Source organism: Henckelia pumila, chromosome 2 (genome assembly GCF_033568475.1).
Source record: "Henckelia pumila isolate YLH828 chromosome 2, ASM3356847v2, whole genome shotgun sequence".
Taxonomy (NCBI): Eukaryota; Viridiplantae; Streptophyta; class Magnoliopsida; order Lamiales; family Gesneriaceae; genus Henckelia; species Henckelia pumila.
The window spans coordinates 56,704,664-56,776,752 of record NC_133121.1 but is presented as its reverse complement, the minus strand read 5'-3'; the positions used below and the strand labels follow the sequence as shown (position 1 = coordinate 56,776,752).

The 72,089-nt window shown below is 39.4% G+C and overlaps 3 protein-coding genes and 2 non-coding genes across 7 annotated transcripts; 1 reads left to right on the top strand and 4 right to left on the bottom strand.

Moving 5' to 3' along the window:
• Window positions 1-3,254: 3,254 nt before the first annotated feature.
• LOC140881417 (F-box/LRR-repeat protein 14) lies at window positions 3,255-7,744 on the bottom strand. 3 transcript variants are annotated; one of them, XR_012149958.1, is made up of 2 exons: window positions 4,466-7,601; window positions 3,255-3,687 (listed from the first exon to the last, which is right to left on the bottom strand). XR_012149958.1 is itself a non-coding variant. In XM_073286708.1 (2 exons), the coding sequence occupies exon 2, from the start codon at window positions 6,701-6,703 to the stop codon at window positions 5,300-5,302; it is 1,404 nt and encodes a 467-aa protein (XP_073142809.1). In that variant the 5' UTR covers window positions 6,704-6,745; window positions 7,633-7,744; the 3' UTR covers window positions 3,968-5,299. The 3 variants fall into 3 exon arrangements, 2 of the variants coding, with proteins under 2 accessions (XP_073142809.1, XP_073142811.1); XM_073286708.1 differs by lacking the exon at window positions 3,255-3,687 and adding an exon at window positions 7,633-7,744 and having other exon boundaries at window positions 3,968-6,745; XM_073286710.1 differs by lacking the exon at window positions 3,255-3,687 and having other exon boundaries at window positions 3,968-6,745; window positions 6,921-7,601.
• Window positions 7,745-8,187: 443 nt separating this feature from the next.
• LOC140877642 (uncharacterized) lies at window positions 8,188-9,774 on the bottom strand. The gene is made up of 3 exons (XM_073281181.1): window positions 9,390-9,774; window positions 8,639-9,118; window positions 8,188-8,309 (listed from the first exon to the last, which is right to left on the bottom strand). Exons 1-3 carry the CDS (start codon window positions 9,772-9,774, stop codon window positions 8,188-8,190), a joined length of 987 nt encoding a protein of 328 aa, XP_073137282.1.
• Window positions 9,775-22,267: 12,493 nt separating this feature from the next.
• On the bottom strand, window positions 22,268-22,374 carry LOC140885913 (small nucleolar RNA R71). The gene has a single exon (XR_012151326.1). It is a non-coding gene; the product is annotated as a small nucleolar RNA R71 (small nucleolar RNA).
• A 19,226-nt stretch (window positions 22,375-41,600) lies between these two features.
• On the bottom strand, window positions 41,601-64,504 carry LOC140877641 (uncharacterized). Its single transcript, XM_073281180.1, has 7 exons — window positions 63,841-64,504; window positions 63,572-63,768; window positions 63,201-63,434; window positions 62,578-63,076; window positions 62,239-62,331; window positions 61,263-62,016; window positions 41,601-42,027 (listed from the first exon to the last, which is right to left on the bottom strand). The coding sequence occupies exons 1-7, from the start codon at window positions 64,502-64,504 to the stop codon at window positions 41,601-41,603; spliced, it is 2,868 nt and encodes a 955-aa protein (XP_073137281.1).
• Window positions 64,505-64,634: 130 nt separating this feature from the next.
• Window positions 64,635-64,741, top strand: LOC140885720 (small nucleolar RNA R71). The gene has a single exon (XR_012151137.1). It is a non-coding gene; the product is annotated as a small nucleolar RNA R71 (small nucleolar RNA).
• The last annotated feature ends 7,348 nt before the right edge of the window (window positions 64,742-72,089 follow it).

Genomic DNA, 72,089 nt, shown 5'->3' with positions numbered 1-72,089 from the left:
CATGGTTTAAGGGCTGCCCAAGTTAAGAGTTTGAGCATGATTATAGTGTCTTTTAATGGTGTTTTGATGTAGGTGGTAACCGGTTTAGGGGCTGGTCATAGAGTAGTTGCAAAGGATATGTTTTGTTTGTTGGTCGTTAGTGTCGATGGATTGGTTCAGACCTTGGAAAGGGGATGGTCGAACCTTGGGCTATTCCGGGGGCTAGGGACGGACCTAGGGAGAGTCCATGGGGTGCGCATAGGTGCTGGTTGGGTGTCGGTTGATATTGAGGGGTGCAAATAGGTGAGTTACTGTGAGACCCCTGTCCCACATGAGAAAAATGAAAGCTTTAAAATGAGTTTAAAATGGGCTACAATGGACTTCTATAGGAACTTGGGTTAATAATTTTCATAAAGCGAGGACGAATACGAAGTAGTTGCTATAAGAGCCCATTGTGTGCAAAGTGCTATGCGGGGCAAAGTGCTACGTGCGTGGGAGCCACCTCTTGAACCTGCGAGGCAAAGTGCTACATGACGGGAGCCACCTCTTGAACCCGTATGAGCCACCTCTAGATTCCCGGTGTTGGTGGATCGAAGGTTAGGTCGCGACGAGAACGTCGCGTTCTGAAGTAGGGGTGATTGTGAGACCCTGTCCCACATGGAAAAAATTAAAGCATTAAAATGAGTTTAAAATAGGTTACAATGGACTTCTATAACAACTTGGATTAATCATTTTCGTAAAGCAAGGACGAATATAAAGTAGTTGCTATAGGGGCCCACTGTGTGCAGTAGCGTAGGCGCAGGCCTGGGCCCGAGGCGTGACAGTTACTCTTGGGTGTGATGGGCAGATTTTTTAGCTCTAGTGTGTTTTCTGCGGCCCCTTGGTTCAAGTTGTTGGTTTTTGACGCCTGGGCTGGCTGTGGTCTGATCCTAGGTCAATTTTAGGACGTCGTGGTCGTTTTGGTTCAAATTGGAAGCGTTCGGGTTAGTTATGATCGAGTTAGGGGCGTGACAAGTTGAGGTGGTTAGCGCAAATTTTTGGCGAGTTTAGGGGCTGGCCGGAAATTAGTTTTGATCAGGTTGCTCGGGTTGTATTTGGAGGCTATAACCTGATCTTTTGGACTTAGAATGTATAGAGGGTGTCGGTTCAATCGAAAGTCGATTTGGTTAAGGAATGGTCAAGTTATAGAATTTAAGGTTTGAACGCTCGGTGTGTGATTGGGTGATTAGTAGCCTAGGGGCAGACACTTACCATCATGCTTTCCTTGTTTTAAATCATGTTTTCATCCTTGAATTTTGTATATTAAAGTGGTGTTCCATCTTATGAGTTAAATAAAGTTTTGCAAAAGTTGAAGGATTGGTCTTTGCATTTGCAAGTCAAGCAAAAGTTTAAGTTGTAGTTGGAGTAAATTTAAAAGTTTGAAGTCAATGAAAGTAAAGTTTGAATTAAGTGAGTTGATTGTGACGAGACGTGCAATATCGGTCGGGGGATGCCTCGACTCACTTTCCAAATTAGATGTGTAGTGTGCGGCTGGGAGACATCTCAGCTCCCCTACCAAATCAAACGTGTAGTGTGCGGCTGGAAAATATCTCGGCTCCCCTACCAAACCAGATGAAAGGGGCAATGTGGCATCGGGAGAGATCTCGGTGTCCTTGCCGGCATAGTACTGTAGCCATCGATCGATCAAAACAAAAGGTCACAATCGAGGATCTAAATTCACAGAGGAAAGTTTATAGTGAAGTTTATGAAAGAATAGAGGAAATTTTAAAATTTAAGTATATGAAAGTTTATGTTTAAAAGTGTGAGTAATGTTCATGTTTAAAAGCGTGAATTTGAGTTAAGTTACATGAGTTCTTTGTATGTGATTTCTTCATAATTCCAAGTCTTCTTTTCCGTTAAAGTTATGAAATTTTATGTTTAAAGGTGTGAGTTCATTACATTGCATGCAACCTTTTTTTTTAGTTCCAAGTCTCATTTCCTTGTACCTTTAAGACCTTTTCCGAGTAAGTTTCAAGGTATGTATGTACTAATATTTTAAGTATTACGCATGTATTTTAAACCCTCATTATTTCATGGTTTATAATTGTTGAGCTTTTAGGCTTACTACTTTGCTTGGTGCAGGTTAGACTTTCGTTGAGATCGAAAGGCATGATTCCTGAGTGTATTGCGATGCGGGCACGACACATCCCTCCGATCTATGCTAGTCTTCCGCATAAGTTATTTAAACGTAAAAGTTTTGAAGTCTTTAATTTTTTATTTTTTTTTTGGTAAATGTAAATGTAAGAACTTATAGATTGTAATTTATGGCATGTAAATTATTTAACTATTTTCATTATCTTCACGCTTTCGTTTGGAATTGGTCTTGTTTTGGAAAATTCATGTTCTCATCGTATTAATTTTCTGTCTGGTGTTGATTTATTTACTTGCTGAGTTGAGGCAGGTGGTTTCTAGTAGAAACAGATAGGTCATGGAATTATTTTTAAAAATCCGCATTTTATATAATAATTAATTAAGGTAGAGGTTAGGGACGTTTCACTTTAGCTTGCAAATGAAGTATAATAATGTCTCATTGTGGTATGAGATTCTGTTAAATTTGGTACATCTTTCATACATATTTTCCATGGTGGTTTTGGTGCGTAGTCAGAAACTCAATACCAATTATATCGATATGTAGTATTTTAGCTTGCAAATGAAGTATAATAATGTCTAATTATGGTTTGAGATTTTGTTAAATTTGATACATCTTCCATACATATTTTCCATAGTGTTTGTGTGTGTTTAGAAACGCAGTACCAATTATATCGATACGTAATACTTTAGCTTTCAGAGGAAGTATAATAATGTCTCATTGTAGTATGAGATTCTGTTAAATTTGGTACATCTTTCATACATGTTTTCCATGGTGGTGTTGGTGTGTGGTCAGAAACGCAATACCAATTATATGGATACATAGTACATTTTGTCACAAATGAAATATAATAACGTCTAATTGTGTTATGAGAATTTGTTAAATTTGGTACATCGTCCATACATGTTTTACATTTTGGTGTTGGTACGGGATCAGAAACGCAATACCATATATATCGATATGTAGTACTCTAGCTTGCAAATAAAGTATAATAATGTCTAATTGTTGTATAAGATTCTGTTAAATTTGATACATCTTTCATACATGTATGATGATTAAATAAATGGAAATTAAACATCCATTATACCAAAATACTGTACCAACTTCATTAACATAGTTATCCATCCGATCAAAGTACAGTATAAAATACACCAAAAAAATTGTTCACTCCATTCTCATTTCCCTTGGTCCATTTTCATCAAACTATATTACAAAGAAAGATTCCTTTTTCAAATCAATATTCACCGGTTGTCTAACATATTTTAATTCCATCACAATGGAAAACTCTGACAACTTAAAAGGAACCGATACACTATCATCCCCAAATTTGAAGGACAAAAACTAAACATCAAACCTTTTCAACATTGCCTCAACCTTCAAACAACTAAAGCTAAGCTTTGGCATCTTCAACCATTCCAAGAATGGAGAATCTTTTATCTACTATAGTTGTCTTCTCCCGATTACAGGTGAAAGTTCTTCCATTGTACTCCGAAATACTGAAGCAGAGCAACGACTAGGTGACTCATACGGCCTCCAGGTACTAGCTTTCACCTCAGATCCTACTCGTTTTCGAATCATTTCTAAATGAAAAAATAAAACAATGTGCCTTATGTCATAACGAAAAGCAGCGTAATTTAATAGATTTCTTCGGATTATCATGTACTGCTTCAAAATCAGCATAATTCAAACAAAAAACAGCATAATCCAAACAAAAATCAGCACGTGTCAAAAACAGATCAACACATTTTCAATAAAAACAAGAAATATTTGAGGAAAAAACCACCATAAATAGAATAAACCAACATATGTCAAAGAGAATTCGACACAAATTGAACGTACAAGCACAAAAACCAACAAAAATGTGACAAATAATTTATTTAAATGATTTTGATTCTAGAATTTCAGGGCAAATTTTAGATTTCATCGAAGTATATATAATACACTGTTTCATGAAAATTCAAACTTTTTTCATCCCCTTCATTAAATAAGAGCTCATCTTCAATGACGCAAACATCCAATTTGATTCAAAAACCACAGTCACATTCGTCAAATACCAATCAACTAAAATGCAAGTCACATTCGCCACAATCAATATAGCAGTAACCAGATGCACAACCATTTCGATAAAACATCATACTCATTCAAGCAAGAAGAATGAGGACATAATTGAAGAAAGTAATCCAAAGCAAGCCACATATGACATATCCATATGCACAACTATACACACACATAATACAAAATCCAATATTGTAATCCTAGATCTCATTTTTTACGCCAAATTTCAATCCAAAATCATACTTTACAAATTAATAAGCATACAAGCACACAACAACGTAAAAATTAAGAAATAGAGCAAACCGGAGTGATTAATGGCGAGTGACTACGGCGGCGACGGAGAGCTACGGTGGTCGTTAGGGATCGGAGAGAAGTGGAGGCAGGAGCAAAGACGGGCAAAGCTATCCTGAGTTTGAAGCGACGCAAAGGCAATCAAATGGAGCAGGAGTTGCTGGTCATTGAACTTAGTCGGTGGATGATTTGGGATAGGGATTTATGTCTTCGGGCATGAAAGAGGAGGGGAAGAGCGTGAGAAAGAGGAAGGGGGAGGAAAGAGAAACAAAGGAGAAAATTTGAAGGGAAATAGTATTATATTATTATTAATGGATATAAAAAAAATTTAAAAAGAGAAATGAAATAAAAAGATGAAATAGGGAGTGAGAAAAAAAGAGTTTATCTACAGCAGGGAGTGCAAAACAAAAAATTCTTATATGGGTAATGAATCACAAGTTGTGTTTGTGTGTAGAGACTTTTCCCCAATTTCCCCAAGATTAAACGTATCATTTCCATCAAAAGTTATGGGAGGAGAGCTGCTCCCTTATCCCTGTGCAACGCCACCCCTGTCAACTGCTTGACATAAAATTATTTATGACCCAAATATACGGATAAAAAAAATTATGACGAACTCCTCAAAAAATAAAATTATGATGAAAAATATATTGTGATTTTCTTCGCATTCAGATTTAACACTCCTTTTTCCACACCAAACAAATACAATCCCAGACTTCCATTGCCAAATTGAAAAAATTTGCTCTACACACTGAATATATAATAGCAACACAACTCCACAATAACAAATTTGAATGCAAAATAAAAAAGATGTGACCATATTCCATGAAAAACACAACACACACGAACTCAATACATCCATGACAGATCTTGTTTGAAAGTCACTGAAGCAGCAGCCCCTTGAACGCCTCTTTCAGATATCTGCGGACAATCATCAACTGCTAAAACTTTTAGTTTGAGTGATCCCACAAGCGGTTTCAATCCATCATCAGTTATTCCCAGACATTTGCTAAGCTTTAAGGTACAAAGCTGAGGATATTGTCCCACAAGTTGCAGCCCTTCGTCCGTAATTTCTTGGCATCGAGTCAGCACTAAAGTTTGAAGATATTGTGCAGAGCAAAGGGCTTCCATGCCAACATCATTGAAAGAATAAACGTGGTCAAGAGAGAGTTCCCGTATTGGGCACTTTTCTACTAATGTAAGGATCCCGTGTAAAGTAAATGATGAAAAGGAAGGGAACTCGCCATCAGAGAATGATAATCTGACCGATTCAAGTTGTGCGCAATTTAGAGCCAGTGCCTCTAAACATCTATCTGTTAGTCTTATTGCATTGTTCATCAAAAGCGGGAGCGAAAAATCTGAAGGGAAACGGAGAGAAATGGATCGAAGGTTACTAGATTTATGGGCTAAACCTATTATATCCGAGTCTCTCACACCGACACACATGTCTAAGTGAATTTTTTCCAAGTTCTTGCATTTCCCTAGTACACAAGCAAGACCTCGGCCAGGGCTTATGATGCCATTCACCAGCTTAAGTTCTTGCATGCTGTCACATGGAATCCACTGCTTCTGCCACTGATCTATGGCTAACCTATCGTATACCTTCATGTAACGATAATTGGCATCTACCTCGAATTGCAATCTCTTCAATTTTTGCCAAGTAGGCCCCAGCTTTATTAGATCACCTTCCCCAATCGCCCTACAGTTCTTGATGCAGAGATCTTCTAGGGTTTCAAGCTTGCCAAGATACTCTAGCCATTCCACGCTTACAACATTAAGACAACGAATAAGGTGCAAAAGGGTAAGATTTTTACATCCCATTACCGCAGATAATATCCCAAAACCACTTATTCTGGGAGTAAAAATTAACTTCAAGGCTGAAAGATGGGAGCAAGAAGCCAGGTGGCTTAAGCCAGCATCAGTGATAAAAGTGCAGTAACTTAAGGTGAGATCTGTCATCAGGGGACAGCTGTTTGAAAGAATCCGAAGCCCCTGGTCATCCAACTGTTTTCCTAATCTGGACATCCAACCCGAGTAAGATATTTCCACTTTTTCCAAGTTCTGAAATCTATTGCACAAAGATATCAATGCATCATTTGCTGGATCCAAGCCACAACCAACTCGAATAGAGTTTCTTTGCTGACTATCCAATTCATGGAGGCGCTTACAACTTAGAGATACAGAGTTTTTATCCACTGTTCTCTTAATCCTGCCTAAAATTTCCCATGCCAAATGCTCTGGCAAATCATCCATCGGGATCAGATTGCTTGGTTATAATTCAAATGACATAAAATCCTACATCATGCAAATCCAAGTTTAACCGGCGAATAATTTCACACAATGCAATTGTCTTACATGAGTCAAGATTCATAAAAAAATTATTATCGCGCATAGATCAAGACAAGAACACGAAAATGATGTTCTTGATAAAAATTATGTTAACAGCAAGATTTAATAAATGTATTCATACCTCGTCTCATGAAAGTAGAGATGTGCAACCGCCTTATTGATATGATAATCACAAACAATAGTTTATTTGTTATGTAGTTATGCTACACTTGTCAAAAGCAAAGAAAAACATTTCAGCCCCTAACCTTCTTAACCTTATTCCTAGAAAGACTAAAGTTCAAGAAAGAAATCACATTCCATGACAGCAGAACACATGTATTCCAAATTATTCAAATTGATCGTATGAAAATCAACAAACAGAAACCCACAGCAATGAAATTTTTCGAGTCAAGGTTCTTCCTAGAAGAAAACTAATCCGTCCCATTTCCTGCTATATATACCTCATAGGTCAGATATTCACACATTTGTTTCTCCCTGGAAGGATGAAGAGATGTCACGAAGAACTTAGCTATTTTTAAATATGAAAATAAAAATAAAAAATGAGAACTAGCGATTTCAAGTTTTACCATGCGCCTTGGTGATTTTCTTCCCGTAATAAAGCTTTAATTTAATAGCAATGGAAGTACGAACCAAAAACCAAAACAAAAGGGGGAAAAAAAATACTTCACAAAATCACAGATACAAAAATACAATCTAGCAGCAATCACAAGATCCAAGTAGCAATTCACAGAGACCAAACATCGATCAGGGCATTCCTTCCAAGTTCCACCAAAACTATAGTTTACAACAACATTGACAGAAAATAGATTATTTCAAAGGCGCAAATCTCTTACCTTGAAAAGATTTGGAGAATGTTTGGGAATTAACTAGATCAATACACGAGAATGATCGAAAATAGGGAGAGAGAGTCGCCAATAAAAACTCCTAGCCTTTATTACCAATTTAGATTTAGATATTTTTGTGGTCCTTTTTCGCACAGATAGATAGATATTTTGTGGGCTATTCTTGAAACAATGGGCAATTTGTTCAAAAATTTTTAAATATAAATATGTTTTGTTTTGGAATCCCTAGTCATAAAATGTGGTACAAAACCATATAAGATGTGGTACAAAATCTTACAAAATGTGATACAAATTAACAAAATTTGTGGTACAAAAAAGTGGCTAAAAAATACAGAACAAAACATGTTTGCATTGAGGATTTTTTAGCAATTTGCATAACAATTAATTGCAAATAAATATTTTTGCCGCCGGCTATTTTGTATTTTAGTTGAAAGTCAGTATTGTTGTGATTGGTCTCGTTTCGAAATTGAGATTTAATCTTTTTTTTTCAAAGAAAAAAAAGCCAATAACATTACGCTGAATTAATTAAGTGTCATTACAATACTATCAAACCAAGGTGGAAAGCCCCTTGTAACCATTCGAAATTACATTCCAATAACAGTGCTCTCTTCGCAAGGCTGTGAGCTGCTTGGTTTGCCTTCCTCCCCATGTGCCGGATTGAAGCAAACCTATTAGATTTCAAATAATCTCGAATGTCCTTAGCGATTACAGAATCTTGTCCGAGAACCTCACTTGTTTGGCAGATGCTATGCCGGGTGATCTACACCCGGTACAACATATGTCATTCATTGGGCATGGGGCCCACAAAAATGTGTAGGCCCCATGCCCAATGAAGTGGGCCCAGGTGCCCAATCAATGGCAGATGATGCACCGGGTGAAGATCATCCGGTGTAGCATAGCCCGGACCCATTTGTTTTTGTAACTTTTTGTATCGCCAATAATGAGTTTAAAAAAATACAAATGTTTGAAACATCAAGATGTTGACAAAACTCCATACCAAATCTAATAGCTTCTAATTTCATTCCTTTCACCGAGCCCCGATGCCGCATCAACCCAGCCTTCGCTTCCACAACCATGCCAGAAGAGTTTCGAACTACTGCTCCTAGGCTGCCTTTGTTAGTTTTCAAATCCATTCCAGCATCAACATCTAGTCTGACAAAGTTCGGTTCCGAAGGTAGCCAATTTTTAGTAATAGAACACGTTCCATGTCCAAGTGAACTCCGACATGCGACATTAGCTAATCGATAATTCTCCAACCAAGCAATATACCAACACATATTAATCTCCTTCCTCTCCTTATTATCATCATGACTCCATTTAAAAACTTCTCCCCAAATAGCCCAAGTCATCATCACATACACCTCCAATTCATTTCTCAATAACGCCTTTGACAAAGCCAACATACAATCCAAAAAATTGGCATTACGAAATAAACGCAAATGGCGCCAATAAGCAGTATTCTTCCAAGCTTTACAAACTAAAGGACAGAAAAAAAATGCAGTGACTTGTAGCTACATGAGATTTACAATACAAGAACATTTCATTAGTTGGCACATGTTTCGCCTTCAAGTTCGCTCCAGTTGGAATAAAATCATTAGATGCTTTCCATAGGAAAATTCTGATTTTTGGTGAAATTTTTAAACACCACATAAGATTCCACCAAAATTGGTTTGGAAGTCCAGATTGATTATCCGGAGGAGCCAAGAAATTAACTTCCAACAAATATCCTGATTTTACCGTATAACTACCATTAACATTTCCCATCCAACAACGAACATCAACAAAACCTTTACGATTCAAACTAATTGCACAAATAGCCTCAGCTTCAATATTATGAAAGTATTGGCGTAACTTAGATTCATTCCAAGTTCCCGTTGTGTTGATAAAATCTGCCACCATCATTTTGTCATCTGGAATAGTATTGTGTCGATTTTTGTAGCTTGGGATACCCAGAATCCACAACTCATATTTTGCTGATATTTTAGATCCATTCCCAACTCTCCAACAAATTCCCTTCTTAACAATATCAGGACTCCAAAGCAAACAGTGCCAAACATATGATGGATTAGCCCCTAAAGTCACCCCAAGAACATCCGAATATTTGAAATTTCTACCTTTGAAAACTCTTGCCATTAAGGAATTCGGATGGCGAATAATACGCCATATCTATTTTGCCAATAATGCTGTGTTAAAAGCCTCCAAATTCCTGAAACCTAGTCCTCCCATCCCTTTCGATTTACACAATTCCTTCTATTTGCACCAATGTAATCCTCGCTTATCATCTGGTTTATTCCACCAAAAGTTGGAACAAATTTTCTCGATTTCCTGATGTATCGCATTCGGCAATCGAAAACATGACATATAAGATGGTATTGCTTGAATGACTGATTTGATTAGTACTTTGATAAGTGCATTTTGTATGCATTAGTTCGTGATATTTTTATGTTTATTTTGTGTGTATTCATATTATTTTGTGTGTTTTTATGTGTTTTATTGCATTTGTGTGCATTTCATTCTCCGGATTTTATTTGTAGGAAAAATAAAAATTAAAAGAGTTTTGAAGGCAAGAGAAGAGAAGAGAAAAAAAAATAAAAGAAAAGAAAAAAAAGATTGAAACGCTAAAGAGAAAGTTTGCACTAAACGTTAGCACTACATTTAGTGCAAACGCTCTAAAGCTCAAGAAGAAGCGCAAACGCGCAAGGTAAGGGAGAATAGCGCATGGTGATGCGCTAACGCCCAAAGGAGTGGAGCAATCGCACAAGTGTTCAGCGCATGAAGAAAATTAGAACGCGCGCGGGCGAGCTTCACTTCGGGCGCGCGCGCAGATGGAAATTCCAGTAAAATCGAGGTAAGGTCGCGCGCGAGCGTGATTTTTGCCAGGCGCGCGCGTGTCGCAGAGGATAATATTTCCGAGAAATTCTTGTGGCATAAGGAATCTAACTATGATGGGATCCAAACATTATAAATAGGATTTTTATTGATATTTTGAGGGTTCCAAAGTTTCATAACGCAGACAACGAAAGAGAGGCGGCTACAAGGCTTGGGAAAGAAGATTTCTATTTTTTTTTCTTCTTATTTTTATTTTTGAATTATTGTTTTTAATTATTGAGTAGTTTATTTTTAATCAAGACGGCGTGATTGGGCCGAACAAATTTATGTAGAAAACTTGGATGTTTGTTTGGGATTTTTCAGAGTTGATTTTATTTTATTCATTGTCAGATTCATATTTCTCTTGTGAATAGTCTGATCAACTGTTTGCTTGCATGTTAATCGATTCCAAGTCGACAGAGGAGGTATTGATTTTGATCACTCTGATAATCAACATATTGTAAAACCGAATAGAAATAGAATTCGGTTTCAGTGTGCGGTTTGGGTATAAAATGAATTTTCATAAATATTTAATGCATTCAAATTTGATTAGAATTATGAAAGATTAATCCGTCAATATTTGAATAGGTTTTATTGTTCTAGAAATAGTCCTTTGAACAAATTAGGAGAATTCCCGTGAATTAAGATTAAATCTGAGTCCTGAATCGACTACATGTTACATGATTTGTTTGTTACCTACGTGTATCTTGGTTGTCTTTGTTTTAATTATTTTTATCTTCAGTTATTTTTATTCTTATTTCTTAAGCAGTTTTTATTTTATATTCTTATTTTTTAATTCAAAATATTTTCTATTATTTTGTCTAGATTAAGTAAAATAATTAAATTTTGAGAATTGACAACAGTCCCTGTGGGATCGATACTTGGACTCTCTGTCCACTTTACTATTACTTGACCTAGTGTACTTGCTAATAAATGCCGAATTAAGCGGTCAAGTTTTTGGCGCCGTTGCCGGGGACTGTTTAGTTGATATTATGATAGATTATTTTCTTGAGGCTAGATATTTTATTCTTGTTATTTATTTATTATTTATTTTTAATTTTATTGTTTTTTACTTGTGAGGTACTTGGAGATGGATCATCGACGGGTGTTCACAAGGTTTGGTCAACAATACTTGGATCCTTTCTATGCTGCTTGGGGGAGATTCAATGATTTGACGAACAGCTTTCGATGCCATAATTTTTTGAATTACACTGTAGTGCATATTTTTTTATGGTGGTTTGGATGCGACAACAAGAAGTTGGGTAGATTATGGAGCTTCGGCCACTAGCAGTCATTTGTTTCACAGAGATTACGACAGTGCAATGCACTTGTTAAATAGTATGGCGGATTTTGACTACCATTGGCATTGTGATCCTTCACTGCAGGGTTGGAGTCACCAATATCCTCCAGATATCAACTCTAAAAATTTTGCGAACCAACCACCTAAGCATCAAGAAGAGTGTGTAGGGCGTTATGAGGATCATATGGCTCAGTTGGAGAACATGGTGCGACAAAAGAAAGAGATAAATCAGTTCTTACAAAGCCGCATTAAGTCTTTGATTCTTTTGGATGACCAGATTGCACTTCTTAGAGAACCAATTTTTGAGGTCTGCCAAGAGAATGAAGTAATTGAGCCAGAGCAAGAAGAACTATTTTTTGAAGAATCTTTATGTGATGAGGAGCCAAAAGTGATAGTGGAGGAGGAAGAAACATACAAGGCAAAAGATTTGACCTCGTAAATGGTCTTTAAATGTTCACCACTAGAAGATCCGTTCTTGTCATTGACGTCAACTCCACAATATTGCATCCTCTATGAGATTCAGCCTAGATTCGAAGTCTCCTTCCAAAAGAAAAAATTCATGCCGAGTATTGCTGGACCAACAAGCTTAAACTGCATATATCACGCCAAGCTTGAGGGCGAAGGAAATCAAGACCCATACGTAGAGTCGTATGATTCTTACTATGGGAGGCAGCCGCTCTTTGATGGTTGCTTTTGCATAGTCGGGCTGTAGACTATAAATTTAGCGCTGACTGGGAGGCAACCCAGTGTTCTCTTTTCCTTATTATTTTTTTATTCTTATTTTTCTTTTTATTATCTTTTGTTAATCCAATGTCTTTCTTGTTGCCTTTTTATGTGCAGTATATTGTCCCGCCACTAGAATTTGTTGTTGGACTTTTAAAAAGGAGGAAGAGGACGAATACCAAACCAGGGGAGTGTTATTTTTGTTTTCATTGTGTCTTTGTTTTGCATTCTGTTCATTGTTCTGAAGCATTGAGGGCAATGCTTTGGATAAGTATGGGGGGTGTTATTTAGTTTTTTTTCATTCATCATTGTGTTTTGCATTCATTTGGTTTCGTTTATTGCATATAGTCCGTATTCATGCATATCATTATGTTATTGTGTTTGTGTTATGTGAATAAGGAGAATGATGAATGTTGGCCGATGATGATAGAGTTGTCAAAATTTTTTTTTTAAAAATGTTGCTTTTGATTGAACATGAGAAGCTGTTGGTTGACTCGTGAATCTTTTTAAGCACACAAGTTATACTTGTGTAGTGTAGCGAAGTAATTGATGACGTTCGTGTTTGTTTGACCATTGCACGACAATAGGTGTTTGTTGATCATGATAGTGTCTTTGGATTCTTGATGATTTTAGACATTACATGTATGATCTTGGGCGTACTTGTAAAATTTTTTGAAAAACTTTTGTTGAAAATTAAGTTAACTCCATCCGGGTTACGAGCAGAGATTGAAATCCTAATCTCTTGTTCTTGACTATGTATGCGGATTCCATGGGGTTAATAATTTTGAAATTTTAAAATAACAATTCCATTCGGGCTTGGACAATGATTGAAATCCTAATCTTTGTTCCATAGCTAAGTTTGCGGGTTAAATGGGATTGATGCTCCATCCGGGCTACAGACGAGGGGATTGAAATTCGAATCCTATCTTAGTTATAGCTAAGTTTGCAGGTAATTATTGAGGCTTATTAAAAAAACCAGGTGCAAAATCCGGAGGTACGTAATTAATCTCAAGAAAGTGCATGTTTTTGTTTGGGATTGTTGAGATGACGGAGTACTGGATTGTGATTGTAGTGACCCTTATCTGGATCACCTACTAAACAGAACTTAGGCATGCAATTAACTTAATTAAACAGATATCAGAATAAACTTGCGGAAACCATAAACATAAACAATCCCAAGGAAAGGAATCTGTAATTTATCCAAATATTATACAACCAAATCGAATAGTTGTATCAACCCAAAACAACAGAAATAAAACCTAGACGAAGCTCCAGCTGGCCAACCACTGACTAGCCCCTCTTGGATCCACCCGCCTCGTCCAATCGCAAACCTGCCCCATGGAATAGGGTGTCCAGAAACACAGAGTACGAGACGTGAGCATAAAACGCTCAGTACGAGAGTATGAGTATACATGCATGCAAAGTGAACTCCCTATAAACTCGAGGTCAAGGATCAGATAACAGATACAGACCGGGCCCTGGTATGTAGCACTCTGTGCCGTCGCTTCAGAAGGTGGCTCCCATACCATAATACCAGTGGATATGCCGGACCCAAATCGATGGAAGTCCAACCACTAACCGGATAGGGAAAAACCCTACTAACAGACATCTCGAAGGAGATAGCTCAGTATGCAAATGAATGCAGCATAAATCAATGACATATAAATCATGCAGTCACATAATACATGCATACTCAGTCAGGATATCTCGAACAGTACTTTCGTACCTCAAATCAGTGCAAGCTCTACCAACTCTAGGTCCACGCCTATAGTCTGCTCTACACTGCCAAATGATACTACTATCATTAAAGTGCTCTAAAAGCCTTAACTAAGCTATTGCATACTCCTAAATATTTATAGAAAGCAAAAGCTATACCTTCGTCCGTCGTTAGCCCTTTGCTGTCGAGTGCCTCAAAACTAGGCCACAGCTCTGCTACGACGCCTGGATCGCTATGCCACTTCCGAATTCCCGATGGGACGCCTAGAATTCCCTAGATCTGAGTTAGAAGGCTAAGGAATCGAGAGAGAAGAGGTGATTGGTGCACTTCAAAAATGAGCTCGGCACCCCCTATTTATAGACGGAGTTCGGATTGTCCAAACTGGACTTCGGGTCGTCCGAACACGTTCAGGTCGTCCAAACTGGGCTTCGGGTCGTCCGAACCCGATATTACGTCATTTCTTACGTCAGCGTGATGAAGTCATCCATGACGACTGTCGGCAGCACGTTCGGAGCGTTCGAACTACTTTCGGATCGTCCGAACCCTGACTTCGGACCGACCGAACCTTGACTTCGGAGCGTCCGAACTCGATGACCCTCAAACCATTTTCAAGTGTTCTGAATCCAATTCCGGACTCCGTTAACCCATTAAGAGTTCCCTTAATCACGTTAACTCTTAATTAGTAGGATTAATGAATTGATTAACACTTAATCACTGATTTCGGGTACGAGCTACTACATTCTCCCCCACTTAAGATGTTTCGTCCTCGAAAACAGATCTTAAGTACTGAATGTAAAACAGAAATCAGAAACATTCTTTATTCAAATCAAACGTTTACAAAGTTTTCAGCTGAATACATCTTAAGAATGAAATAAAAACAACTCAGGATGGTCTTCACGCATCCTGTCCTCAAGCTCCCAAGTAGCTTCCTCAGTGCCTCGGCGCTGCCACTGAACTAAAACCAAAGGAATGACTTTGTTCCGCAAAACCTTATCCTTATAATCCAGGATACGAATAGGTTTCTCAACATAGGTCAAATCCTTGTTCACCTGAACCTCAGACCGCTGCAGAATATGAGATTCATCCGCCACATACCGTCGCAACAGAGATACGTGGAACACGTCGTGAATACTGGATAGATGCGGTGGCAAAGCTAGTCGATAAGACAAATCGCCGATACTCTCCAAGATCTCAAACGGACCGATAAACCTGGGAGACAACTTGCCCTTAAGGCCAAATCTGAGAATCTTGCGGAAAGGTGACACTCTCAGAAACACTTTCTCTCCGACATCGAACTGCAAAGGCCTACGCTTGGTGTTAGCATAGCTGGCCTGACAATCTTGTGCAGTCTTAATCCATTTCTTGATCTAATCAACAATGTCTATCGCCTGCTGGATAAACTCCGGTCCCTCAGCCTGTCTCTCCCCCACTTCTTCCCAAAAGAGTAGAGTACGGCAACGTCGCCCGTACAACACCTCAAAAGGTGCCATCCCAATACTAGTATGATAGCTGTTGTTGTACGCGAACTCGATCAATGGCAAATCATCCTGCCAGGCTGAACCAAAATCCATGACACACGCTCTAAGCATATCCTCCAAAGTACGGATAGTGCGCTCTGACTGACCATCAGTCTCCGGATGATAGGCAGTACTCAAACTGAGAGTAGTACCCATCGCACGCTGAACACTCCCCCAGAATCTAGAAGTAAACCTGGGGTCCCGATCGCTGACAATGCTCACAGGCAATCCATGAAGTCGAACGATCTCCTGAATGTACAACCGAGCCATACGATCCACATTGTACTCCCGGCTATAAGCAATGAAATGCGCTGACTTGGTGAGTCGGTCCACCACAACCCAGATAGCATCACAGTTTCTCGGGGATACCAGCAAATGGGTCACAAAGTCCATTGTGATAAACTCCCATTTCCATTCAGGAATAGGCAGACTGTGAAGCAATCCTCCAGGTCGTCGGTGCTCTGCCTTGACCTGTTGACAAACCAAACATCTCGAAACAAACTGATAAACACTGCGTTTCATTCCTTTCCACCAGAAACGAGTACGTAGATTCTTGTACATCTTGTTGCTCCCAGGATGAATACTCAACTTAGTGCGATGTGCCTGAGACAAAATCTCCTCTCGCAACTCTTCATCCTGCGGAATCACAAGCCTACTAGACAAACACAGAAAGCCATCTGACTGATAATGAAATCCAGACGAGCTACCCTCGTTAGCTAGACGAGCTAAATGCTGGGTCTTCGAATCAGACATCTGAGCATCTCGAATCCGCGAATACAAAGCTGGCTCAGATAATATCGCAAACATCTGGATACTCTGCATACCTTTCTTATGCTTGAAAGTATATCCTGAATTATAACAGTCACTGATCGCACTAGACATCGAACAAGTCTGAAATCCACACCCTTGCGGGTAAGCTGCGTCAAAGATCGAGCTAGTTAAGAAAAGTTCAGGATGAAACGACGATAATACCCTGCTAGACCCAGAAAACTACGGATCTCAGCAACTGTCGTCGGACGCGACCAATTAAGCACCGCCTCAATCTTGCTTGGATCAACAGAAATCCCCTCCCTGGATATGATATGGCCACGAAAGACCACTCGATCCATCCAGAACTCACACTTGCTCAGCTTGGCGTACAACTGCTCATCTCGAAGATTCTGCAGTACCAACCGCAAGTGAGAAACATGCTCTTCCGTATTACGTGAATACACCAAGATGTCGTCAATTAAGACCACGCCAAACTTGTCCAAATACTCCCTGAAGACACGGTTCATCAGATCCATGAACATAGCCGGCGCATTAGTCAAACCAAAAGGCATCACTAGGAACTCGTAATGCCCATAGCGAGTACGGAATGCAGTCTTGGATACGTCCTGATCACGGACTCTCAACTGATGATACCCAGATCTCAAGTCAATCTTGGAGTAAACTGACGTGCACTGCAGCTGATCAAACAAGTCATCAATGCGAGGCAACGGATACTTGTTCTTTACTGTAACACGATTCAGCTGCCTATAGTCAATGCACAGCCGCATCGACCCATCCTTCTTCTTTACAAAAAGAACAGGAGCTCTCCAAGGAGATACACTAGGACGAATGTACCCCTTGTCCAAAAGATCCTGTAGCTGATTCTTCAATTCACGCATCTCTAACGGAGCCAGACGATACGGTGCTCGAGAAATAGGTGAAGTATCCGGCATCAACTCTATGCCAAACTCGACTTCCCTAGCAGGAGGAAAACCCGGTATCTCATCAGAAAATACATCTGGGAATTCATCCACAATAGGAATGCTCTCTATCCCAATACTCTCAGCGGACAAATCAACTGCATAGATAAGGTAGCCTTCCCCGCCAGACTCTAGAGCTCGACGGGCTCTCAAAGCTGATACCAAAGGCATCGGGGGTCGCGCTCCCTCACCATAGAAAAACCAGCTATCACTCCCTTCCGAATGAAAGCGTACTAATCTCTGATAGCAGTCTACTGAAGCTCGATAGGTAGTCAACATATCTATTCCCAGAATGCAATCAAAGTCTTCCATCGCCAGGACCATGAGATTCGCTAACAGAATGTTTCCTTCGAACTCTAAAGGGCAACCCATCACTAGACGCTTAGCCAAAGCATATTGGCCCGTCGGAGTAGAAACAGACATCACTACGTCTAGTGCAATGCATGGTAACTTATGCCTCTTAACAAAACGTGCAAAAATGAAGGAATGAGATGCACCAGTGTCAATAAGTACAAGAGCAGGTATACCATAAAGCAGAAATGTACCTGCGATAACTTTCTCATTCTCCTCCACTGCCTGATCATGTCTCAGGGCAAACACCTGGCCAGAAGCTCGTGGACTCAAATGAGAACTCCCAGCAGGCTGTCCCTACGACCTCTGCTGAACGGTGGCCTGAGAACCAGATCCTGAACCAAAACCAGAACCGCCTCCCCCAGATAGTAGACAATCCCTCCGGATATGACCAGTCTCTCCACAACGAAAACAAGCTCCAGAAGCTCTACGGCACTTGTCGGATGGATGGTTCTTCCCACAGTGATCACACTTGTCCTTCTTACCAAAACGGACAACACCAGCAGAGCCAGAGGAAGAAGAAGTAGATCCAGACTTCTTGAATGATTGGGCACGGGGACCCAAAGAACTAACAGGTCTCGACTGAGAGAAAGATCTGTTCCGCCAAATTCTGTCCTCCGCCTGGTGACAACGGCTCACCAAACCCTCGTAGGACATGTCGTCTCCAACCGCCACACGGTCATGGATCTCAGGGTTAAGGCCCTAAAAGAACAGATTATACTTCATCTCAGAGCTGTCGGCAATCTCGGGGCAATAGGATAGCAGATCAAAGAACTTCTGTTGATACTCATCAATAGACATGGCTCCCTGTCGCAGACTCAGTAGCTCGCCTGCCTTCGACTGACGGAGTGCAGGAGGAAAATACAGCTTCTGAAAAGCTGTGCGGAACTCGGCCCAGGTGGCCACTCCTCTCGCCGCAACAAAAGGTGCAGAAGTAAACCTCCACCACCTGCGCGCACGTCCATCTAGAAGATAACCCAGGGTCTCCATCTTCTGCTCCTCGGTGCAGTGGAAAGTCTGAAAAGTCATCTCCATGCGGTCTAACCAGATCTCCGCATCCTCCGGAGACTCACCTCCAACTAAGGGCTTAGGACCCATAGCTAAGAATCGACGCACAGTGAAACACTCGTCGTCGTGATGACGATGACGCCGTTCTCGACGACGCTCTCGGTCGGCATCGCCCCAACGACCGCCTCCACTTCCGTGGTTACTCTCATCATCGTAGTTTGCCATCTACAAAAATACCTCATGATGAGACTAAATCCCAAGAATACTTTTGCATGCTCTGATACCATAAATGTAGTGACCCTTACCTGGATCACCTACTAAACAGAACTTAGGCATGCAATTAACTTAATTAAATAGATATCAGAATAAACTTGCGGAAACCATAAACATAAACAATCCCAAGGAAAGGAATCTGTAATTTATCCAAATATTATACAACCAAATCGAATAGCTGTATCAACCCAAAACAACAGAAATAAAACCTAGACGAAGCTCCAGCTGGCCAACCACTGACTAGCCCCTCTTGGATCCACCCGCCTCGTCCAATCGCAAACCTGACCCATGGAATAGGGTGTCCAGAAACACAGAGTACGAGACGTGAGCATAAAACGCTCAGTACGAGAGTATGAGTATACATGCATGCAAAGTGAACTCCCTATAAACTCGAGGTCAAGGATCAGATAACAGAGACAGATCGGGCCCTGGTATGTAGCACTCTGTGCCGTCGCTTCAGGAGGTGGCTCCCATACCATAATACCAGTGGATATGCCGGACCCAAATCGATGGAAGTCCAACCACTAACAGGATAGGGAAAAACCCTACTAACAGACATCTCGAAGAAGATAGCTCAGTATGCAAATGAATGCAGCATAAATCAATGACATATAAATCATGCAGTCACATAATACATGCATACTCAGTCAGGATATCTCGAACAGTACTTTCGTACCTCAAATCAGTGCAAGCTCTACCAACTCTAGGTCCACGCCTATAGTCTGCTCTACACTGCCAAATGATACTACTATCATTAAAGTGCTCTAAAAGCCTTAACTAAGCTATTGCATATGATATGAATCTTATGTATGAAAGGCAACACGATTTCAACGAATCGCACCTCAATTCGATAACAAAACAATTCAATAATGTTGTCCCGACTTTGAAACAAGTAACAGATTTTGGAATCTCCACCTCTAGTTGAACCTGTAACTAGCAATAGAGAATTCACGATAGAAAACAATCAAAGATTCAATTAGACCTTCAAAGGAACCTGTCTTTGACAACCCAATTGAAAATCGATTGACAAACGCCACAAAGCTATGAAACTTTGATAATTTTGATTTTGGATAAAGCAAAAGCTTTGATAAAATTCTGATAAGTGCATTTTGTGCACTTAATTTGTATATGGTTTTACTTGACTTTTGGAATTTATTGGTAGATATTGCGTGAAATTGTTGTTGTTTTTGTGTTTGTAGGAAGTTATGGATTTTGATGTGTTCAAGTGGAAATAAGCTTACAAGATGGAAGTTTACAAGGAAATTCAAGAGTTGGAAAAGTGAAGAAAAAAGGCTGAGTTCGAGCAAGAGGCGCGCCCGCCCTATCCTTAGGCGTGCCCGCGCTGTTAATGAAGAATTTGAGATAAAGAGTCGAGCTGGGAGCGCGCCCGCACTGACACTAGGCGTGCCCGCGCCGTTGAGGAATTTTTAAAAGCATGTTTTGCGAGTTGAGAGGGCGCCCGCCCTGTTTTCGGCGCGCCCGCTCCGTCGTCTGTTTGGAATTTTAGAGTCCGATTTTTTATGGAAACTTAGGGGATATCTTTGGTATTTTTTTGGACGATTGTTAGGTCATATTTAAGGGATTTTTCGGAGTCATAGGAGGTATCAATCAGCCACCAATACACACAATATTCGAGAGAGAAATTCTGTGAGTTTTTAGAGTTGAAGAACTGAAGATTGCTTGGAACGAAGACGAAGACTTTTCGACCGGACACGGAAGAAAGACTACGGCTTTGTTTCTTCTTTTTATTTTATTTAGATTGTTGAATTATGTTTGAGATATTAAACATGATGTGGTTTTTATTGAATTCAAGCATGAACTAAACTTTTCTGGTCTAGAGGTTGACGTAGCTTGGTTGAGACATATTCATGAATCTTTGATTTTAATGAATTGAATTTCTATAGATTAATTGTGTTTCTAGAATTGAATGCCTTCTTAATTTATTGGCCATAAATTGAGTTGTTATATTTATTTAGAATCATTGCTCGGGAGAGGGGATTTTGAGTAGGATCAATAGGAACTACACTGTTAATTGTTTATATAGCTCGGGAGAGTATATAGCTTTAATAGAACCTTTAAGGAACATCATTTTACACATATCACTACATCTCAATTTCTAATAGGGATATTGAAATCAAATTGTAAGTTGATACACTCTATTTGTTGCTCGGGAGAGGGGAATAGAATAATCTAAGTGTTTTTGGTTATTAATCGAAGGAAATTAATAAAATAGATTAATTAGGATTGAATATTGTCGAGACCAAGTGAAATCAAAACCTCTGGACTATTTTTCTCTGATTGATAATTCCTCAAAATTTGTGTGTGTGTGGGCTGAATAATTTCTATTTATTTATTTTATTTATTCTGCAAAACTCTTGAAGTTTGATTTTCTAGATAAAATTAAGACTATTTTAATTACAAGTATTGAATCTTTTCATTTTACTCCCTGTGGGATCGACACTCTCTCTTTCACTATACTAAAACTTGACACTCGTACGCTTGCGAGGAAATATCACAACAAGTTTTTGGCGCCGTTGCTGGGGAGTAATTTTGATTATATTTTAATCTTGTTACCAATTAGTCGAAGTTTTAATTTAGAGTTTTTCTTATTTTAATTTAAGTACTAATAAATTGCTATTGTTCGTAATTGCAGTTTATGCGAAGATCTCAAAGTGCGAATTCTTTGCTCTTTGATCCAGAGATTGAACGAACTGCAAGAGCTTTGAGAAAAGTTAGGAGAGAAGAACAATTAAACATGGCTGAAGAAGATGTCAATGAATTTCCTTTGGTGCCAATAAGAGATCATATCAGGCCAACGATCCAGGCTCACTATTCTGGAATCGCTAGAGGGACAATAAATGCCAACAACTTCGAGTTGAAGCCGGCCTTAATCAACATGGTTCAGCAGAACCAATTCAATGGAACTGCCACAGCTGATCCTCATTTACACTTGCGCACTTTTCTAGAGATTACTGATACTGTTAAAATAAATGGTGTTTCTGAGGATACAATACGCTTACGTTTGTTTCCTTTTTCTCTTAGGGACAAAGCACGGAGTTGGCTGCAGTCATTGCCACTAGGACGCATAACAACTTGGGAGGGCATGGCTGTGAAATTCTTTCCACCATCCAAGGCAACCCAACTAAAGATTGAGATCAGTACCTTTCAACAGCATGATTCAGAACAACTATACGAGGCATGGGAAAGGTACAAAGATTTGTTAAGGCGTTGTCCTAATCATAATTTTGCAGATTGGGAAGAAATAGAGTTCTTCTACAATGGATTGAATACGCCTACAAGAATGTCTGTGGACTCCGCTGCTGGAGGTACCATATTTGCCAAGGATCCCATTCAGGCTTATGATATACTGGAACAGATGAGTATCAATAGTTATCAATGGCCATCTGAACATATGGGAGTTAAGAAAGGAGTGTATAGTGTGGATCCTCTTACATCCATTACTGCACAGCTATCTGCGTTGAGTACACAAGTGGCTTCTCTGAACAAGGTGAATATCGCAGAACCTGCAGGTGTGTCGGTTGCCATAGATGAATCTCATCCACCTGAGGAAGCTCAATATATCAATCCCAGAGGATATGGAAACTATCGAGGTAACCCTCCTCCTAATACTTATCATCCTGGTTTACGTAACCATGAAAACTTTTCTTATGCCAACAACAAGAATGTGTTGAAACCCCCTCCGGGATTCAATACAAATCAAGGGGAAGGTAAAGCATCATTGGAGGATGTGGTGTCTACATTTGTTAGTGAATCTAACAAGCGGATGTCGAGAACTGAAACTCGAATGGATAGCATGGAGACACACATGTGTAGTTTGGGAGCTATGATGAAATCCATGGAGACACAGATTTGACAGCTTGCAAATGCTTTGAAGGATCAAAACAGAGGACAGTTTCCCAGCAATACTGAAGTGAATCCAAAAGAGCAGTGCAAATCAGTTGAGTTGAGAAGTGGGAAGAAGTTAGAAGAGAAAGAGCAGAGAAAAGCCAAAGAAAGTGAAGAACAAGTGACTGAAGAAATTGTGGTTGAAGAGCCCAAGAAGGAAGCTGAATCTAAACCGATGTACAAGCCATAACTTCCTTATCCACAGCGGTTTAAGAAGAAGGCACTTGATGAGCAATTTTCCAAGTTTCTAGATATCTTCAAGAAGATACACATCAATATGCCATTTGCAGATGCCTTGGAACAAATGCCTAATTATGAAAAATTCATCAAAGATGTAATGTCTAAGAAGAGGAGATTGCAGGACAATGAAGTGGTGAATTTGACAGAAGAATGTAGCGCAATCCTGCAGAAAAAATTGCCACAAAAGTTGAAGGATCCAGGGAGTTTTACTATCCCTTGTTTTATTGGTGGTTCTAAGGTAAATAGAGCTTTATGTGATTTAGGAGCCAGTATAAATTTAATGCCTTTTTCTGTTTACAGGACTTTGGAGCTTGGAGAAGTCAGGGCGACCACCATCACATTACAGCTGGTGGATCGGAGTATCACATACCCACGGGGTATTGTGGAGGATGTTTTGGTAAAGGTCGATAAGTTCATATTTCCAGCAGATTTCGTGATTTTGGATATGGATGAAGATGAAGAAACTCCCTTAATTTTTGGTAGACCTTTTTTAGCTACTGCACGCGCATTGATCGATGTACACAAGGGAGAACTCACACTTCGAGTTGGTGGTGAAGCGGTGATTTTTAATATTTATCACACCATGAGGGGACCAAATGAGGTAAGTACATGTAAGAGCATTGAAATTATTGATTCTCATAACTCTTTTTCATGTGTAGAAAGTACGGATCCGCTCGAATGATGTTTGGTGGCAGACGAGATGGTTGAGAAGGAAGAGGATTGGGAGTTACATGAACAAAAAGTATTCCTAGACAGCGCTCCGAAAGAAAAAATGGTGAGGTCTAAGGAATCTGAAACTTTGGAAAATAGTGCACCAGAGGTATCCCCTGAAACTCATGATCTGAAAGCATTGCCTACGCACTTATGTTATGAATTTCTTGGTGAAAATTCTACTTGTCCTGTTATTATATCTGCGCATTTGTCTGCTGTAGAAAAAGATAAGCTGTTGAGAGTTCTGAGAAATTTTAAAACCGCTCTAGGATGGTCAATTTCTGACATTAAGGGTATTAGTCCAACAATTTGCATGCATAAAATTTTGATGGAAGAGTCGTATACTCCTTATGTTGATCATCAGAGAAGGTTGAATCCCGCCATGAAAGAGGTAGTTAAGAAAGAAGTTTTAAAGCTGTTGAATGCGGGAGTGATTTATGCTATTTCTGACAGTAGTTGGGTATCTCCTGTTCAAGTGGTGCCTAAGAAGGGTGGGATTACTGTGGTTAAGAACGAGAATAATGAGTTAATCTCCACACGTACAGTAACTGGCTGGCGAGTTTGTATAGATTATAGGAAGTTGAATAAAGCTACTCGTAAAGATCATTTTCCACTTCCTTTTATTGATCAAATGCTTGATAGACTTGCTGGTTATTGCTATTACTGTTTCTTAGATGGTTATTCAGGCTATAATCAAATTGCTATAGCACCGGAAGATCAGGAGAAGACTACCTTTACGTGTCCCTATGGCACGTTTGCTTTCAGAAGGATGCCGTTTGGACTGTGTAATGCACCTGCAACTTTTTAGAGGTGTATGATGGCGATTTTTGCAGATATGGTGGAGGACGTGATGGAAGTGTTTATGGATGACTTTTCAGTATTTGGCTCCTCTTTTGATCATTGCTTGCATAATCTGTCTCTTGTTTTGCAGAGGTGCCAAGAAAAGAATTTAGTTCTTAACTGGGAAAAATGTCACTTCATGGTTCAAGAGGGCATTGTCCTTGGACATAAAGTGTCATCCAATGGATTAGAGGTGGATCGAGCCAAAGTGGTTGCAATAGAGAAGCTTCCACCTCCGAAGAATATCAAGGGCATCAGAAGTTTTTTAGGCCATGCAGGGTTTTATCGGCGTTTCATCAAGGATTTTTCTAAAATCACAAAACCTCTGTGTAATTTACTTGAAAAAGATTCTACATTCATTTTTGATGATGATTGTTTGCAGGCATTTGAAAAGATCAAGATGGCATTGACCACAGCACCCATCATGATTGTGCTAGAGTGGAAGGAGCCCTTTGAGCTTATGTGCGATGCTAGTGACTATGCAGTGGGCGCGGTATTAGGCCAAAGGAGAGATAAGATTTTCAGAGCTATATATTACGCCAGTCGCACCATGGACGCCGCACAGCAAAACTACACTACCACTGAAAAAGAGATGCTTGCAGTAGTCTTTGCTTTTGATAAATTTCGTCCATATTTAATTGGTACTAAAGTAGTTGTTTTTACAGACCATGCAGCAATTCGCTACTTGTTTGCCAAAAAGGATGCCAAGCCACGCTTGATAAGGTGGATTCTACTTTTACAAGAGTTTGATTTTGAGATCAAGGACAAGAAGGGTAGTGAAAATCAAGTTGCTGATCACTTGTCAAGATTGGAGCTAGAAGACGTGAAAGAGGAGGACAGCATAAAGGAATTGTTTCCGGATGAACAAATCTTTGAGGTAAGTTCCTTTATTCCATGGTTTGCTGATATTGCAAATTTCTTGTCTTGTGGTGCTATGCCTCCAGAGTTGAATAGACATCAAAAGAAGAAGTTTTTCCATGACATTAAGTTCTACTTGTGGGATGATCCCTATGTTTTCAAACGTTGTGCCGATCAAGTGATTTGGCGATGTGTGCCGGGACAAGAGGCAAATGAAATCTTGGAACAATGCCATTCCTCCCCCTATTGAGGACATTTTGGACCCACCCACACTGCTCCTAAGGTATTACAATCTGGTTTTTATTGGCCTACGTTGTTTAAAGATAGTTATACCTTGGTGAAATCATGTGATAAGTGTCAAAGAACGGGAAATATTTCAAGAAGGCATGAATTACCTCTCACAAATATTTTAGAAGTAGAATTATTTGATGTGTGGGGTATTGATTTTATGGGTCCCTTTCCCCCTTCTTTTGGGTACACTTATATTTTGTTAGAAGTTGATTACGTTTCGAAATGGGTGGAAGCCATTGCCACCTCGACTAATGACGCTCGTGTTGTAGTTAAATTTTTGCAAAAGAATATCTTCACGCGGTTTGGAACTCCACGAGCAATAATCAGTGATGAAGGTACGCATTTCTGCAATAAGATTTTTAATACCTTGCTCACGAAGTATGGTGTCAGGCATAAGGTGGCGTGCGCATACCATCCTCAAACCAATGGCCAGGCGGAGATCTCTAACCGGGAAATCAAGCAAATCTTGGAGAAAAAGGTTAAGACAAATCGGAAAGATTGGGCAATCAAGCTAGATGACGCCATTTGGGCCTACCGCACTGCATTCAAAACACCCATTGGGATGTCTCCCTACAGGCTGGTTTTTGGTAAGGCATGTCATTTACCGTTGGAGTTGGAGAACAAGGCGTTTTGGGCTATCAAGAAGCTAAACATGGATCTCGAAGCATTCGGAGAGTTGCGGAAACTACAGTTGAATGAATTGGATGAATTCCGGAGTGAAGCATATGAGAATGCCAAGATCTACAAAGAGAAAACAAAGAAGTGGCATGATAAAGTCATTGTGCATAGGGAATTCAAAAAGGGTCAGAGAGTTTTGCTATTTAACTCTCGGTTGAAATTATTTCCAGGAAAGTTGAAATCGCGATGGTCAGGGCCGTTTCTCGTTGAGACTGTTTATCCACATGGTGCCATTGAATTGCGATGTACAGATGGAAGAGTTTTCAAGGTCAATGGGCAGAGAGTCAAGCACTACTTTGGCAATGAAGTACCACCCGCATCCAGCGCATTGCTTAATGATCCCAACTAAAGACTGGCGCACGTCGGGCTGATGACTTTAAAACAAGCGCTTTTTGGGAGGCAACCCAATTTTTTTTTTTAGTTTTTGTCTTTGCTTTCTCGTTTTAATTTTTGTTCTTTAGTTTTTACTGTTAATTTTGTTGTTTTGGAATTAATTTGTTTTTTTTTTCTTTGATTTTTCAGTATTTTGGATGCCAATCTCGAGGTGAAGGCGCGCCCGCTCTGATCTTAGGCGCACCCGCGCCTCTCCTGCAATGATTTTGTGATTTTTTTTCGAGCTCAAGGCGCGCCCGCGCCGTCACTATACCTTATTTTTGAAAAAAATTTCGAGACGTAGGCGCGCCCGACCCGTCTTCAGCGCGCCCGCCCCGGCCCTGCTATTTCACAAAACGAGATAGAGGCACGCCCGCCCCGTCATCGATCTCTTCTATTTAACCTACTATTTTCTTTCCTTTCTCCCAAATCTTTTCCCTAATTTCTTGTCCACTTTCCTCTTCACGAATTCTTCCCCTCTTTTCTTGTTATAATCGGCTAGTGTATCTCATCATCTCCAAATCCCCCACAATCTAATTTCTTTCATCCTCTCTTTGACGCGGGACGGTCATACCACTTTTATTCGGGGCACGCCTATTCTAATTTTTGGAGGATTGTAGATTGGGGATGCTTTTGATTATCTACTCTTCTCGGACTCATATGGAGTAATTCATTCTTTTGGTACTTCTACAATTGTTTTGGGTGGTGCGTATTTCGCTAATTCTACTCGTGCGATTCGTGGGTCTTGAACTATTAATTGATTAATCGATCTTTGAAGTGTGAATTCTATTGGATTGTTGCGGAAGTGGTTGTTGTTGTGTGTGGATTGTGGATTATATTTAAGTTTGGGGAGGTAGTGATTGTGGTAAATTGGTTATTTGTGCGTGACGTGTGGTGCCTACTACGTGTTTGATTCATGGCACCAAAAAAGAAACAAAAATCTGTTGCATCCTCTTCTCATGCTAATCCGGAGCATGAGCCGCAGCGTTTCTGGAATGAGAGTGCCGAACAGCATTATCAAAATTGTCTAGGCAAAACGATATTACCGGAGCGTGGGTTTGACACGACATTGGGGTTTGGGAACGATGAGTTTTTGCATACAATTGGTAGGGCTGTGAATGGGCGTCAATGGTTAAATTTTGTTAAGCCACCTCAGGATGCAGTCGTCCCAGTCGTTCGTGAATTTTATGCGAACTTGAAAGTAAAGCACATGCAGTTGAAAGTGCTTGTCCGAGGCCAGCTGGTGCCTTTTGATGCTCACACTATTAACACCTTGTACAACCTTCCACCAGTATTTCACGATGAGTATGCGGAGTACCGAGCGAATGAAGTGGATTACGCGGCGATTCTGAGCCGTATTTGTGTTCCGGGTGCGGAATGGCGCATGGGCCGTGATCATCAGCCTTCTAAGTTGAAGAAGACCGAGCTAATTCCTGATGCTAAGCTATGGTACAACTTTGTGTGTGCTCGTCTTAAACCGACTGACCACGAGCATGAGGTGACACGAGAACGAGCGATTCTTGTTTATTGTATTTTGGAGGGCAAAGCAATCGACTTGGGACAGATTTGTCAAGCAACTATTCAGGGTGTGGCGGCAGGTAAGACAATTGGCGGGTTTGCTTTGCCTGCACTTATCACTGATCTTTGTGAAGCGGCTGGAGTTGAGTGGGGCCAAAATGAAGAATTGTTGAAAGCTACTGCTCCTATTGCTTGTCATACTCCTTTTCGCATGATACCGGCTTCTGAGCACCGAACTCGTGCTGAGAGGCGAGATTTTAATGAGCGAGCAGGTGCACGAAGCGGCCCTGCACCCCGACCTCAAGCACCCCCTGTTGCGCCCGATCGTGTTGTTATTCTGGAGGATGAATTGAGAGCACACCGTCAAGAGTTTCGGACATTTCAGCAAACTACTGGTGTCTTTATGGACTACATGATGGATTTTACAGATGCTTTGAGACATCAGTTTCCACAGGCTGCTAGTTCGGCTCATCCATTTCCTCTGTATCCATAGTGGCCGCCCACTTTTGGCCCTTCTGATCCGTCCCATGATGATGCTACTGATGATGGCGACGACCACTGACGGTCGTCGTTTGTGGTACATGTCCTTTATTCTTTCTTGTTTTAATTCCTTGAGGACAACGAATGTACTAAGTTTGGGGGAGTTGTGTCAATTCTGACTTTTATTGTTTCTTTATTTAGTTGCTTTTGGTTTTGTTTTGTTTTTTTTTTATTTTAGTTGTTTGGTTCTTAGGATTTGTGTTGTGTTGGTGTGTGGATGCATTTGAAATTTTTTTGAGAAATTTATGTAGTTGTGTTGATATGGATTGATGACCAATGATGTTAATTTTTGTTTTGTAACTGAAGTCCATAACTACCTGCCTAGCTGACAAAATTTTGAAATAAATGGAACCAAGTGAACAATTGAACTCCTATATATTCTGTGATTTTGCTTGAATCTGAATCTTGAGACAAACAAACATAAAAATGATTGAGGCATTGTTTGGATGTTTTTTTGGGCCTTGAATTTGATTGAATCAGTGTATCCTTAGTTGCCCATTTGAGCTTACACGCATATTTGTACTTAGAGGTACGATAATTCTGAAACTACTTGTGAAAATCATCGTTTACTACTGATGATTATTCCTTTCTGCACTGACTGAGATTTGTATGATTTAATCGTGGATTGAGACTTGTCTAGAACTAGTTCGGACACCCCTTGAGGCAAAATACGGGCAAAACTGTGATTAGGAATGATTTAGGCGATTTTTCTGAATTCGTTTGAGCCTTTCAAGCTACCTATTATATATGTTATCCCTAGTACCTTGTTTGAGTTTGATTGAAAATCGAATGGTATGCGTGTAAAAGTGTGATTAAACCCCCATTCGTCATTATTTTAAGGTCTTACATTGACTACCTGAATAGCTTATACACTATTTCCTACCTTTAATGGAGTAATTTGAATGCTAAAATGTTATATGCTCCTAGCTTTATTTGTGAAAAATGGAATGGTGTGGTGGATGAATTGAAAAGATGAAAAGAGGTAGTATAAGAAAAAAAAATGAGTGGTTGGAAAAGTTGTAAAAGAGAGTTGAAAGAAGTTGTGAGAAAAATTGAAAAATCAATGAAGTGAAATAAGTGTAAAATTGTGAATGAAAGGAGTCAAAATTAGAATTGAGTTTGAGCATAAATGTGAATTACTCCTTATTTGAATTCTTTTCCTTCATTTGTAGCCATGAGCCAGGCCTTGCATTATAAGCTTATTAAGTCCTATTGACCGAGTCACAGTTGCCCAATATACTAGTGGAGAGGGGTTGCGAGAATTTAGCCTATGGACTGTTGATTGAAACTTAAATGATTATAAATTCTTGATCGAAACACGCACACACTATGTTCTTTGAATTAAACCAATTGAGTGTGGTTGTGATGATATATCCTTGAATTTGATCCTGTTTTACCATGAAAGTCCTCATGATTTGTGAATGTTTGAATTGAGTTAAGAGAAGGGTATTTTGAAACGTGAGTTGCGGAGTTTATGAGTTTATGAGGTTGAATTACTTTTCTGGACATCTTACTTTTCAAGTGTTAGTAGGGCAGAGATGATTGGATTTAAATTATTTTGAAATTCCATACTGAGGTCATTAATCCATAATCATTCTTGATGGTTATTGTTCTTGCAATTGAGTGGAGTTTGAGTTAGTTTTGCTCGAGATGAACAAAAGTTCAAGTTTGGGGGAATTTGATAAGTGCATTTTGTGCACTTAATTTGTATATGGTTTTACTTGACTTTTGGAATTTATTGGTAGATATTGCGTGAAATTGTTGTTGTTTTTGTGTTTGTAGGAAGTTATGGATTTTGATGTGTTCAAGTGGAAATAAGCTTACAAGATGGAAGTTGAAATTCAAGAGTTGGAAAAGTGAAGAAAAATGGCTGAGTTCGAGCAAGAGGCGCGCCCGCCCTATCCTTAGGCGCGCCCGCCCTATCCTTAGGCGCGCCCGCGCTGTTAATAAAGAATTCGAGATAAAGAGTCGAGCTGGGAGCGCGCCCGCTCTGACACTAGGCGCGCCCGCGCCGTTGAGGAATTTTTAAAAGCATGTTTTGCGAGTTGAGAGGGTGCCCGCCCTGTTTTCGGCGCGCCCGACATGTCGTCTGTTTGGAATTTTAGAGTCCGATTTTTTATGGAAACTTAGGGGATATCTATGGTATTTTTTTGGACGATTGTTAGGTCATATTTAAGGGATTTTTCGGAGTCATAGGAGGTATTGATCAGCCACCAATACACACAATATTCGAGAGAGCAATTCTGTGAGTTTTTTGAGTTGAAAAACTGAAGATTGCTTGGAACGAAGACAAAGACTTTTCGACCGGACACGGAAGAAAGACTACGGCTTTGTTTCTTCTTTTTATTTTATTTTGATTGTTGAATTATGTTTGAGATATTAAACATGATGTGGTTTTTATTGAATTCAAGCATGAACTAAACTTTTCTGGTCTAGAGGTTGACGTAGCTTGGTTGAGACATATTCATGAATCTTTGATTTTAATGAATTGAATTTCTATAGATTAATTGTGTTTCTAGAATTGAATGTTTTCTTAATTTATTGGCCATAAATTGAGTTGTTATATTTATTTAGAATCATTGCTCGGGAGAGGGGATTTTGAGTAGGATCAATAAGAACTACACTGTTAATTGTTTATATAGCTCGGGAGAGTATATAGCTTTAATAGAACCTTTAAGGAACATCATTTTACACATATCACTACATCTCAATTTCTAATAGGGATATTGAAATCGAATTGTAAGTTGATACACTCTATATGTTGCTCGGGAGAGGGGAATAGAATAATCTAAGTGTTTTTGGTTATTAATCGAAGGAAATTAATAAAATAGATTAATTAGGATTGAATATTGTCGAGACCAAGTGAAATCAAAACCTCTGGACTATTTTTCTCTGATTGATAATTCCTCAAAATTTGTGTGTGTGTGGGCTGAATAATTTCTATTTATTTATTTTATTTATTCTGCAAAACTCTTGAAGTTTGATTTTCTAGATAAAATTAAGACTATTTTAATTACAAGTATTGAATATTTTCATTTTACTCCCTGTGGGATCGACACTCTCTCTTTCACTATACTAAAACTTGACACTCGTACGCTTGCGAGGAAATATCACAACAAATTCTAAAGAGGATTTTTGTATTGAATAATCAATAATCTGAAAATCTTAGTTATCATTAAAAATATGAATGTTGTATTATTTATATTACAACCCAAAATATTGAAAGATAACGCAAAATAAATAAAAAAGATATCAAAGATATCTCCTAAAGTTTCCTAGTAGGAATAAAAGGCCTAAAATAAACAAAGTAAATCCAAAATATTAAAAATCCCGAACACACACACATACACCTTCGGTGCATGTAAAAGGGCATGGAGCGGGCGCGCTAGAGAGAGGCGCGGGCGCGCCGAAGTTGCGCAGACAATGGCGCGGCCGCGCGATAAGGTAGCGCGGGCGCGCCGAAAGCTCACAAAACATCGTCAATTTGGAATTCGTAAGCGCGGGCGCGCTTCTTCTTCGCAAAATAATGGTGCGGGCGCGCGAGTCTGGGGCACGAGCGCGCCTTGGCTTCGAGCAGGGTCTTCAATTTCTTCACTTTCTTGACCTCTTTTGACCTCAATAAGATTATAACTTCCTCCAAATTGAATATCAAGAAATCCAACGCCCTCTTGTGTCTTCAACAACAAAGATTGAAGTGCTTCCTTAAACTTCTGAGCTCGGCCTCTCGTAACCGGTCCTCGTGGTATCTCCAACGGATCCTTAGTCACTTGATCAGCATGCGAGCCATCCATGATCGCATCATCCTTCCCTTCTTGAAAAGGATTTGTCCTCAAATCTTGATCATCACCTACATCAAACGGAGATAAATCAGAAACATTAAAAGTAGCACTGACATTATACTCACCTGGCAAATCTAATTTGTAAGCGTTGTCGTTGATGCGCTCCAATACTTGAAACGGTCCATCGCCTCTAGGTAGAAGCTTTGAGCGCCGTTTTTCAGGAAACCGCTCTTTCCTCAAATGCAACCACACCCAATCTCCTGGTTCAAACACAACTCTCTTCTTTCCCTTATTTGCTTGCTTTGTATACTGCAAATTCTTTTTCTCAATGTTCGCCTTCACTTTTCATGCAAATTTCTCACAAATTCCGTCTTTTTCTTACCATCCATGTTAACCCTTTCACTCATAGGAAAAGACACCAAATCCAACCGGGGTTAAAGGATTAAAACCATACACAATTTCAAAGGGTGAAAAATTTGTAGTAGAATGCACACTACGATTATATGCAAACTCAACAAATGGAAAACATTCTTCCCAACTCTTCAAATTCTTTTTAATTATAGCACGCAACAAAGTTCCTAACGTTCTATTAACAACTTCAGTTTGACCATCCGTTTGAGGATGACATGTAGTCGAAAACAGTAGTTTAGTACCCAGTTTGCACCATAATGTTTTTCAAAAGTAGCTCAAGAAACGAGTATCTCTATCAGACACAATACTCATAGGCATGCCATGCAATCTAACAATTTCATTAAAGAACAATTCAGCAACATGAGAAGCATCATCAGATTTATGACAAGCAATAAAATGAGCCATCTTAAAAAATATATCAACCACAACAAAAATTGAATCCCTCCCCTTCTTAGACCTCGGTAGTCCTAAAACAAAATCCATAGAGATGTCTACCCACGGTTCACTAGGAACGGGAAGTGGAGTATACAAACCATGTGGATGTTGTCTAGACTTTTCTTTCTTACAAGTCACACATCTTTCACAAATTTTCTCAACATCATGCTTCATTATCCTCCTCAATGTTGGCCCGGATTATCGTGGTTTCCAACTCATTGTAGTAATCCTCCACGCTTCTTGGACCTTGCTTCAGAGTTTGTAATCGCCTGTACATGTCACGATAATAATAGTTAGGCACAAACCGCTTCTTCATGACATGCTTCATCTCCTCCCATGTCTCAATAGGCGGCTCTCCACACCTTCTTCTAGTGGTCACTAATTGATCCCACCAGATTAACGCATAGTCTACAAACTCAACCACTGCCAACCTCACTTTCTTAAGGTCAGAATAGTGATGGCAATCAAACACAAACTCCACACGCTTCTCCCATTCCAAATACGCCTCCGGGTCAGACTTTCCATGAAACGCTGGAATTTTCATCTTAATACTACTAATATTTCCATCCTCCTTACTGCACTCCGTATGTTTTCCTCGTACTGCTTCTCGCCTATGTCTACCCCCATGTACTCTTCTCTCTCCATCCCAATTCTCATCAAAACTCTCCTCATCTCCTTCAAAATTATTCCCCCTCCTATCTTTAATTTTTTTTCCACTACCACTACTCTCCTCCCATCTACTCATCTGCTCATGAAGAGTTTCCAACTCCGACCTCATCACCCTAGTAAATTGACCCATCAACGCATCCATTTGAACCTTGAAAATTCCTTGGTTCACACTTTCACTAGAATCTTTATTAGGATTCATGGTACCTGCAAGAAAAAGGTTAGTAGTAAAATTCCTCACACAAGTTCTCACAGATCACTCCAAACGAATCACTCCAACACTCTTTTTCTTTCCACTCAATTTATGTAGGCTTTTGCTTTGTGTAAAAGTGAATCAAACTCTCAAGTTCACAACTTTTAGACGCTTGAAGATCGACTCTCGAAGATCGACAAAAAAAACAAGAAGAAGAAATTTATGGATGCTCGAATTTTAACTTGCACCCAAGGATGAACAAGAACGAAAATTGCCCACAAGTTATCTTGCTTCTTCTATTTTTTTTTTTTAAGCTTTTTCGATCTCTAACTTTTTTTTTATTTTTTTTGACCGATTTCAAATCTTTTTTTTTTTTTTTGAATTTATAACTTGTAGCACAAGACACGAGACTTGGATAACAAGTTTGAAAGAATGACACAGAAATTTGAGATGATATAGATGAAGAACGAAGAACGACGAACGATGAACGAAGAATGAAGAACGAAGAAAGAATATAGATTAAAGAAGGATACGACTTACTTGAGTCAAAATCTTGCTTTGATACCAAATGATATGAATCTTATGTATGAAAGGCAACACGATTTCAACGAATCGCACCTCAATTCGATAACAAAAGAATTCAATAATGTTGTCCCGACTTTGAAACAAGTAACAGATTTTGGAATCTCCACCTCTAGTTGAACCTGTAACTAGCAACAGAGAATTCACGATAGAAAACAATCAAAAATTCAATTAGACCTTCAAAGGAACCTGTCTTTGACAACCCAATTGAAAATCGATTGACAAACGCCACAAAGCTATGAAACTTTGATAAGTTTGATTTTGGATAAAGCAAAAGCTTTGATAAAATTCTAAAGAGAATTTTTGTATTGAATAATAAATAATCTGAAAATCTTAGTTATCATTAAAAATATGAATGTTGTAGTATTTATATTACAACCCAAAATATTGAAAGATAACGCAAAATAAATCAAAAAGATATCAAAAATATCTCCTAAAGTTTCCTAGTAGGAATAAAAGGCCTAAAATAAACAAAGTAAATCCAAAATATTAAAAATCCCGAACACATACACAAACACCTTTGGTGCGTGTAAAAGGGCATGGCGCGGGCACGCTAGAGAGAGGCGCGGGCGCGCCGAAGTTGCACAGACAATGGCGCGGGCGCGCCGAGAGCTCGCAAAACATCGTCAATTTGGCATTCGTAAGCACGGGCGCGCGATCATGAGGCGCGGGCGCGGGCGCGCTTCTTCTTCGCAAAATAATGGCGCGGGCGCGCGAGTCTGGGGTGCGGGAGCGCCTTGGCTTCGAGCAGGGTCTTCAATTTCTTCACTTTCTTGACCTATTTTGACCTCAATAAGATTATAACTTCCTCCAAATTGAATATCAAGAAATCCAACGCCCTCTTGTGTCTTCAACAACAAAGATTGAAGTGCTTCCTTAAACTTCTGAGCTCGGCCTCTCGTAACCGGTGCTCGTGGTATCTCCAACGGATCCTTAGTCACTTGATCAGATGCGAGCCATCCATGATTGCATCAGCATACTCCTAAATATTTATAGGAAGCAAAAGCTATACCTTCGTCCGTCGTTATCCCTTTGCTGTCGAGTGTCCCAAAACTAGGCCACAGCTTTGCTACGACGCCTGGATCGCTATGCCACTTCCGGATTCCCGATGGGACGCCTAGAATTACCTAAATCTGAGTTAGAAGGCTAAGGAATCGAGATAGAAGAGGTGATTGGTGCACTTCAAAAATGAGCTCGGCACCCCCTATTTATAGACGGAGTTCGGATCGTTCGAACTGGACTTCGGGTCGTCTGAACACGTTCGGGTCGTCCGAACTGGGATTCGGGTCGTTCGAACCCGATATTACGTCATTGCTTATGTCATCATGATGATGTCATCCATGACGACTGTCGGCAGCACGTTCGGAGCATCCGAACCACTCTTCGGATCGTCCGAACCCTGACTTCGGACTGTCCGAACCTTGACTTCGGAGCCTCCAAACTCGATGACCCTCAAACCATTTTCAAGTGTTCTGAATCCAATTCCGGACTCCGTTAACCCATTAAGAGTTCCCTTAATCTTGTTAACTGTTAATTAGTAGGATTAATGAATTGATTAACACTTAATCACTGATTTCGGGTACGGGCTACTACAGTGATACTTGCACTGATTTGTCATAGGTCGCTAAGAATTCTTAGGACAGAATCTTTTGAAGTTGCATGAAACTGGAATGACATGATGATCGAGCAAATACTACCACGAAAAATCAATGTAAATATATCTATCAATTAAGCTCGAATAAATCGCAAGTGCACGAGTCAAGTAATAATATAGTGTACAAAGTACGAGTATCGTCCTCAGAGACTAACGAAAATAATTTTTCTTTTCAATTTTTAACTACACAAAGTATCGAAAAAGTGATTTGTGAATTAACTAACATCTAAAATTAAAACTCAATATAAATTAACTTAAATTTCACAACCAAGCCAACAAATCTCAGAGTGAAGAATAACAATTCAAAATGATTTTGTTGGAATTTCGGTTCACCTTTTCCCTAATTGAACTGGACGATTGGAACTTAATTTATTTTTATAAATTTAACAGAAGTTCCTATAACATTGACATTCTCTCTCGAGGTGATGCCAAACTAATCAAATCAGTGAAATAATTAAATCTCTCTAATTATTTATCACGACTGATTGCTTTGCATTCTATGAATTCTACAACTTTCAACCTGGTGGTCTATGGCTATCAACATGTACTAAATACCATATCTCTATGCATATTTTAAGTCCATGGATTATATCATTCGTCCTAATTATAAACCTATCTCTCGACAGCAATTCATAATTTACGAATCTATGTTAAGGGTAGCTAATCATCAACATAGAAAGAAAAACATGATAAAATCAATTATAAACATAAATCAATTCCCAATACGTCCGGTGATTCAATCACACTACAGTGTTTCGGGATTAGGATCCCCTCGATTCCAACAAAATAATAGTTTAGCTACTAGAATTCATTACAAAAATTCAATCTCCAAGATGTTCAACATAAAAATTAAGAAGAAGAAGAAAAGGAAAAAACTCCCAACGGAGAAGAGAAATCTCCAACGTTCAGCCGCCAGTAATCTTCTGATATGCGTCCCGTGTAACCCTCAAAAACTAAAGAAATAATTGTATTTATAGTTCCCCAGAATCCTCTCCGAAATAAACTCTCGAAATAATAAAAAAAATAAAAACTGCGCGACGCGCTCGAGCGGTAGAAATTGGCCGCTCGGGCGCCTCGAAATTCCTTGCGCTACTGTTTTTCTCAACCGTGTATGCGCCTGCGCGGTAGAATATGGCTGCCCGCGCGCCCTTCTTCTTTTCCAGAATTTTGCCTTTCTTCTTGTTCTATCTGCATGGCCTCTACTGTGCATCACCTTCCCACCAAGTATCGGCATTTCTTGGTGATTTCCTGCCATAAAAATAGATAAACAAGAGGAGTGAATACGAACATAATAAAACAATAAAAAGAACAAGAATGGAAAAGAACGGACAATAAGTAAATGAAACGAAAGCAAAACAAACACAAAACAAACAATAAAAACACATAAAAACGACTCCTATCAACCTCCCCAAACTAACCTTTTGCTCGCCCTCGAGCAAAATAGGAGATAAACTAACATGCAGACACAACAGAACGACGAAACAAGGAAGTGAAATTAATCTTCTTAAGCCTCAGAATATTTTCCACAAAATAAACAATCCAATCAATCAACATGCTGACATTTTGAAAATGTAACACCAACTAGCAAACCTTGCAAACTTCAAAATCTCGCAACTCCGTATTTTGGAATACTCTACTCTAAATTCAATTCACACATTCTAGAATCATGAGGACTTTTTCGGGTATATCAGGATCAAGATTTTGAAACATTCAATAATACACACACTCATGACTGGTATAACTCAATGAAAAATAGTGTGTGCATGTTTTTGATCAAGAATCCACATTCATTAACTGTGTCTATCAACAGTCCATAGGCAAAATTCTCACAACCCCTCTCCACTAGTATATTAGGCAACTGTAACTCGGTCAATAGGTCTTATTCGGCTTATAATGTTAGGCTAGGCTAATGGCTCCAAATGAAAGACAAGAATTCAAAGAGGGAGTAAATAATGATCATTCTATACAGACTACTCTTTTCGAATTACAAATTTGCACTTCTTCTCATTCATTGATTTCCAGATTTTTCTTTCCTTTCACTTGCCTTTTGCCAACATTCTTCTCTTTCCTTTTCCCCATTTTTTCTCAATATTTTCATATTTTTAAACATATCCCTTCTTTTTTCTTTTCTTCTTGCTACCCCCTTTTGATTTTTTTGAACAACACTTAACACACCATTCGTTTCTCAGCTTTTCAGTAGGAGCATACACATCAATGATCTACATTCAATTTACTCCCAACAAGGTAGGAATGAGTGTTTAAGCTATGGGTAGTAATTTTAAGTTCTTGAAAAATGTCGAATGGGGGTTTTCCACACGTTTTCACGCGTGCCATTCGTTTTCTATTAAGCTCAAATAAGGTACTAGGGACAAAATAAATCAAGGGTAGTTTGAAAGGCACAAACGAAATTCAGAAAGAAATGCCTATATCACTCCTAAATCACAGTATGCCCGTATTGCGCCTCGAGGGATGTTCGAACTTGTTCTAGACAAATCTCAATTCACAGTTAACTCATACAGATCTCAATCAGTGCAGAAAAAAGAATCATCAGTAGTAAGCGATGATTACACCAACATAAAATCCAGATTATGCACCTCTCGTGCTCATATAAATGTGAAGACTCAATTGGGCATCTAAAGGTAATTCACGAAAGATTTCTTTCTAGCCCAAAAATCAAACAAATTGCCTCAATCATATCCAAGTTTGTGTGTTTCAAATACAGAATCAAGTTTACCTCACAGAATGTTTTGAGACCTATTCATCGACTTGGTTATACTAGTTCAAAACGATTTGTCAAACAAAGAAGATAGTCATGGACTTAAGCAAAAACAAACAGTGAACCAAAAATTTTTTTTTTTTTTTTTTCATCATTGGCTCTTCTGATTTTCATTCACAACACTTGCAACTACATTACAAACGACTCAAACGAACAAAGAAAATACGAAAAACAATACTGAAAACACAAAAGACACACACCCTCCCCAAACTAAAGACAAGCATTGTCCCCAATGCTACTTAACACCACCAAAACTAAAACAAACTAAAAGAAAATAAAAACAAAAAAAAAACAATAAGAACTCCCCTGGTACTAATCAGACTCCTCCTCATCCATGTCTTCGGGCAGATCCCGAACCGGTGGAGCATATTGGAACTGGAACGGTGGAGGATATGGCGGTGGTGCAGGATAAACGGCCGGGTCCATCCCAGCATTGGCGAGCAGTCCTCGCATCATGGCATGGGTGGATTCATTGTAGGCGGCATTTACCTCTTGACAGTGCTCCTGATGTTGCATCCATGCCGATATTTCACTCAATGAATCCTGTGTGGTGCGGCGAGCAGGAGGTGGCCGAGGTGCAGTCCGTGATGATTGACCAGGGCCAGAGCTGGCCTGGCCAAGAAGTGAAAACTCGCGTACGCGGAAGGCGTGTTTTGCTTTCAGAATTGTGTTATCCACTGCCTGCATTGGGTACAACCATTCTTCTGTGTCCTTGTATGGGACACCAGCTTGCACACACAGTAAATAAACAATGGTCGGAAAGAAAATTGAAATGTTGGACGTGCGAATGGAAGTGTAATACTCTTGGTTGATAATTTGTCCAACATTAATCGGCCATTGTTTGTGCACAGCATAGAAAAGCACCGCCCTGCTCATTATCACAACATGTGTATGGGACACCGGCATCAACCTGTGGGTCAGAAAAGCATACCACAAGGCCGGTTCCAGCCGCAAATTTTTCTCCTTAAAAGATATGAACTTCACCGAATCCTTCCACACATTAGCTTCATAGCACAACTCATTCGAAATTTCATTATAATCCGGATTGGCCTTAAAAGCCTGAAATTGGCTATCATCTACTTCCGGAGTTTGCAATAACGCATTAATAGCAGCGGGGGTAAAAGAAACCATCTTACCCCGCACGAAGGTAGTGCTATCGGTACGCTCGGCGGCGTTGGCGTAAAATTCACGAACCAAGGGGACTAATGCCGCGACAGGTTGGCGGCAAAACTCGGCCCATCCTCGAGCTACGATGCCAAGGGAGGCGGTGCGGTTTTCAGAAAGATTAATTCCTCGCTCCGGAATGGGATTCCTAGCGGCCTTGGCTTCCTCATAACATGCCTTTGCTTCTTCAGAAATAAATTTCCCATCTATTAAGTGGGATGGGTTGGCCCTAGAGGTGGCAATCTTCTGTTTCTTTGGCGCCATGTCGAGAGATGTGAGAACTCGAGTGAATTACCTGCGAAATTGAGAAAAGAAGAAGAAATTGAGAGTGAGGGAGATGGCGTCTGTGAGGGAATTAGGGTTAGAGAGAAAGGAAAGAGAGAAAATAAAGAAGGGAAAAAAAGAATCGGGTGTTTTAAATTTCTGATTTTGCGCGAGGCGCCCGCGCGGTAGAAAAGTGCCGCGCGGGCGCACACCCCTTTTTTTAAAAAAATTATGACAAAGGGTTGGGTGCGCGGGCGGCAGAAAACTGCCGCGCGAGCGCACCCCCTTTTTTTCCAAAAAATTTTTAACAGAGAGTTGGGTGCGCGGGCGGCAGAAAACTGCCGCGCGAGCGCACCCCCTTTTTTTTCAAAAAAAATTTTTTAACAGAGAACTCAACTCGAGAAAGACAGGAAATTAACTAAAAATTCTACACTTGAACTAAAATGAAAAAAACGCGAATAAATAAAAGGGAAAGTAGAATGTAGTTCTCAATTTAAAGTCGAGAGCTTGACTTTTCACCCTCCCCAAACTAGTCTTGGTCAGTCAATGTGGTGATGACTGGCGTGGAATCCACATCACCCCCCACATAGTGTTTTAACCTTTGAGAATGACCATGAACGACTCGTTGCGGGCATCTTTGATCTCTATGGCCCTTGATGGATACACCCTGGTGATCTTATAGGGCCCATACCATCTAGACTTCAGTTTCCCGGGAAATAGTCTTAACCGGGAGTTGAACAGCAACACAGCCTCTCCTTCCTTGAATTCCCACTGACGAATACGCCTATCATGTATTCTCTTTGTCCGTTCCTTGTACGAAACCGCCATGTCATATGCATTGTCGCGGAATTCTTCCAGTTGATTGAGCTCCAACAATCTTTTTTCACCTGCAGCAGCAAATTCATAGTTTAGAGTCTTAATAGCCCAAAATGCTCTATGCTCTAATTCAACAGGTAAATGGCATGCCTTTCCAAATAATAATCTATAAGGGGAAGTGCCGATAGGGGTTTTAAATGCCGTCCTATAGGCCCATAAGGCATCATCAAGTCGAAGTGCCCAATCCTTCCGATTAGTACTCACACTTTTCTCCAGGATCTGTTTGATCTCTCGATTGGACACTTCCACTTGGCCACTGGTCTGGGCATGATATGGGGTAGATACCTTATGCTTGACACCATATTTTTTTAAAAGTTTGTCAAAAAGTTTATTGCAAAAGTGGGTGCCACCATCACTAATGATTGCACGGGGTGTACCAAACTGATTAAAAATATTTTTCTTCAAAACTTTTAGTACAACCTGTGCATCATTTGTTGCAAAAGCTTCAGCCTCTACCCATTTTGTAACATAATCGACTGCGACCAAAATGTATTTTTTCGTCAAAGAAGGTGGAAATGGTCCCATAAAGTCGATTCCCCAAACATCGAATATCTCACACTCAATGATATTATTCATAGGCATTTCATTTCGGTTAGAGATATTACTGTTGGAAAACGGTATTCAGATCAATCAGAATTGATACCCGGTGCAGCGGAAGTTTTAAAATTTTATATGGAACGATTCCATATCATGGGTATCAAAACTTTACGATTAAATTGTGCGTGTAAAAATTAAATAACAATTAAATTTTTACCTTGAATCTTGAAACGAGATTATGGACACCAACAGATAACTCTGCTCTTGTTGTATATCCCAGGAACTGATGGACGAACAATTCTTCAATCAGGTCCACGAACAGAAGTTTAATCCCTCTGATAGATTGCACTAGAAAATCTATCAGAAGTTTCTACGAATAGAATTAACGAATTTGATCCGTTAAACCAGACTGCAAATTCAAAATTCACAGGCTGGATTTTCTGACAGAGAGAGGAGAGGGGCGGCGGCCACTAGAGAGAAAACCCTAGTGTTTTCGAAAATTATGCCTTCTGTTGTGTAATTTTTGTACTGCAATAACTTATTTATAATGTGGGCTGCTAACAGCTTAGGGCCCATTAGTCATAAGTTCAAGCCTGACAAGCAAAGCCCGCATGTTCAGAAATTAATATAAAATTCATCGTGACTCAGATTGATAAACCAATTTCACCAATGTGCACAGAAACCATTTCTGCATCTTTTAAAATCAAGATAAATTTTCTGAATCCGAATTCAGTGATTTCCAAAAATGTCTATCCCTATGTCATTTTAGGAAATCTTACTCTTCTACTCTGATATAAGAAGTCCCACTTCTTTAATCACTAAATTTAACTCTTTAAATTTAATTATCTCAACGGAGATTAAAAATCCATTACTTGTGTGACCCTCAATGGTTCAGGGATACAGCTAGCCGTGGGCTCACAACTCCTTGTGACTCGGAACAATAATTTTCGACTTGCCCATCGAATCATGGTAAGAGCGCCTAGCAACATCGCCCCATGATTCCCTAGGTATCACTGATAGTGCCTGCAAGAACCAATAGATTTTGGTTAGCGTATAGTACGGTCCCTTCATCCATATATCCCGATCGAATCAACAACCATTGGTAAATCGAGAGTCGTTCGAGATTTGATAACAATGCAATGCATCTTGAAGATCAAATAGTGACATCGCATGTGCTACTAAGAAACCATTTCTTAAAACACATCATGTACACTGGCCAGAGATTCGTCACACTAATATCTCCTCAGATTGCATAGGATATCCACACTAGCAAGTATGTGGTGAATCCTTGACAACAAAGCATCGACTCCTATATGTGTCGTAACTGTACCCAATCCCGACACCTGATGACCCCAATAGAGTCGGTAAATGAGTCAAAGTACAGTACTAGCATATAGAGTCTCAATGATGTTTCAAGTAGTAAGGACTAATGGTGTACAACCAAAACCGCGGACTTTATCCACTTGATAAGTGATAACCACTTGGAAAGTCCGGATAGGGTAGTTCGATCATTCATCATATGAATACCCATTTGCATGCTTTGAACATCTCTATGTTCCATACCAATGAAACGTGGTACTCGGCATCGCAAATGCTAGTCTCAATCTCGAGCGATCCTTATCCTTAGTAACGGACGGCTCAATCGACTAGGAACTGTTTAGAATATACAGTGACTATAAGATGTGTTTCATGATAGCCAGCCCCATGTGCCACCACATCTTACATACACTATAGTATATTCAAGGTCTTAATCTAAACATCTTATAGTATGTCACAACATAATAATATGATAAAAGATAAAGTAAACGCCATTATAAAAGTTTAAATTATATTAAACAAAAGATTGTTTATACATAGAGTCAAAAAAGCCCTTAGCCACAAGTTGGCTCACCGGGCACCCACTCCTACAATCTCCCACTTGCCCTAAAGCCAACTAGTCATACTACGCAGTCCCATTGCTTCGCGATGTTTGTCAAATAATGGTCCTGGCAAGGGCTTAGTAAGTGGATCAGCGATATTGTCTGCAGAGGCCACTCTCTCGATAGTGATGTCTCCTCTTTCCACGATCTCCCGGATGATGTGGTATTTCCTCAGTACGTGTTTGGATCTTTGATGAGACCTTGGTTCCCTTGCCTGAGAAACGGCACCCGTGTTGTCACAGTACACCGGGACTGGACCAACAGCTTTAGGAATGATGGCCAACTCTTGGACGAAATTCCTCATCCAAACGGCCTCTTTAGCAGCAGCTGATGCCGCAATGTATTCTGCCTCAGTGGTGGAATCCGCTGTGGTGTCCTGCTTGGAACTCTTCCAAGAGACAGCACCGCCATTGAGCATGAACACAAATCCAGAGGTTGACTTCGAGTCATCCACGTCACTTTGGAAGCTAGAGTCGGTATAGCCTTCCAATTTCAGTTCTCTTCCTCCATAAACCATGAACATATTCTTAGTCCTTCGCAAGTACTTAAGAATGTCCTTCACGGCTTTCCAATGCATTTGACCGGGATTGGCTTGATATCTGCTCGTGACACTCAGAGCAAATGCTACATCCGGTCTGGTAGATATCATCCCATACATGATACTACCTATGGCTGACGCATATGGTACAGGTGTCATTTTCTCTATCTCTTCATCAGTCTTGGGACACATGGACTTGGATAGAGAAACTCCATGACACATAGATAGATGTCCTCTCTTGGACCCATCCATTGAAAACCTTTTCAATATGGTTTCGATGTAAGTTGATTGAGTGAGTCCTATCATTCTTTTAGATCTATCTCTATAGATCTGTATCCCTAGAATATAGGATGCCTCACCCAAATCCTTCATTGAGAATCTACCTGATAACCATATCTTTGTTGACTGCAACATCCCTACGTCATTCCCAATGAGTAGGATGTCATCAACATAAAGTACTAAGAATATCACAGCATCCTTAACTACTTTCTTGTACACGCACGGTTCCTTCGGGTTCTTGATAAAACCAAAATCCTTTATTGTTTCATCAAATTTCTGGTTCCAACTTCTTGATGCTTGTTTGAGACCATAGATTGATCTCTGAAGCTTGCATACCTTATGCTCGCTTCCCATGGATGTGTATCCCTCAGGCTGCGTCATATAGATCTCTTCCTTAATGTTTCCATTAAGAAATGCAGTCTTCACATCCATTTGCCATATCTCATATGTTGGAAAACTGGCGAGTTCCCAGACCAATTACGATTGATACCCGGTGCAGCGGAAGTTTAAAAATTTTTTCATGGAACGTTTCCATGGTATGGGTATCAACCGTTCATCGATTGAATTACGTGTGTGTGTAAAATTTAAATAACAATTAAATAAATTTTACCTCAAATCTCGCAACGAGATTAATGGACACCAACAGAACAATTCTGCTCTTGTTGTCTCTCCCTGGAACCGATGAACGCCTTCAATCAGGTCCACGAACAGAGGTTTAATCCCTCTGATAGATTGCACTAGAAAATCTATCAGAAGTTTTCTGCGAAGAGAATACACGAATTTGATTCGTTATTCCTTACTGCGATTCAAAATCACAGACCGGAATTTTCTCGGGCAGAGGGGGAGGGTTCGGCCGATTTGTTGAGAGAGAGACTAGGGTTCGATTTTTGCTCTGTCTCAAAAATTATGACCTGTTGTGTGTAATTTCTGTACTGAAATAACTTATTTATAATGCAGGCCACTAACACCTTAGGGCCCATTAGTCATAAGCTGGGGCCCGACAAGCAAAGCCCGCTCGTTCAGAAATTAATATAAAATTCATCGTGACTCCGATTGATGAACTGATTTCACCAATGTGCACAGAAACCATTTCTGCACATTTTAAAGTCAAAATAAATTTTCCTGAATCCGAATTCAGTGGTTTCCAAAAATGTCCATCCCTATGTCATTTTAGGAAATCCTACTCCCTTACTCTTATTTAAGAAGTCCAACTCCTTAGTTCATTAAATTTAACTCTTTAAATTTAACTATCTCAACGGGGATTAAAACTCCATTACACTGTGTGACCCTCAATGGTTCAGGGATACAGCTAGCCGTGGGCTCACAACTCCTTGTGACTCGGAACAACACTTTCCGACTTGCCCAACGAATCATGGTAAAGCGCCTAGCAACATCGCCCCATGATTCCCTAGGTATCACTGATAGTGCCTACAAGAACCAGTAGATTTTGGTTAACGTACAGTACGGTCCCTTCATCCATATATCCCGATCGAATCAACAACCATTGGTATATCGAGAGTCGCTCAAGATTCGATAACTATGCAATACATCTTGAAGATCAAATTAGTGACATCGCATGTGCTACTAAGAAACCATTTCTTAAATCACATCAAGTACTCTGGCCAGAGATTTGTCACACTAATATCTCCTCAGATCGCATAGGATATCCACACTCGCAAGTATGTGGTGAATCCTTGACAACAATGCATTGACTCCTATATGTGTCGTAACTGTACCCAATCTCGACACCTGATGACCCCCTCAGAGTCGGTAAACGAGTCAAAGCACAGTGCTAGCATATAGAGTCTCCATGATGTTTCAAGTCGTAAGGACTAATGGTGTACAACCAAAAACCGCGGACTTTATCCACTCGATAAGTGATAACCACTTGGAAAGTCCGGATAGGGTAGTTCGACTATTCATCCTATGAATATCCATTTGCATGCTTCGAACATCTCCATGTTCCCTACCAATGAAACGTGGTACTCCGCATCGCAAATGCTAGTCTCAAACTCGAGCGATCCTTATCCTTATTATCGGACGGCTCAATCGACTAGGAACGGTTTTAGAATATACAGTGACTATAAGATGTATTTCATGATAGACATCTCCATGTTCTACCACATCTTACATACACTATAGTATATTCAAGGTCTTTATCAAAACAACAATAGTATATCACAATATAACAATATGAAGTAATATAAAGTCATTGCCATAAAAGTGTAAATAATATTAAACAAAAGATTGTTTATACAAAGAGTCAACAAAGCCCATAGCCACACAGTTGGCTCACTGGGCACCCACTCTTACAATCTCCCACTTGCCCTATAGCCAACTAGTCATACTACGTAGACCCATTGCTTCGCGATGTTTGTCAAACAATGGTCCTGGCAAAGGCTTAGTAAGTGGATCAGCGATATTGTCTGCAGAGGCCACTCGTTCGACACTGATGTCTCCTCTTTCCACAATCTCCCGGATTATGTGGTATTTCCTCAGTACGTGTTTGGATCTTTGATGAGACCTTGGTTCCTTTGCTTGAGCAACGGCACCCGTGTTGTCGCAGTACACCGGGACTGGACCAACAAATTCAGGAATGACGCCCAACTCTTGGACAAAATTCCTCATCCAAACGGCCTCTTTAGCAGCAGCTGATGCTGCAATGTATTCAGCCTCAGTGGTGGAATCCGCTGTGGTGTCCTGCTTGGAACTCTTCCAAGAGACAGCACCGCCATTGAGCATGAACACAAATCCAGAGGTTGACTTCGAGTCATCCACATCACTTTGGAAGCTAGAGTCGGTATAGCCTTCCAGTTTGAGTTCTCGTCCTCCATAAACCATGAACATATTCTTAGTCCTTCGCAAGTACTTAAGAATGTCCTTCACGGCTTTCCAATGCATCTGACCAGGATTAGACTGATATCTGCTCGTGACACTCAGAGCAAATGCTACATCCGGTCTGGTAGATATCATCCCATACATGATACTACCTATAGCTGACGCATATGGTACATGTGTCATATTCTCTATCTCTGCATCAGTCTTGGGACACATAGACTTGGATAGAGAAACTCCATGACACATGGGTAGATGTCCTCTCTTGGACCCATCCATTGAAAACCGTTTCAATATGGTATCGATGTAGGTTGATTGAGTGAGTCCTATCATTCTCTTAGATCTATCCCTATAGATCTGTATCCCAAGAATGTAGGATGCCTCACCCAAATCCTTCATCGAAAATCTACCTGATAACCATATCTTTGTTGACTGCAACATCCCTACATCATTCCCAATGAGTAGGATGTCATCAACATAAAGTACTAAGAATGTCACCGCATCATTAACTACTTTCTTGTACACGCAAGGTTCCTCCGGGTTCTTGATGAAACCAAAGTCTTTAATTGTTTCATCAAATTTCTGGTTCCAACTTCTTGATGCTTGTTTTAGACCATAAATTGATCTCTGAAGCTTGCATACCTTATGCTCGCTTCCCATGGATGTGTACCCCTCAGGCTGCTTCATATAGATTTCTTCCTTAATGTCTCCATTAAGAAAAGCAGTCTTCACATCCATTTGCCATATCTCATAGTCATACCATGCAGCTATGGCAATAAGGATTCTTATGGACTTGAACATTGCAACTGGTGAAAAGGTTTCGTCATAGTCAACTCCTTGCCTTTGAGTATAACCTTTAGCCACCAATCGCGCCTTGTAGGTCAATACCTTACCATCAGGCCCAAGCTTTCTTTTGTAGATCCATTTACACCCTATCGGAACAATTCCATCGGGAGGATCTACTAAAGACCAAACTTGGTTTGTATGCATCGAATCCAATTTTGACTGCATAGCTTCAAGCCATAAATTTGAATCCGCATCAGAAATTGCTTCCTTGAAGCTTCTTGGATCACATCCAATGTCGGGTTCATCTTGACCCTCTTCAAGAAGAAGACCATATCGAACTGGAGGTCTAGAAGTCCTCTCGGATCTTCTAGGTGCAGGCGTGTCCAGCAATGGTTCCTGAGGTGTGGGATCGTTATTTTGTATTTCGGGTTCTTCTCGAACTTCTTCGAGTTCCATCATCTCGCCTTTCTTATCCAATAAGAATTCCTTCTCCAAGAAGGTGGCATTCCTAGAAACAAACACCTTTGTTTCAGCAGGATAATAGAAATAATATCCGATTGAATTCTTCGGATACCCTACAAAATAACACAAGCTGGATCGACTATCCAACTTATCTCCCACTGTCCGCTTCACGTAAGCAGGACATCCCCAAATCCTCAAGTACGAATACTTAGGAGCTTTGCCATTCCATAACTCGTATGGTGTTTTGTCCACTGCTTTAGTGTGGACGTTGTTCAACAACAATACCGCCGTTTCAAGCGCATAGCCCCAAAACGAAGGTGGAAGCTCAGTGAAGCTCATCATAGATCGAACCATGTCCAACAAAGTTCGATTACGACGCTCCGATACACCATTAAGCTGTGGTGTCATAGGAGGAGTCCACTGAGAGAGAATCCCATTCTCTTTCAGATAGTCCAAAAACTCGGTACTCAAGTATTCTCCACCTCGATCCGATCGAAGTGCTTTAATACTTTTACCTAGCTTGTTTTCTACTTCAGCCCTGAATTCTTTGAACTTTTCAAATGCTTCAGACTTATATTTCATTAAATATAAATACCCATACCTTGAACAATCATCAGTAAAGGTAATGAAGTAGGTGTGGCCATGTTGAGTCCCTACTCTAAATGGACCACAAACATCTGTATGGATCAAATCCAACAGATTCTGACTACGCTCAGGTTTCCCCTTAAAAGGAGATTTAGTCATTTTTCCTTTTAGACAAGATTCACAAGTAGGTAGAGAGTTAATATCCGACATATCAAACATGCCCTCTCCCACTAGCTTGTTCATCCTTCTTGAGAAAATATGACCTAGCCTAGCGTGCCATAGGTTTGCCGGGTTTTGACTATCGTTTTTCCTTTTGTTTGTTGTAGCCGGTTTATCAACATAATTCATTGGAACGTCTTTTAGTTTTAAGTTGTATAGATCGTTTTCAAATTGTCCATTTCCAATTAAACATTCATTCTTGTAAATATTGCAAATCTCATTCACAAAATTGCAAGAATAACCATCTCTATCTAGCATAGAAACAGAAATAATGTTTTAATTAAATCTGGAACAAATAAAACATCTATCAAAAGTAACTTAAAACCGTTCTGCAAAAATAAATATTTCCCATAGCTATGGATTTAACTCTGGAACCATTCCCGAGCCTTGACTGGGTCTCACCCATCCTTATCCTATTACTTCTTGTTATCATTTGCAACTCATTGCAAATATGAGATCTACATCTGGTATCCAATACCCAAGAAGTAGTATTAAGAAAAACATTTATTTCAATGTAAAACATACCCTTTGCAGTTCGCAACTGCTTGGGGTATTCCTTGCAGTTACGTTTCCAATTACCGGGTTTCTTGCAGTGATGGCAAACTTGTTTAGACTTGTCCAATTTTGCATGTAACATTTGGCCTTGAGATCATGGTCCAACCATTTCTCTAATTCGGCCAACCTTTCGGCAGTTACATCAGCCGGGGCTGTTTTCGGAGAAGCCTTTTCTAACACTTAGAAAATCTTTTTCCGAACTTAGGACAATCTTAACTTATGGAATCATTCTGTATTGTTTGCGTCAATAAGTTTGTTTTGTTGGAGAACAGAAACATGTGGATTACTGAGATAAAACAGACAATTATCGATGATTGTTTGAATAATTTACTAAGACATAAAATTGGCGAATTTTATTTTATGAATCTCACTCCCACTATTTTAACGATTTCACCACCCTCTAGTGAAAACGGGAAACTTTTTCCTTAGTGAGAACATGGAGTCCAATTGACAAACTTATGGTCCCGAATAATATCAGCCAACCATAATTCTCAAAAGGTAGAGCCCAATTGCTTCCTAAGCAACCCCCATGTATTTACCTCATGTCCAATAAGGGCCCAATAATATGACGCCGTTTAAAGTGACATGTCAAGATGACCCATCAATATTAAGTTGTGATGGACGGTCGCCATGTGGATCCCCAATAATATGAGCCGATCCCATGGGAGTTCCACCCAACTTACAACATTTGTCGATCCAATGTACAGCTTTCCGACGGACGGGCCCCCCCAATAATATGAGCCGGACCGTATCCGCGGGTAGCATCACATACATTGACCGTTGATGGAAGGTGGGAACATTTAAACAAATTTAAATTTCCTTTATTTATCTTGATATAAATTTTAAATCATATTTAAAATGAGGGATTTTTAATTATAAAAATATTTGTCTCATCATATTTAATTTATTGCATGCATTGCCGGATTCACGCAATTTATGTCTAAACATGCATACAATCATAATATCACATATTATATAGGATGATCGATTCCATTTCTAATTGACCCGTGGTTGCCAATCACGGGTCTTAGTCCAATCCTAGGTAATATGCAGTATGCAAATGCAATCCTATTACATATGCTTCCAATTTACATTTCTTCAGTCTTCATTGTCTGCTGGGCCCACCATCTTCAAATCTTGATCTCCCACTAAATCTAATGTATTTACAATAAATAACAATGACAAGTAGGGGATACATTTTTAGGGGGTGGGAACGGGCTATAAACCAAGCCCACTTTTATTACATATGACATTCATATCGGGCCATAAACCAGGTCCATTAATAAAACCAACAACAATAAAGACAAAATGTAAATTCCTAACATACACCTACAAAATTGGTCATGGCAATCGATCATCCTTATCCAATAACATTTAATTCAAAATTAATTTATTGGATAACATGCTGTGGCAATTCAAATTTAAACAAGATAAAATCATATTTTATATATAAAATCTCATTTCACATATAAAATCATATTTTATCTCCATATCAAATAAAATCATATTTTATCTATAAAATCCAATTTTACAAATAAAATCATATTTTACTCAATATATCATAAGATCATATCTTATCATCAATTGTACCAAAATAATTGATTTCAAAATTCAATTTACGGATAAAATATTAAAATTTTCCAAAATTCAAATTTATCCAAAATCAATTTTAAAATTTACGGACTCGAACAATTCGATCCGAAATCTCGTGAACCAATCAAAAACAATTTTTGACCGGACCAAAAATAAAATTTTAACATATTAAAATTAATTTTTAATAAAATATTAATTTTTCCCGCGGGCCACCCGGGACACTCCCGGGTTGGCCCGCACCCGGGCGCGGGCCGGGGCAGCCCGGCTGCCCCTTAGGGCAGCAACGCTTGCTGCCCTGGCGGCGCCGAGCGCCGCCCCTGGGCGGCGCTGTGCGCCGCCCTGGGCGGCGCCGCGAGCGCTGCCCTGGGCGGCGACGTGCGCTGCCCTGGGCGGCGACGTGCGCTGCCCTGGGCGGCGACGTGCGCAGCCCTGGGCGGCGCCGTGCGCCCCCTTTGGGCGGCGCCGTGCGCCGCCCCTGGGGGCAGCGACCATCGCTGCCCCTTCCGGGCAGCGATCCAATCGCTGCCCGGGTTTCGCCCCCGGAAAAAAAATTTTTTTTTTTTTATTAAAAATATTTATTTTGTTTCAAAAACCGAGACTCAAAAATTTTGTACAATTGATTAATTCAATCGATTGATCTGAGCAACCTGGCTCTGATACCACTGTTGGAAAACTGGCGAGTTCCCAGACCAATTACGATTGATACCCGGTGCAGCGGAAGTTTAAAAATTTTTTCATGGAACGTTTCCATGGTATGGGTATCAACCGTTCATCGATTGAATTACGTGTGTGTGTAAAATTTAAATAACAATTAAATAAATTTTACCTCAAATCTCGCAACGAGATTAATGGACACCAACAGAACAATTCTGCTCTTGTTGTCTCTCCCTGGAACCGATGAACGCCTTCAATCAGGTCCACGAACAGATGTTTAATCCCTGATAGATTGCACTAGAAAATCTATCAGAAGTTTTCTGCGAAGAGAATACGAATTTGATTCGTTATTCCTTACTGCGATTCAAAATCACAGACCGGAATTTTCTCGGGCAGAGGGGGAGGGTTCGGCCGATTTGTTGAGAGAGAGACTAGGGTTCGATTTTTGCTCTGTCTCAAAAATTATGACCTGTTGTGTGTAATTTCTGTACTGAAATAACTTATTTATAATGCAGGCCACTAACACCTTAGGGCCCATTAGTCATAAGCTGGGGCCCGACAAGCAAAGCCCGCTCGTTCAGAAATTAATATAAAATTCATCGTGACTCCGATTGATGAACTGATTTCACCAATGTGCACAGAAACCATTTCTGCACATTTTAAAGTCAAAATAAATTTTCCTGAATCCGAATTCAGTGGTTTCCAAAAATGTCCATCCCTATGTCATTTTAGGAAATCCTACTCCCTTACTCTTATTTAAGAAGTCCAACTCCTTAGTTCATTAAATTTAACTCTTTAAATTTAACTATCTCAACGGGATTAAAACTCCATTACACTGTGTGACCCTCAATGGTTCAGGGATACAGCTAGCCGTGGGCTCACAACTCCTTGTGACTCGGAACAACACTTTCCGACTTGCCCAACGAATCATGGTAAAGCGCCTAGCAACATCGCCCCATGATTCCCTAGGTATCACTGATAGTGCCTACAAGAACCAGTAGATTTTGGTTAACGTACAGTACGGTCCCTTCATCCATATATCCCGATCGAATCATCAACCATTGGTATATCGAGAGTCGCTCAAGATTCGATAACTATGCAATACATCTTGAAGATCAAATTAGTGACATCGCATGTGCTACTAAGAAACCATTTCTTAAATCACATCAAGTACTCTGGCCAGAGATTTGTCACACTAATATCTCCTCAGATCGCATAGGATATCCACACTCGCAAGTATGTGGTGAATCCTTGACAACAATGCATTGACTCCTATATGTGTCGTAACTGTACCCAATCTCGACACCTGATGACCCCCTCAGAGTCGGTAAACGAGTCAAAGCACAGTGCTAGCATATAGAGTCTCCATGATGTTTCAAGTCGTAAGGACTAATGGTGTACAACCAAAACCGCGGACTTTATCCACTCGATAAGTGATAACCACTTGGAAAGTCCGGATAGGGTAGTTCGACTATTCATCCTATGAATATCCATTTGCATGCTTCGAACATCTCCATGTTCCCTACCAATGAAACGTGGTACTCCGCATCGCAAATGCTAGTCTCAAACTCGAGCGATCCTTATCCTTATTATCGGACGGCTCAATCGACTAGGAACGGTTTTAGAATATACAGTGACTATAAGATGTATTTCATGATAGACATCTCCATGTTCTACCACATCTTACATACACTATAGTATATTCAAGGTCTTTATCAAAACAACAATAGTATATCACAATATAACAATATGAAGTAATATAAAGTCATTGCCATAAAAGTGTAAATAATATTAAACAAAAGATTGTTTATACAAAGAGTCAACAAAGCCCATAGCCACACAGTTGGCTCACTGGGCACCCACTCTTACATCATAGTCATACCAAGCAGCTATGGCAATAAGGATTCTTATGGACTTGAACATTGCAACTGGTGAAAAGGTTTCATCATAGTCAACTCCTTGTCTTTGAGTATAACCTTTCGCCACCAATCGTGCCTTGTAGGTCAATACCTTACCATCAGGCCCAAGCTTTCTCTTGTAGATCCATTTACACCCTATTGGAACAATTCCATCGGGAGGATCTACTAAAGACCAAACTTGGTTTGTATGCATCGAATCTATTTCCGACTGCATAGCTTCAAGCCATAAATTTGAATCCGCATCAGAAATTGCTTCCTTGAAGTTTCTTGGATCACATCCAACGTCGGGTTCATCTTGATCCCTTTCAAGAAGAAGACCATATCGAATAGGAGGTCTAGAAGTCCTCTCGGATCTTCTAGGTATAGGCGTGTCCTCTGAAGATTCTTGAGGTATGGGATCATTATTTTGTATTTCGGGTTCTTCTCGAATTTCTTCGAGTTCCATCATCTCGCCTTTCTTATCCAATAAGAACTCCTTCTCCAAGAAGGTGGCATTCCTTGAAACAAACACTTTTGTTTCAGTAGGATGATAGAAATAATATCCGATTGAATTCTTCGGATACCCTACAAAATAACATAAGGTGGATCGACTATCCAACTTATCTCCCACTGTCTACTCCACGTAAGCTGGACATCCCCAAATCCTCAAGTACGAATACTTAGGAGTTTTGCCATTCCATAACTCGTATGGTGTTTTATCCACTGCTTTGGTGTGGACGTTGTTCAACAACAACACCACCGTTTCAAGTGCGTAGCCCCAAAACAAAGGTGAAAGCTCAGTGAAGCTCATCATGGATCGAACCATGTCCAAAAAAGTTCGATTACGACGCTCCGATACACCATTCAGCTGAGGTGTCATAGGAGGAGTCCACTGAGAGAGAATCCCATTCTCTTTTAGATAGCTCAAAAACTCGGTACTCAAGTATTCTCCACCTCGATCCGATCGAAGTGCTTTAATACTTTTACCTAGCTTATTTTCTACTTTAGCCTTGAATTCTTTGAACTTTTCAAATGCTTCAGACTTATATTTCATTAAATATAAATACCCATACCTTGAATAATCATCAGTAAAGGTAATGAAGTAGGTGTGGCCAAATTGAGTACCAATTCTAAATGGACCACAAACATCTGTATGGATCAAATCCAACAGATTTTGACTACGCTCAGGTTTCCCCTTGAATGGAGATTTAGTCATTTTTCCTTTCAGGCAGGATTTACAAGTAGGTAGAGAGTTAATATCAGACATATCAAACATGCCCTCTCCCACTAGCTTGTTCATCCTCCTTGAGGAAATATGACCTAGCCTAGCATGCCAAAGGTTTGCCGGGTTTTGACTATCGATTTTCCTTTTGTTCGTTGTTACCAGTTTATCAACATAATTTATTGGAACGTCTTTTAATTTTAAGTTATATAGATCGTTTTCAAGTTGTCCATTTCCAATCAAACATTCATTCTTGTAAATATTGCAAATCTCATTCACAAAATTGCAAGAAAAACCATCTCTATCAAGCATAGAAACAGAAATAATGTTTTTAATCAAGTCTGGAACAAATAAAACATCTCTCAAAAGTAACTTAAAATCGTTCTGCAATATTAAATAAACGTCTCCCACAGCTTTGGCTTCAACTCTGGAACCATTTCCGAGCCTCAGCTGGGTCTCACCCATTCTAAGCTTGCGACTTTTTGTCATCACTTGCAAATCATTGCAAATGTGAGATCCACATCCGGTATCCAATACCCAAGAAGTAGTATTAAGTGAAACATTTATTTCAATATAAAATATACCCTTCGCAGTTCGCAACTGCTCTAGATATTCCTTGCAGTTACGTTTCCAATGATCGGGTTTCTTGCAGTGATGGCAAACATCCTTGGACTTTTCCATGTTTGAAGCCTTTGTCTTGTTCTTCTTCTCGGGTCCGGTTTTCTTGGATGGGATAGAACGTTTCTTACCCTTTGTACTTGGCCCCTTCTTAGCAGAAGAAGAGGAGCCCACCAAGAAAACCGGTTTATCCTTCTTTAAAGTGGCTTCATAAGTTACAAGCATATTGACCATCTCTTCAAAGGAGGCCTCTATCTTGTTCATATTGAAATTCACCACAAAACCGTCAAACGATGAAGGAAGAGAGAGAAGTAATAAGTCCACATTGAGTTCATGCTCCAATACCAAATCAAGCGTTACCAACTTCTGAATGAGCCAAATCACGCGTACCCCATGATCACGGACCGAAGTCCCTTCACGCATGCGACATGTCATTAACTCTTTTACAGTAGCGAACCTTTCAGCTCTCGATTGAGCCCCAAAAAGTTCCTTGAGTTGTACGTGAATGTCAGCATCATTCACGGTATCCTCAAATCGCCTCTGGAGTTCATCAGACATCGAAGCTTGCATATAGCATTTGGCCTTGATATCATGGTCCCACCATTTATCAAGTTTTGCCAACTCTTCCGGACTTATATCAGCTGGTGCTTCCTTCGGAGGAGATTTTTCTAACACGTAGAGCATCTTCTCCGAGGTCAAGACAATCTTCAACTTATGGAACCATTCCGTATAGTTTGCGCCAGTCAGTTTATTTTGTTCGAGAATAGAGAATAGTGGATTACGCGAATTCATCTTAATGAAATACTGAAAAGAAACAGACAATAATCAGTGATTGTTTAATTAATTTACTAAGACATAAAATAGGCGAAATTTATTTTATGAATCTCACTCCCACTATTTTAACGATTTCACTATCCTCTAGTGAAAACGAGATACATTTTCTTTAGTGGGAACATGGAGTCCAATTGACAAACTATAGTCCCGAATAATATCAGCCAACCATAATTTTCAAAAGGTAGAGCCCAATTGCTTCCAAAGCAACCTCCATGTTTTTACCTCATGTCCAATAAGGGCCCAATAATATGACGCCGTTTATTGTGACATGTCAAGATGACCCATCAATATTAAGTTGTGATGGACGGTCGCCATGTGGATCCCCCAATAATATGAGCCGATCCCATGGGAGTTCCACCCAACTTACAACATTTGTCGATCTAATGTACAGCTTTCCGACAAACGGGCCCCCCCAATAATATGAGCCGGACCGTATCCGCGGGTAGCATCTCATACATTGATCGTTGATGGAAGGTAGGAACATTTAAACAATATTTAAATTTCCTTTATTTATCTTGATATCAATTTTAAATCATATTTAAAATGAGGGATTTTAATTTTGAAAATTTGTCTCATCATTTAAAATTTGTATGCTTGCGGGATTCATACAATTTAGTCTAAACATGCATACAACGATAATATCATATATTATATTTTAGGATGATCGATTCCATTACTAATCGACCCGTGGTTGCCAATCACGAGTCTAAGTCCAATCCTAGGTAATATGCAAGTATGCAATGCAATCCTATTACATTGAGCTTCCAATTTACATTTCTTCAGTCTTTATTGTCTGCTGGGCCCACCTTCATCTTCAAATCTTCATCTCCCACTATGTATAATGTATTTACAATAAATAACTATGACAAGTAGGGGATACATTTTAAGGGTGGAAACGGGCCATAAACCAGGCCCACTTTTATTACATATGGCAATTCATATTGGGCCATAAACCAGGCCCATTAATAAATCCAACAACAATAAAACAAATGTAAATTCCCTAACATACACCTACAAAATTGGTCATGGAAATTGATCATCTTTATCCAATAATATTTAATTCAAAATTAATTTATTGGATAACATGCAATGGCAATTAAATTAAAAAGGATAAAATCAAATTCCATATATAAAATCTTATTTTACATACATAATCATATTTTATCTTTTTATCAAATAAAATCATATTTTACATATAAAATCTAATTTTATACATAAAATCATATTTTACTCAATATTTCCATAAGATCATATCTTATCATCAATTGTACCAATAAATAATTAATTTCATAAAATCTGATTTAACGGATAAAATCTATAAATTTTCCAAAAATTCAAATTTATCCAAAAATCAATTTTAAAATTTTCGGACTCGAACAATTCGATCCGACGCCTCGTGGACCAATCAAAAACAATTTTTGATCGGACCAAAAATAGAATTTTAACATATTAAAATTTTAATTAAAAATAAAAAATTAATTTTTCCGGGCCGCCCGGGACGATCCCGGGCAGCCCGCGCCCCAAAAGGGGCTCGGGCCGGGCAACCCGTCGCTGCCCCTTGGGCAGCGACGATCGCTGCCCTGGGCAGCGCCCAGCGCTGCACTGGGCAGCGATCCGATCGCTGCCCCGGGAAGCGATCCAATCACTGCCCGTGTTTTGCCCGTCAAAAATTTAATTTTAAAAATTTGTTTTGTTTCAAAAACCGAGGCTTAAAATTTTTTTTGTACAACCGATTAATTTAATCGCTTGATCTGAGCAACCTGACTTTGATACCACTGTTGGAAAACGGTGTTCAGATCAATCAGAATTGATACCCGGTGCAGCGGAAGTTTTAAAATTTTATATGGAACGATTCCATATCATGGGTATCAAAACTTTACGATTAAATTGTGCGTGTAAAAATTAAATAACAATTAAATTTTTACCTTGAATCTCGAAACGAGATTATGGACACCAACAGATAACTCTGCTCTTGTTGTATATCCCAGGAACTGATGGACGAACAATTCTTCAATCAGGTCCACGAACAGAAGTTTAATCCCTCTGATAGATTGCACTAGAAAATCTATCAGAAGTTTCTACGAAGAGAATTAATGAATTTGATCCGTTAAACCAGACTGCAAATTCAAAATTCACAGGCTGGATTTTCTGACAGAGAGAGGAGAGGGGCGGCGGCCACTAGAGAGAAAACCCTAGTGTTTTCGAAAATTATGCCTTCTGTTGTGTAATTTCTGTACTGCAATAACTTATTTATAATGTGGGCTGCTAACAGCTTAGGGCCCATTAGTCATAAGTTCAAGCCTGACAAGCAAAGCTCGCATGTTCAGAAATTAATATAAAATTCATCGTGACTCAGATTGATAAACCAATTTCACCAATGTGCACAGAAACCATTTCTGCATCTTTTAAAATCAAGATAAATTTTCTGAATCCAAATTCAGTGATTTCCAAAAATGTCCATCTCTATGTCATTTTAGGAAATCTTACTCTTCTACTCTGATATAAGAAGTCCCACTTCTTTATTCACTAAATTTAACTCTTTAAATTTAATTATCTTAACGGGGATTAAAAATCCATTACTTGTGTGACCCTCAATGGTTCAGGGATACAGCTAGCCGTGGGCTCACAACTCTTTGTGACTCGGAACAACAATTTCCGACTTGCCCATCGAATCATGGTAAGAGCGCCTAGCAACATCGCCCCATGATTCCCTAGGTATCACTGATAGTGCCTGCAAGAACCAATAGATTTTGGTTAGCGTACAGTACGGTCCCTTCATCCATATATCCCGATCGAATCAACAACCATTGCTAAATCGAGAGTCGTTCGAGATTCGATAACTATGCAATGCATCTTGAAGATCAAATAGTGACATCGCATGTGCTACTAAGAAACCATTTCTTAAAACATATCATGTACTCTGGCCAGAGATTCGTCACACTAATATCTCCTCAGATTGCATAGGATATCCACACTAGCAAGTATGTGGTGAATCCTTGACAACAAAGCATCGACTCTTATATGTGTCATAACTGTACCCAATCCCGACACTTGATGACCCCAATAGAGTCGGTAAACGAGTCAAAGTACAGTACTAGCATATAGAGTCTCAATGATGTTTCAACTAGTAAGGACTAATGGTGTACAACAAAAACCGCGGACTTACCAATGAAACGTGGTACTCGGCATTGCAAATGCTAGTCTCAATCTCGAGCGATCCTTATCCTTATTAACGGACGGCTCAATCGACTAGGAACTGTTTAGAATATACAGTGACTATAAGATGTGTTTCATGATAGCCATCCCCATGTGCCACCACATCTTACATACACTATAGTATATTCAAGGTCTTCATCTAAACATCTTATAGTATGTCACAACATAATAATATGATAAAAGATAAAGTAAACGCCATTATAAAAGTGTAAATTATATTAAACAAAAGATTGTTTATACATAGAGTCATAAAAGCCCTTAGCCACAAGTTGGCTCACCGGGCACCCACTCCTACAATTACCTGTCCGCTGACATCTATCACAAGCTAAAACATACCGGCGCGCATCCTTAAAAAGGTCGGGCCAATAGAACCCACATTCCAGTACCTTCGCTGCAGTTTTGATTGGCCCAGTATGGCCACCTACCTCACGATCATGACAATGACTGAGGATGCTTTGCATTTCTCCTTCCGCCACACATCTCCGAATCATTGAGTCAGCACATATTTTAAACAAAAATGGTTCCTCCCAAAAATATTGCTTGACATCCGATAAAAAATTTTTCTTCTGATGGAACGATAGATTATGTGGGAGTGTGCTTGTGACCAGAAAATTAGCAAAATGTGCATACCATGGTGAACTCTCTATGGCGAAAAGTTTTTCATCAGGGAACCAATCATCTATATCCTTTACTTCATTTTGTGCATCATCAGTAATGCATTCTAATCTAGACAGATGGTCAGCTACTACATTTTCAACACCTTTCTTATCCCTGATCTCTAAATCAAATTCTTGCAAAAGCAAGATCCACCTAATCAGTCTAGGTTTCGCATCTTTCTTTGCCAACAGGTGTTTAATAGCAGAGTGATCTGTGTAGACTGTGATTTTTGAAAGCACAAGGTACGAATGAAATTTATCTAGTGCAAATACTACAGCTAGCAACTCTTTTTCAGTTGTGGCATAATTGAGCTGAGCTTCATTAAGAGTCTTACTAGCGTAGTAGATGGTTCGGAATACCTTGTCTATTCGTTGGCCAAGTACCGCACCAACAGCAGAATCACTAGCATCGCACATTACTTCAAATGGAAGCTCCCAGTTCGGCGATGTCAATACTGGCGCAGTCACCAGTCTTTCTCTCAACACCTCAAAGGCCTGCAAACAATTCGAATCAAAATCAAAAGGGGCATCTTTCATGAGCAAAGAGGACAGAGGTTTGGCAATTTTTGAAAAGTCTTTAATAAACCGCCGATAAAAACCAGCATGTCCGAGGAAACATCTAACTCCCTTTACTGTCGTAGGTGGAGGCAGATTTTGAATAACGTGCACTTTAGCTTTGTCTACCTCGATCCCCTGCTCAGAAATTCTGTGACCTAACACTATACCTTCTGTCACCATGAAATGACACTTCTCCCAATTAAGCACCAAATTGGTCTCCTCGCATCTCATCAACACAGAATTTAAGTTATGCAGACATGCATCAAAAGATTGACCGAAAATAGAAAAATCATCCATGAAAATTTCTAGAAAATTTTCGACCATATCATGAAAAATAGCAGTCATACATCTCTGAAAAGTAGCAGGAGCGTTACATAATCCGAAAGGCATACGTCTGTAGGCAAATGTACCATATGGGCAGGTAAAAGTTGTTTTATCCTGGTCTTCAGGTGCAATCGCTATTTGATTGTATCCTGAGTACCCATCTAAAAAACAGTAAAATTCATACCCAGCCAATCTTTCTAGCATTTGATCAATGAACGGGAGGGGAAAATGATCCTTACGGGTTGCGTCATTTAATTTTATATAATCTATGCACACACGCCAACCCGTAACTGTCCTAATAGGTATTAATTCATTATTATCATTCTTGATGACAGTTATCCCCCCTTTCTTTGGTACACACTGCACTGGACTCACCTACGGACTATCAGAAATAGGATAAATGATACCTGCGTCCAACAGTTTGATCGTTTCAACTTTCACAACTTCCTGCATCTTTGGGTTTAGTCTCCTCTGCGGTTGGACTAATGGGTTGATGCTCTCTTCCATTAAAATCTTGTGCATGCATATGGATGGATTGATTCCTTTGATATCCGCCACTTTCCAAGCAAACACACTCTTGTGTTTCTTAAGCACCTCCATTAGTTTGTCCTCCATCTCACCTGTCAAAGAAGAAGATATTATGACAGGTAACTTATCGTTCTCACCTAAAAACATGTATTTAAGATGAATGGGTAATGGTTTCAATTCCACAGTAGGTGGTTCCTCAATGCTTGGTTTCTGAAGAACTAAATCCTTCCGGTCACCAAGGTCTTCAAGTCTAAGATTTCCACCTCTTCTCCATGACTGGTTGTCATTCAAGTATGCGGTCATCTCTTCTACTCCGTCACTGAGGTCGCCCAACTGTTCAGATACAAGTGCAGCCTCTAACGGTTCCTGAAAATTATCCTGCACATAATCAAATAAGAGTGAGTCTACTACATCTAACTGAAAACATTCTTCATTATTCTGAAAAAATTTCAAAGCATTAAAAACTTCAAAAGAAATTTTCTCCTCTCCCACTCTCAACAACAGCTCTCCCTTCTGAACATCTATAAGTGCTTTTCCTGTTGCCAGGAAAGGTCTTCCCAAGATGAGTGGCATTTCCAGATCTTCTTCCATATCTAACACCACGAAGTCCACGGGGAAGATGAATTTGTCCACTTTCACAAGCACGTCCTCGATAATCCCCCGTGGATATTTGATGGACCTGTCCGCCAGTTGTAAAGACATTCTGGTGGACTTTGGTTCTCCCAAGCTCAGTTTCCTGAAAACAGAGTAAGGCATTAAATTTATACTTGCACCCAAATCACACAAAGCCTTATGAAATTGAACATCATTAATTACACAAGGGATAGAGAAACTCCCTGGATCCTTTTTCTTTTGTGGGATTTTGTTCTGCACCAGTGCCGAGCAATTTTCTGTCAGACTTATCATTGCATGCTCCTCCAATTTCCTCTTGTTAGAGAGGATTTCCTTCAAGAATTTCGCATAGCTTGGCATTTGCATCAGTGCATCAGCGAAGGGTATATTGATGTTCAATTTCTTGAACACTTCTAAAAATTTACCAAACTGAGAGTCTAGCTTGGCCTTCTTAAGAGCTGCAGGAAAAGGTGGTGGCACAACAATTTTTTATTGTGAAGTGGGTGGGGGTGTTGAGATAGATGACTTACCTGAAGTTTTTTTTGATGTACCCGTTTCGGGCTCTTTCTCGTTTTTTTGTTTAGGCTCGACCGTCTTTCCACTCCTTAATTCAATTGATTTCATCTGTTCCTTCGGATTCTTCTCAGTGTCGCTTGGCAAAGTACCCTGATCTCTGCTGGAAATTGATTTGGCCAATTGACCTATTTGATTCTCCAGATTTTTGATTGATGCATCTTGATTCTGCATACGGGTTTCAGTAGATGATATAAATTTCTGCATCATCTGCTCCAAGATTGATTTTTCCTCTTGAGGATGCCTGCTGTAATTCTGATTTCCATACGGCTTATTATTCTGTCCAAACCATGAAAAATTTGGATGTTGTCTCCACCCTGGATTGTATGAATTCGAAAATGGGTCATTCCTGGGGCGATTCTGATTTCCCATGTGGCTTGCCATAACTCCCTCTGGTTGAGAGAATGTTTGACAGTCTTTCGTGAAATGCTCTGCACCGCATTTTTCACACCATACTTCTTGCACTCGCATTGCCGAATGTCCTACACTCAGTTCCTCGATCCTTTTGTTCATGACTTCAAGTTGAGCAGCCACAGATGTGAATGCTTCAACTTGATGAATTCCAGTTGATTTCCGGGCCCCACTCCTTTTAGATTGAGGATGATAGCTACTGGTTGCCATTTCCTCGATTTATTCATAACCATCCTCCGACGACTTTTGCAGTAAATTCCCACCTGCAGCTGCATCTAACATGGTACGATTTGAATGAGAAAGTCCATAGTAAAAAGTTTGTACCACAAGACCGTCTGGTAATTGGTGGTGTGGACATCTCCTCAGTAGATCCTTGTAGCGTTCCCATGCTTCATAAAATGTTTCCTGTTCATCTTGGGAAAAAGTTGTGATGTCCGCTCTCAGCTTCATTGACTTCGATGGTGGGAAGTATTTGGTGAGGAAAGCTTTAGCTAGATCATCCCAAGTTATGATGGAACCTGCAGGTAAATTCGTTAGCCATGCTTTCGCCTTGTCTCGTAGTGAAAAAGGGAATAAACGCAAACGAATAGCGTCATCTGAAACTCCCTGTATCTTGAATGTATCACAAATTTCTAAAAAATTTGTGAGATGCACATAGGGTTCATCAATGACACTTCCACCAAATTGAAGCGTGTTCTGAACCATTTGAAGAATCGCCGGCTTTATCTCAAAGTGATTCGCTGCTACAGTTGGCCGGATAATGCTTGGTCGAGCACCTTCAATATTTGGTAAGGCAAGATCCATCATGGATCTGTAAACTGGTGGTTCTTGTTCGTGTTCTCCTTCCATTTCTTGCTGTTGTTGCCTTCTTCTTCTGTGAAAGGTTCTGTCGATTTCTGGATCAAAAGGCAATAGTCCTTCAGGTGAGTGTTGCATGTACTGCAAGAGAATCTTGCAGTCCACAGATGGAAAAGAATGATTAAAATTGTAATAGAGAAAAATCAAATCAAACAAATTAAAATCTATTTAGTCCCCGGCAACGGCGCCAAAAACTTGATCGAGCAAATACTACCACAAAAAATCAACGTAAATATATCTATCAATTAAGCTCGAATAAATCTCAAGTGCACGAGTCAAGTAATAATATAGTGTACAAAGTACGAGTATCGTCCTCAGAGACTAACGAAAATAATTTGTCTTTTCAATTTTTAACTACACAAAGTATCGAAAAAGTGATTTGTGAATTAACTAACATCTAAAATTAAAACTCAATATAAATTAACTTAAATTTCACAACCAAGCCAACAAATCTCAGAGTGAAGAATAACAATTCAAAATGATTTTGTTGGAATTTCGGTTCACCTTTTCCCTAATTGAACTGGACGATTGGAACTTAATTTATTTTTATAAATTTAACAGAAGTTCCTATAACATTGACATTCTCTCTCGAGGTGATGCCAAACTAATCAAATCAGTGAAATAATTAAATCTCTCTAATTATTTATCACGATTGATTGCTTTGCGTTCTATGAATTCTACAACTTTCAACCTGGTGGTCTATGGCTATCAACATGTACTAAATACCATATCTCTATGCATATTTTAAGTCCATGGATTATATCATTCGTCCTAATTATAAACCTATCTCTCGACAGCAATTCATAATTTACGAATCTATGTTATGGGTAGCTAATCATCAACATAGAAAGAAAAACATGATAAAATCAATTATAAACATAAATCAATTCCCAATACGTCCGGTGATTCAATCACACTACAGTGTTTTGGGATTAGGATCCCCTCGATTCCAACAAAATAATAGTTTAGCTACTAGAATTCATTACAAAAATTCAATCTCCAAGATGTTCAACATAAAAATTAAGAAGAAGAAGAAAAGGAAAAAACTCCCAACGGAGAAGAGAAATCTCCAACGTTCAGCCGCCAGTAATCTTCTGATATGCGTCCCGTGTAACCCTCAAAAACTAAAGAAATAATTGTATTTATAGTTCCCCAGAATCCTCTCCGAAATAAACTCTCGAAATAATAAAAAAAATAAAAACTGCGCGACGCGCCCGAGCGGTAGAAATTGGCCGCTCGAGCGCCTCGAAATTCCTTACGCTACTGTTTTTCTCAACCGTGTATGCGCCCGCGCGGTAGAATATGGCCGCCCGCGCGCCCTTCTTCTTTTCCAGAATTTTGCCTTTCTTCTTGTTCTATCTGCATGGCCTCTACTGTGCATTACCTTCCCACCAAGTATCGGCATTTCTTGGTGATTTCCTGCCATAAAAATAGATAAACCAGAGGAGTGAATACGAACATAATAAAACAATAAAAAGAACAAGAATGGAAAAGAACGGACAATAAGTAAACGAAACGAAAGCAAAACAAACACAAAACAAACAATAAAAACACATAAAAACGACTCCTATCACATGACACACGCTCACGTTTACGTTAAACTGACAGTGTATTGTGAACAATCAGAATTTTCTGTGGTTTTTAGTTGTTGAAGTTGAAACTTATCGGAGGCTATGTTGTTCATGATTCATTCTTACTTATGTCGTTGTTTACATATTGTTTTTGCATTTCTTGCTCGAGGGCGAGCAAGATTTAAGTATGGGGGGTTGATAAGTGCATTTTTTATGCATTAGTTCGTGATATTTTTATGTTTATTTTGTGTGCATTCATATTATTTTGTGTGTTTTTATGTGTTTTATTGCATTTGTGTGCATTTCATTCTCCGTGTTCTATTTGTAGGAAAAATAAAAATTAAAAGAGTTTTGAAGGCAAGAGAAGAGAAGAGAAGATAAGAGAAAAGAAAAGAAAAGAAAAAAAAAAGATTGAAGCGCTAAAGAAAAAGTTTGCACTAAACGTTAGCACTACATTTAGTGCAAACGCTCTAAACGTTTGCACTACATTGAGTGCAAACGCTCTAAAGCTCAAGAAGAAGCGCAAACGCACAAGGCAAGGGAGAATAGCGCATGGTGATGCGCTAACCCGCAAAGGAGAGGAGCAATCGCGCAAGTGTTCAGCGCATGAAGAAAATTAGAACGCGCGCGGGCAGATGGAAATTCCAGTAGAATCGAGGTAAGGTCCCGCGCGAGCGTGATTTTTAAAAGGGGCGCGCGCATGTCGCGGAGGAGAATATTTCCGAGAAATTCTTGTGGCGTAAGAAATCTATAAATATGATGGGATCCAAACATTATAAATAGGATTTTTATTGATATGTGGAGGGTTCCGAAGTTCCAGAACGCAGACAACGCAAGAGAGGCGGCTACAAGGCTTGGGAGAGAAGATTTCTATTTTCTTTTCTTCTTATTTTTATTTTTGAATTATTGTTTTTAATTATTGAGTAGTTTATTTTTAACCAAGACGGCGTGATTGGGCCGAACAAATTTATGTAGAAAACTTGGATGTTTGTTTGGAATTTTCAGAGTTGATTTTATTTTATTGATTGTCAGATTCATATTTCTCTTGTGAATAGTCTGATCAACTGTTTTCTTGCATGTTAATCGATTCCAAGTCGACAGAGGATGTATTGATTTTGATCACTCCGATAATCAACATATTGTAAAACCGACTAGAAATAGAATTTGGTTTCAGTGTGCGGTTTGGGCATAAACTGAATTTTCATAAATATTTAATGCATTCAAATTTGATTAGAATTACGAAATATTAATCCGTCAATATTTGAATAGGTTTGATTGTTCTAGAAATAGTCCTTTGAACAAATTAGGAGAATTCCCGTGAATTAAGATTAAATCTGAGTCCTGAATCGACTACATGTTACATGATTTGTTCGGTACCTACGTGTATCTTGGTTGTCTTTGTTTTAATTATTTTTATCTTCAGTTATTTTTATTCTTATTTCTTAAGCAGTTTTTATTTTATATTCTTATTTTTTTTAATTCAAAATATTTTATATTATTTTGTCTAGATTAAGTAAAATAATTAAATTTTGAGAATTGACAACAGTCCCTATGGGATCGATACTTGGACTCTCTGTTCACTTTACTATTACTTGACCTAGTGCACTTAATAGTAAATACCGAATTAAGCGGTCATACTTCACAGCCTCCCATCGAGAAGAATTTTGAATTACAACCCCTTATCCTGTTTGAGATACGCTCTCTAATGTAAGCAAATTGTTGCCTTTTATTTCTCAACGTGAAAGTCGGGAGCCCCAAGTACATGTCATGACCCTTCACCACCACAATCAAGAGTTCTGTTTTAAGTTCATTAATGATCTGTAAAGATGTATTTGTGCTAAAAGTGATGGCCGATTTTTCATAGTGATGGCCGATTTGTCATAATTTACCACTTGTCATGATGCACGCTCATAAATCTGCAGGCATCTACGTACCTACAAGCAATCATGCTTTGATGCTCGGAAAAAGATAAGACTATCGTCTGCAAAGAAAAGATGGGAGATCCTCAGACTTAATTTTGCAATTTTGACCCCTTTGAACCGATTATGCACCATTGCTTTAGTAATTATTGATGATAACCCCTAAGTACACAAAGCAAATAAATAAAGAGAGAGTGGGTCACCTTGCCTTAATCCTCGTTGTGTTTTTATATCACTGAAAAATTCCTGATTTACCCGAATTGAGTAAGAGACTGTAGTGACACACTTCATGATCAGATTCACCCATGGCGCAAAAGAAAATCTTAATCATTATTGCTCTTAAGAAAGTCCATTCAACCCGGTCATAGGTTTTACTCATGTCTAGCTTTAATGTGGCATAACCTGTTTTAGACATTCTATTGTGTCTGATCCAATGCATGCTCTCAAAGCCAACGATCACATTGTCCGAAATCAACCGACCCAGTATAAAAGAACTTTGATGGATATCAACCACTTGATCAAGAATCTGCCTCAATCTGTTCGTAATCGATCGAGCAACAATTTTATAGCATGTGTTGCATAAACTAATTAGACAGAAATCTTTGAGAGACACTGGACTTTTAATTTTCAGCATAAGAGTTATCAGTGTTGAATTCCATTCCGCCACATCTCCTTAATCATTAAGAATTTTAAGTGCTTCCCGTGTAATCTCTTTGCCTACCAAGGGCCATAATTTTTTATAAAGGAGAGCAGTGAATCCGTTAGGGCCTGGAGCTTTTGATGGATGCATATCAAAGATAGCTATATGAATATCCTCCTCCATGAAGGGTTTACATAGTATATCATTAATTGATTCTCAATCACTGTGTCTATGTGCTCAATTACTACTTCGATCTCCTATGCTAATGGGTCTGTTGTTGCAAATAGATCAACGAAGTATTCCATAGTTATTGTTGCCATTTCTTGTGCATCCGAACAAAACACACCACTCTTGTTCATAAGCCCTTGAATTAAATTGGTATGGCGACGGGTTGAAGCATAAGAGTGAAAATATTTTGTGTTTCGATCCCCTTGATTCAATCACTTCACTCGAGACCTCTGCTTCCAATGTATCTCATATTTTTCTTGTAACTTTTGTATTTTCTTCTCCATCAGCAAAATTCAATCTCCGTTATATTTTGCCAACTGAAACCTCGGCAATTTATTAATTTTTTTTCGAAGATTATTGATTTTTTTTCCCAATTGATTAAAATGATGTCCCACCCAATTCTTCAATACATCCCTTCATTGACTAAGTCTCCTTGTCAAACTGATATTCTCTTCAACCTCTTCCCATCCTCTTTGGAATATTTCCGAAAAATCATTTTCCATTAACCATGGGTTCAAAAGTAAATCTCCATGGATATTTATTCATTTTACTCGCCTGCCCCATGTTAATCCTCATTAAGATTGGTCTATGATCAGAGCCTGAGTAGTCCAAATTCTCTCCTTCCACTATTGGAAACATTACTCTCCAGCTTGTGTTAGACACATATCCGTAATTGGGCAAAAATAATATCATTCCCTATACGTTTATTGCACCAAGTAAAAGGATCCCCTTTACACACCAATTCCTGAAGATCACATTCATCAAGAGATTCTGAAAAATCTCTCATTTGATCGAGATTTCGAACTATGCCCCCAGCTTTTTCTGTTTCAAATATAATCTCATTAAAATCACCTCCCATAATCCAAGGTAATTGTTTGAGTTCATGAATCCCTACAAGCCTCCGCATTAGCTGCCATGACATCGGACGTAATGACACCACCAAGTTACCATAAAAACCCGTAAATATCCAAACACTCCATCTGGTTTTAACAATAAAATCTATATGACCCTTTGAATACGATTGAACATCAATATCAAATGGCTCTTTCCACATCAACATAAGCCCACCACTCCTGTTTTGACTGTCAACCCAAATTGTCCTATAAAACTTAATCTATTCAGCCACAATCTCCACTACGCATTAGCCAATTTTGTTTCACACACAAAAAGTATACTTGAGTTTCTTGTGTCAATAAGACGCCTGAGATAACGGAATGCACGTGGGTTCCCAAGCCCTCGTGCATTCCATATTGAGATACTCATTGAGATCGACAGGGTTGCACCACAACCACAGCTATTATTTCATCGTCAACTTTGAAATAAATATGATTTATACATAGTATTTTAAACTTATTATCCTGGTCAGAAACCTCATCCAACATGTGTTTACTTGAGGCAGTGTCTGATTCACAAAAGTTTTCAAGTCCCTTGCCGGATGTTTTTGCCCTTGCTATTCTCTTCCAGTTCCACCTGATAGGTCTATCAATACTAGCAACCATCTCTGCCATCATATTCTCCTTATCAATCGTCATAGCCTCCCTCCTCTCTTCACCCTCTCCTACCGTGGGTGATATAATAAGATTTGACCGTTCCTTCTCCTTAGAGATACTCTCATCAGTACCACTTTTCCTCCTTGATGATTCTGTCTCTATCATTTTTCCTTGGAAGGGAACAATATCCAACGGCTGTCTACCCTCCTCTAGCGATGGCTCACTCGATGATGTACTATTGATCGGACTGTTCTTACTATATCCCTGCCCTTTCTTCTCCCATAAAAATGAAGAGGCTCTCATCTATGGCCAAAATGCTCTCATCTATGGCCAAAATACATCATTCTCCTTCTCTTCTACAACTTCACAGTCCCGTTTCACATGTCCAATTTTCCAGAAATGAAAACAGAATTTTGGTAAACATTCATAAAGTATAAAAATGCAAAATTCCTCCATTGAATTCTCTGGCATGACCCAAATGCATTGTTTCAGAGCTATGGCTAAATTCAAAGAAATCCGAATCCTAGCAAATGTAAGTAGATTAAAAACAATATTATAAGATATCAATCATTCAAAAAGTTTATTATCCAAATTACTATTTTCGAAACCACGAAGCTTTAGTTTTTCCAGAGCTGCTTCCAACTCTTGTTTTCTCTCCTTTTTCATCTTCAGACTTTTTCTTTAATTCTTTCTCTTCTCCTTTTCTGACATCACCTTTCTTTAGATGAAGTACAATCTCATGAAGTTGAGCACCAAGATTCACTTCCATCTGATTTATCTTTGCCTCAATTATTTTCTCTGATTGATGAATCTGAGAAGATAATTCACCAGTAGTGGCAGCTGTTTTATGTGCAAGATTTGCAATCTGAGCTTTACCATAAATTTCCATTTTCACCAATTTGGATAAATCTCTCTCAACTTGTCTACAAAAATTTTCTAGAGAATAGGAATCAGTAGCATTCCTAGTGTCAGTGTCTTTGACCAAAAGTCAAATAGTCTCTAATTGAGAGTAGATGGTGTCATTTGATATTGGAATATCCTTAGGTGGTGAGTTAGTTTCTCAAAACAAACGGTGGGAAAGCAATTGTT

What these genes read in the sequence shown, in the direction of transcription:
- LOC140881417 (XM_073286708.1), bottom strand. Translation starts at nt 6,703, where the DNA reads ATGGATGATTTGCCAGAGCATTTGGCATGGGAAATTTTAGGCAGGATT.
- LOC140877642 (XM_073281181.1), bottom strand. Translation starts at nt 9,774, where the DNA reads ATGGCAAGAGTTTTCAAAGGTAGAAATTTCAAATATTCGGATGTTCTT. An exon ending in TTGGATGGGAAATGTTAATG is followed by an intron (nt 9,119 to 9,389) that starts GTAGTTATACGG and finishes TCTGTCCTTTAG; the next exon opens with TTTGTAAAGCTTGGAAGAAT. An exon ending in ATTAGAAGCTATTAGATTTG is followed by an intron (nt 8,310 to 8,638) that starts GTATGGAGTTTT and finishes GAAATCTAATAG; the next exon opens with GTTTGCTTCAATCCGGCACA.
- LOC140877641 (XM_073281180.1), bottom strand. Translation starts at nt 64,504, where the DNA reads ATGGCAACCAGTAGCTATCATCCTCAATCTAAAAGGAGTGGGGCCCGG. An exon ending in GATGTTCAGAAGGGAGAGCT is followed by an intron (nt 63,077 to 63,200) that starts GTTGTTGAGAGT and finishes GATTATGTGCAG; the next exon opens with GATAATTTTCAGGAACCGTT. An exon ending in TGGTACATTTGCCTACAGAC is followed by an intron (nt 62,017 to 62,238) that starts GTATGCCTTTCG and finishes TCATGGTGACAG; the next exon opens with AAGGTATAGTGTTAGGTCAC.